This window comes from Lepus europaeus, chromosome 20 (assembly GCF_033115175.1).
Source record: "Lepus europaeus isolate LE1 chromosome 20, mLepTim1.pri, whole genome shotgun sequence".
Classification (NCBI taxonomy): domain Eukaryota; kingdom Metazoa; phylum Chordata; class Mammalia; order Lagomorpha; family Leporidae; genus Lepus; species Lepus europaeus.
Window position 1 is genome coordinate 54,236,097 of NC_084846.1, and position 60,948 is coordinate 54,297,044.

A 60,948-nucleotide genomic window follows, 5' to 3' on the forward strand; every position below is an offset into this window, starting at 1 on the left:
CTTAATAACAGAATTGGTGAGGCTGAAGAAATATATCTGAGCTAGAAGACAAATCTTTTGAAATTTTACAGTCAGACCAACAAAAAGAAGAAATTAGAAAAATTAAAACCAGTGTTAGAGGTATCTGGGAAGCAATCAAATAACCAAACATATGAGTAAAGGAGTTGCTGAAGCTGTGGGGAGAATGGATTAGAAGGTTTATTCAGTGAAGCAAATACAGAAAACATCCCTAATTTGAAGAAAGGAATGTCCAAATACAAGAGGCACATAGAACTCCTAATGGACATGACCAGAAAAGATCTTTACAATGACACAGTGTAGCGAAACTCTATGGTAAAACATAAAGAAAAGATTCTAACATGTGCACGAGAGAAATGCCAGCTTACTCTCAGAGGATCTCCAATTAGACTCAAAGCAGACTTCTCATCAGAAACCCCTGTGGGATAGGAGAGAATGGTGAGAAATATTCCGAGTTTTAAGAGAATAAAACTGTCAACCCAGAATACTGTACCCTGCAAAGCTCTCATTTATGAATGAAGGTGAAATAAAGACCTCCTATAACAAGCAGAAATTGAAATAATTTGTCACCACTCATCCAGACTTACAAAAGATGCATAAAGATGTGCTACACAAAGAAACACAAAACGATAGCTATCATTATGAAAAAATGTGAAGGCAGAAAATCTCCCAGTAAAAATACAAAAGAAATCCAAAGTAAACGATAGATATATTTATCAAAAAATGGCAGAGCCAAGTCATTATTTATCACCTTGAATGTAAATGGCTTCAACTCTCCAGTAAAAAGATAAAGGCTGGCTGAATGGATTTAAAAAACAAGACCCATCTATTTGCTGCTTACAATAAACACATCTCACCAACAAAGATACACACAGACTGAAAGTGAAAGGATGAACAGAGAAAACTTCCATGCTAAAAGAAACCAAAAATGGAGGAGGTATAGCTATTCTAATATTAGACAAAATAAATTTACCATGAAAACTGTTAAGAGAGACGAGGGGTACTATATAATAATTAAGGAATCAATTCAATAGGAAGATGTGACTATAATAAATTTATATGCACCCAAAGCCAGGGTGTCTATTTATAACAAATGTTAATGGATCTAAAAGGAGATACAGAATCCAATACAAAAGTAATGGGGGATGTCAACATTTAATTTTCAGCAATGGACAGATCAACCAGACAGATCGACAAATCAAAATGAATCAAGAACTAAACATACAACCCAACACCATCAAATTATCAAAGAACATGGGGGAAATCATACAGGACATTGGCACAGGCAGAGACTTATTGCAAAAGAACCCAGAAGCACAGGCAACCAAAGCCAAAACTGACAAATGTGATTATATCAAGCTGAAAAGCTCACACTGCCCCTGAGATGCTATCATCTCAAAGTGCTGTCATCCTTATTGACTCTAGTTTTGTAGTTGTACCATCTATGGTCACCCCTGGCCCTCAACAGACACCATCATTGAGCTTCTCAAAGACACTGGTGGCCCTATGTCAGTGCATTCCCTGTTGCCTTAAAAAAAGAGAATACTCTTCTGAGTTGCCAGGAAACATCAACACATAGTGGGTTCTCTGATATCATACGATATCTGATATAATGAAGTTATTCTAGGGACCAGCGCTGTGGCATAGTAGGTTAAGCCGCTGCCTGCCACGCCAGTATCCCATAAGGGCATTTGTTGGAGATCCAGCTACTCCACCACTGCTCCAGCTCCCTGCTAATGTACCTGAAAAAGCAGTAAGAAAATAGCCCAAGTGCTTGAACCCCTGCACCCACGTGGGAGACCTGGAAGAAGCTCCTGGCTCCAGGATTCAGCCTAGGACAATCCTGGCCATTGCTGCCATTTGAGGAGTGAACCAGCAGACCAGCAGATGGAAGATCTCTCCCTCCTCCCTCCCTCCCTGCCTCTCTCTCGCACGCACGCGCGCTCTCTCTCTCTCTCTCTCTCTCTCTCTCCCTCTCTCTGTGTGTGTGTGTGTGTGAATTTCAAAGAAATGAAATAAATTTTTAAAATGACCCACCATGAATGACTTGGAAATGATAGACACACCTTGGTTTAATGTAGAAGAAAGGATTCAAAGACTTGAGGAGATCAGGATATTCGAGTAGATTCAACTTGTTCAGAGAGAGACTGTCCATCTACTGTTCACTCCTCAAATAGCCACAATAGCCAAGGCTAGGCTAGGCCAAAGCCAGGAACCAGGACTCAGTCTGGGTCTCCTACATAGGTGGCAGGGACCCAAGTGCTTGCACATTAGCTGGAAGATGGACTCAAAAGCAGAGCCAGGGCTCCAACATGGGATAAAGGTGTTGCAAGGAACATCTTTTCACCCCCTAAACTTGTATATTTTTTTTCGATTTTAAATTTGTGCTTTCAATTTATTTTTTTATAAACTTTTATTTAATGAATATAAATTTCCAAAGTACTTGTATTTTAAAGATGTGTCTAGAAAAAATAAAAAGAAGCAAACAATGTGGCCGGAGCACCACACCAGGTTCTAGTCCCGGTCGGGGCGCCGGATTCTGTCCTGGTTGCCCCTCTTCCAGGCCAGCTCTCTGCTTTGGCCCGGGAGTGCAGTGGAGGATGGCCCAAGTCCTTGGCCCTGCACCCACATGGGAGACCAGGAGAAGCACCTGGCTCCTGCCTTCGGATCAGCGAGATGCACTGGCCGCGGCGGCCATTGGAGGGTGAACCAATGGCAAAGGTAGACCTTTCTCTCTGTCTCTCTCTCTCTCACTATCCACTCTGCCTGTCAAAAAAAAAAAAAAAAAAGAAGAAGAAGAAGAAGAAGAAGAAGAAGAAGCAAACAATGGAAAAATGAGATTGAGTTTGGATAGTGCAGTTTTTCTCCCTTTCTTTGTATATTCTGTATTTGTTAACCTTGAAAATGAACTTTCAGGGGCTGGCACTGTGGTGCAGTGGGTAAAGCTGCCGTCTGCGGTGCTATCATCCTATGTGGGTGTTGATGTGAGTCTTGGCTGGACCACTTCTGATCCAGCTCCCTGTTAATGCATCTGGAAAAGCAGTGGAGGATGGTCCAAGTCCTTGGGCCGCTGCACCAACATGGGAGACCCAGATGAAGCTCCTGGCTTCTGGCTTCATCCTGGCCCAGCCCCATCCATTGCAACCATTTGGGAAGCAAACCAGCAGATGGAAGTTTTCTGTCTCTCTTCTCTCTCTGTAACTCTGACTTTCAAATAAATGAGTAAATCTTCTAAAAAATGAACTTTGATTATATTGATAACGGGAAAAATAATGACCTTTAGCTTTATTGACATATAATTTATGTTTAAAAATTATACACATTTATGTATATATCTGAATTAGTCTAGATACATGCATATACCCAATACACCCTCACCAAAACCAAGTTACCAAAAATATCCATTATATCCTAAAAGCAAAAAATGAAGTTTTAGTTTTCAAAATACAATGGTGACCCTTCAAGCAGGAGAATGTAGGGGCACTGAATTAGTTTCCTAGGGTAGGTATAGCAAAGTACAGCAGACTAGGTGGTTTAATTCTGGAGGCTGGAGGTCCAAGCCCAAGCTATGGCCAGGGCTGGTTTCTTCCGAAGCCTCTGTCCTTGGCTTCAGACAGCTGTCCTTCTCCTGTGGGTGTACATGGTCAACTCTCCATACATCTGTGTTCCGATTCCCTCTCCTTATAAAGATACTCACACTAGGGACCACATTTCAACTTAATTACCTCCCTAAAAACCTTATCTCCAAATACAGTCACATTCTACAGTACTGAGGGCTGCAACTGTAACATTCAAATGTAGGGAGGGCATACTTCAACACATAACAGCCACTTATATCACATAGAGACTGCAATGGTCTTTCTAGTATTTCTATACACTTTGCACTGTAGCTGGTTTTGTTCCCCTAATTTCTAAACTCTCTGACTTAAAAATCTGTCTGGTCAACCATTTCTATGTAGTAGTTCAAATGAATTGATGGTTTTCTGTGATATCGCCTTATAAAGTATTTTGCATCCTTTCCAAAGATATTTGTTCTCAAGCAAAAGTGAAACTCCCTGCATCATCACTTCCTCATTCTGCTGCTGCCCTGGAGCCCTCACACAGCCACCCCAGGAGCCAGAGCCTCGGGGACCAGAAAACCTCACAACTCAGTGGCTCAGCTTTTTAATAAGGACCCTTACAGTCGCTCATCGCCCAGCCACTGGAAGAGGATTAAGAAAGCAAAGATTAAAATGATCTGCTTCAAGTTTCTGATGTCGAAAGAATTTTTCAGGAAAGTTCTGGTAAGTTCTGAACTATTAAACTTGTCTTCTCTGTGCCTATGAGGGAACAGCTACTTTTTAAAATTCCAGATGTACTTTTTATACAAGTAGGTGTTTGTACATAAATAGCACTTGTGAAAATATTAATTAGAACCACTAGTGTATTGAACAAATAATCAGTGTATTGAACTGACACTAACTTTACAAATGCTCTTCTGAAAAGAAATGGACCGTGCACTACAATTAGGACTATGAGAACCAGTTAGGATAGTGAGAGGGTTCCTGGTCCTTTCCTGGGTGGGCAAGGGGAAAGAGGATAAAGAAACAATACAAAGAGGGTCAGGAATTTAAGCCAGAGGTCGTAAGGGAACCTGGGGTCCTATGTAATTGTGCAGATTTCTCTCTTCCATAACTTCAGGTGTTACTAAAAGTTTTTAACTTCCTCAGAGATAATACCTACCTACTTAGGTCCCTCATTCACACCCATCTCATACAGCAATCTGGCTAAACAGTGGGGGGAAAAAAAACCTTCAACTTGTACTTCAGGAAAACGAAACTAACTTGCTTGTGTGTGGTTTCGGTTCGTCAGACCATGGAGGGGGGTGTACCGCCTTCCTGGGCCAGAGCCAGGACTCGAGAAAGAGGGCTCCCCCTCCCTCAGCTCTAAGAGCCTTGAGAGCACAGCAACCCCTTAGGACATAGAGACCTGGGGTGCTGCTGAGGACCCCCCCTGCCATGGGTGGACACCCATTCTTGCCCCTAAGAGTTCTGATTTGGTCATTCCTGCTTAACATGAAGACAATGAGAAGTCCCCTTGAGAATGACATCCTGCAGCTCCTTTGTCAACAATTAACTAACAATAAGATGATTTGGGTTCACAACTGTTTCAGAACAGGAAACTAAGAGCCCCCTAAGAGGTCAACAGTTATGTCAAAGCATTCTCAGAACTGGTCCACACCAAACTTTGCTTGGTTCCAACAATATTATGATACTTCTGAAAGTTCATGGAGAAATGGAAACTAAAAAAATATATTTATTTTAGTGCAAAAATAACTTGAAATCCTTGCATAGGTTTTTCATAATTTACATTTTTAAGTCCTTTTATATACATGTGGACACTCTTAAAATTACTGAAGTGCAAGCCATCTTAAAAGCTCTACAGAATTCCATACATTCCAATCATTCCGTGCTCACAATGGCGATCATAATGGAGGGACAGGTCTGAGAAGTATTTGACATTATAATAGGTCCTAAGATATTATTGAAGAGTGCAGTATATCACATTGAGGTAGGGTATTGTTTAGTTTGCCATTTAACAAAATAAAACGGGGACCAAGAATCAGTGATCCTGCCTAAAAAGAATATTTCGATCTCCATCATCTCTATCAGCAGAATGTGAACAAAACTAATTGAAAGAAAGCTTTCCCATTAGGTGGCACCAAATTCCTTGTGTGGCACCCTCTAAACTAGACACAGGCTCACAATGGCCATATAGACTCTCAAGAGTTGTAAAAAGAAGGGATGGCTTAGATGGGGGAAGCATTGTGTTGCAGTGAGGTAAGACACCACTTAGGACATCTACATTCTGTATCTGATCAAACTTCCTGCTAATGTACCTGTAAGGCAGCTTATGATGGCCCACAGACTTGGGTCCCTGCCACCCATGTGGGATACCTGGATGGAGTCCCTGGCTCCTGCTTTTCTCCTGGCCAAGCCCTCACTATTGCAGGCATTTGGGGAGTGACCTAGTGGATGGCAGATACCTCACTTGCTTACACGCTCTCTCTTTCTCTCTCTCTGCCTTTCAAAGAAATAAAGGAAGAGGTAGACTACAGAGGTAAATTCCCAGTGTGCTGCTTCATATCAAGATGGTTGAGTCCTGTGTTCACTAAGACAGGAAATCTGGAGTACAGCCTCTCTAAGACATCCAGAGAGAGGGTGGACAGTAAAACAGCTGAAAGAGGACAACAGCTAAAGGAGAGAATGCCCCTGAGCTGGACAGAGTGAACCAGCTTCCCAAGCAGGGGCAGGGGTGGCATCAGCAGAGGGACCAGACCTCGGACGTGGAGCGCCTACGGTGGCCTGGGGCCACCTCCATGGGATACCCTGTATGAGAAACAGCCTCAGTCAGGGCTGTAAGTGGCACAGCAGCAAGTTCGGAAACAATGACTAGAAAACAGCGGATATTCATTCCTGTCCCTTTACTTTTGATAAAATAGCCTTTTCATTCTTGTGGCCAGATGACAGGAAAGAGACTTCCTTAGATTTCTATCTGGGATTCCAGCCAAGGGGAATAATTGCCCCATTGGGAGAAGGAAAGTCCTTCGACTCACACACATGCCAGCTCACGGGCTTTCAAAATTTTACTATTTTTAATCACGCCAAGAAAATATGTCTCTCATTTGGCAATCTTTTGTTGAGAAGCTATTATGTACTATATAAGATTGCGAACAAAATGTACAATACTTTTCCTCATGAAGTGTAGAGTAGTGGGTGGGAAAAATGAACAAGATAAACAAGTAGAAACATGGGGAATATTTGTAAGTGCTCAGTAGATGAAGAAAAAACTGGCACTGGAGTTGTGATGCAGCAGGTAGAGCAGCCACTTGCAGTGCCAGCATCCCACACAGGCACTAGTTCAAGTCCCAGCTACTCCACATCCCATCCAGCTCCCTGCTCATGCATCTGGGAAATCAGCAGAAGATAACCCAAGTGCTTGGGCCCCTGTACCCATGTGGGAGACCCAGATAAAGCTCCTAGCACGTAGATTCAGCCTGGCCCAGCCCTGGCTGCTGCAGCCATCCTGGGGAGTGAATTAGCAGATGGAAGATTCTGTCTCTTTCTCTGTCTCTCCTTCTCTCTCTCTCTGTAATTCTACCTTTCAAATAAATAAATAAATCTTTTTAAAAAGAAAGAAAAGAAAAGAAAAAACAAAGCCAGACTCAGGGTAGAAAATGTGTGTGTATGTGTGTAGGGGGGAATAGATTTCAACAAATTGGCTGGGCATGGCGTCACCTGGAAGGTGACAGTTAATGAAAAGCCTCATGAAGGTAAAGGAGTGAGCTCTGCAGGTGTCCAAGGAGAGGAAGTCTCCAAAGAAGAGCAGTGGCCAGAAGCCCTGCAGGTGCCACCTGCCTCAAGGAACAAGAAGGAGGTCAGAGGGCTGCACCAGGTTCAGAGACAGAACTGCAAGTAAGGTGCAATGGCAGAGGGCAGCAGGTACCAGGTCACGTGGGGCATTGTGGTTCAAAACGAGAAACTTAGCATTTACCCTGAGTCAGCTGGGGATTCGGGGTGGGGGAGGGAGCACTAAACAGCACATTGGGATGATGTAATTTATGGTGCAATAGGGCCACTTTGGCTGCAGTTGTGCAAAGTCCCTGAAGGGGTGAGGAGCCCCAAGAGGAAAACTTGAGAAGGAGCTATTCCTGTTCCCTCAGCACACTGCTGGGAGAAAGAAGATGCAGGTGCAGGCGGGAGTCACAATGGGTGGTCAGATGCTACATGTATTCAGAAGACACAACCCATTGGATTTGCTGCAGATGGGCTACAGAATATGGGAAGTGAGAAAAAGGATGATTATGCTGTTGTTGGGTGTTTACTTATTTCATTAAATGTATTTAAGTGTAGGACGAGATGCCCTGCAAGAGAGAGGCATTCTCTTCATTACTCTTTTAAGTGTTCTAAATGTTTGGTTCTAAATGTTTTCTTAGTAGAGAGTTAGTGGGGAAGATCTGTTCCACAAACAGTTCTTAAGGTAGTGGTTCAATCAATTGCATTTGATTTCCTTGATGTAATAGATTCTCAATAGATTTATTCTCAGACAGACCGAACTAGGACTAAGTCTGTTCCACCTACACTTTTACTTCCTCTTAGGTCGCTTACAGGATATGACTATTGCAAAATCTCAAGAAAATGCAACTGAACTAAGTTCCAGCTCAAAGAGCCTCGTGAAGATTTATTTCAAGTTCCTAATATCAAAGTAGACGTTCTCAGACAAGCCCTGGTAAGTTTTTAACCATTAAAACCTTGTCTTTTTTTCCATCTATCTTTAAAACTTCATTCTGGAAGCAAATGTGGATCTTTAAAAATGAATATACATTAATGCATCGATAAGCAATTGCTTGAAAATGAGTGTTAAAGGAATGAGAGGTAGACTGCTCTCATTTCTGTATTGACACGTCAGGACATGTGACTTGGGCTGACTGCAGAGTGCTTCCGAGAAAAGTTCCCAGCAGGCCTGGGGAGAATGCAGACCTCTGTGGAGGGGGGAGTCTCGGGATGAGGCTGGGAGGCGAAGGTGAACTACAGAGCAGAGGATCAGGAATCCAAGCATACTGAACGAAGAGAACACTGCAGCCAGCTACAGCTCTGCAAACACTCTGTTGTGTGGCTTAAGATGATGTGAAAAGTTCCTATCTAATTAAAGGGAAAACCCTCAAAGCTTAATCATCATTTGTGTACAAGACCCTTCTTAGCAACTTCCTTGCACAGAGGTGCTATGAGGAAATATAGTACTGTAGTGTGTACTTCAGGAAAACAAAACTAACTTACTTTGTGGTTTCGGTTTCCCTGAGCATAAGAGCAGGGTGGGGCCCTGCTAGGCTCCAGCCTGGTGCCAGGCGACCTCTCCTGGAGGCAGGGAGACCTGTACTGTAACTGAGGCCAAGACTCCTAGCAATGAATGGGGTGGGCACCAGTGCTGGCCCTGGGGGTGCCACTTTGATCCTTTCTGCTCAGCCTCCAGAGGGAAATGCTGAAAGCCCTTTAAGAATCATCCTAAAATCAAGTACCAGTCAGAGCACTCTGGAACAGAATACAGGGGCTAAGGTCTAGAAGTCTTCTCCCTGGCTGCAACCAGAGTAGCTACACCTTTCCCCATGCTAAATACATAGGGTCCAGGTATGTTCCTTTTGAAGGAGCTGAACCTAAGCAAACAACCACCATCAAGACAACACTGGAACACTGGTTCTGGTCCAATTCCCCTAACTTACGAATGGGAAAGATGCTGGCTGAGAGGAGATGGAAGCTAATCATGACCTCACTTTCCTGATCACAACTCCTCCTACTTTGTACACTTTATGCAGTTTCTGTTCAACCTAAAGATCCCTCATGCTCAAGAAAATACATCAATGGCCCAATGTGTCAGATTCAAGACACAGAAATGGCCAGGGAGTTGTGTCAAAGTCCAAATTGTTGTGACTTTGAATAAGATGCATAGCCCAAGCCAAATACAGATCATAGATCAGATAAGATGCTCTTATAATTGACAGGATGAAGAAGTCGAGTGAAAGTAACATCAACCTTGTGTAGTAGCTGCCAATCATATGTCTTTTCTCAGCTACCACCAGGGGTAGGCAAATAGAGAAATTCTTTGATGATATACAGGTATCTTCATGTTTGAACAATGAGGGAACCTTTCAAATAAGGTAGAGGTAAAAAGACAGTAGGCTTGGGCAACACGAAGCCAGTCACCCTGTTTGAGAAGGGTGGTTCCATCTCCATGTTAATTCTTGGCAAAATTCAAACAACGAAGGAAAAAGGGAAGGGGAAGTCATCACTCTGTGAGTTGACACAAAGTCAAGCCCTCCACTAGCCTGCACTAAACACACATGCACCCATATGTGTCTGGGCATATACGGGCCAATAAACAGTCAATCTTTAAAACCTGCTACTGGTAGAGTTGGGGATCTATCTGAATTGCTGTAATCACTAGCTAAAGCAGCAGAGAAAAATCTACAGCCTTCTCTTATAATCGTTGGAGTGCCCTCAAAAAGAGGGTGGGCAGTTCCAATCACTGGGAGAGGACTCTGGCTAGGAGACCACCTCTGACCTGTGCAAAGCTGGGCTGCAGAGTGAGGTAGGGGCATCTCTAGGGGAGGCTCCTTTGGTCTAGCACGACATAGCAAAGGGCAGTGCTGAAGCCTTGGGGCCCTGGCCAACTGAGAACCTCAAGTGGCAAGAGAATTCCTCCAGGCATAACCTGGATGGGAAACATGTTCCTTCATCAAAACTCACAGGGGTATTAGGAACCCAGAATCCACAGCAGGACTGCAGGTCCCTGTAATCCGCATGGCAGGCAAAGGATGTACATGTACAAACTTTTCTCTCAAGAAAGTAAACTTTTTCACCCATGACACTCTGACCTGGAAGCTAGAGTTGACTTGGGTCTAATAGCTGACAAAAATAAACATATTTCCATAGTCTTTTATTCCATTGCTAACTCGTGGGTTTTCAAAAATTCAATTATTGTTTCGCTACATCAAAAAAAATCTTAATTTCCTCAGGTGAGAAATAATCACTGCGTGCTAATTTTATGTCGGACTCTGGTAAACTTGCCAATGAACGAGAGGTAAACGTGTCAGTTCTCAGAGAGCTTGTGTCCTAGTTGCTGAGACAGACTAAGAAAGTAATGAAAGTACAAGGTGTGTAAATCCCAAGATGAGAAACAAGCAGGCGAGATGGGAGGAGTGGCAAAGAACAGGCTGCAACTTTGGAAAGGGAAGCCAAGAAAGGCCCTATGGATCTGAGTAGTAAAGAGCTGAAGGAAGAGGGGATGTGGGCTGTGTCAGTGCCTGGAGGAAGCACCTGCCGAGCAGAAGGAGCGGCGTGAAGACCTGCTGCTGCAGCAGGCCTGGCACACGTAAGGAAGAGCAAGGCAAGTGGTGGCGTGGGCGGGATGAGCAGATGCTCTGGAGACAGAAAGAAGGCGGGCAGATCACACAGCACCTTATCCATCTACAGGCTTTGACCTTCACTCATGGGAGACGAGCAGCCACTGGAGGGTTCTGAGCAGACTGACATGAGCACACGTATATCTGAACACGCCCATGTTAGCTGCTGTGTTGAAAACAGAGTGAATGGGATGGGGTGGGGTTAGGCAAAGCCAGAAGCAGAGAGACCAGGTAAAAATAATCAAGGTAAGAGATGATGGTTTATACGAAGTAGTACAAAGGGATGGTGAGAAATGGTAGAATTCTGGAAATACTGTGAAGGTGAGGTTGAGAGTATTTGCTAAACATGCTGTGTGTGAGGTATATAGAAAGGGAAGCCAGCAAAGGTGAAAGATGCTGCCAAGTCCCCCCCCCAATGATTGGCAAGTTCCATTAACTGATAAGACTGTGGGTGCAGCAGGTTTGGGGTGGGAGGCACAGATATCAGGAGATGGATTTTGATCATTAATTTATAAGAGCTGTTTGATATTTGGGTGGATAAAGAGAAGGCAAATATATGGCATCACAGGAGAAGTGGTAGCTCTTAATATTGATTTAGGAAGCACTGGGCACAGTGGTTTTATTTAAATACAAGATGAGTGAGATCTATAGGGGGAAACTCGGGGTCGAGAGGAGGTGTCCAGAGGCTGAGCCCAAGAGGCACTCAGCATTTAGAGGTGAGAGGCAAGCAGGAGCCAGCAGAGGACACAAAAGGATGGGCCTGGAAGGGAGAAGGAACCTGAGGGGAGTGTGGCATCCCAAGAGCCTGGGAAGAGAGTGCTCAGGGAAAAGAGAGCGATCATCTGTTTCAAATGCCACTTCCAGGTCAGTGTCAAGTGTAGCTCAGGGAAGAGGGGAAGCCAAAGCTTGCTTGGAGGGAGTTCTAAAGGGAATGGAAGAAGAGAACAAGAAACAACAAGTAAAGACATTTCTACTGTGAAGGAAAGCAGAAATGTGGGACAGAAGTAGATTCAAAAGAGTCTGGTTTAACAGAAGATAGTCGCACAGTTTCAGCTGAAGAGGGAAATCCAGTGGACGTGGAAAGATGGGAGAAGAAGGGAGACAGGTTGACCTTGTTAGGAGTGTGAACAATCCGTTCAGGGAAGAGAAACTCAAGGGCCAGGCTTTGGCTTACACTGATGCCCACATCCCAGGGCAGAATGCCTAGGTTCAAGTCCTGCCTTCGATCCTGATTCCAACTTCCTGTTATTGTACACTCTGGGAGGCAGTAAGTGATGGATCATGTACTTGGGTCCTTGCCACCCATGTAGGAGACCCAGATTGAGTTATTGGCTTCTAGCTTTGGCCTGGTCCAGCCCCAGCCTTTGTAGGCATTGGGGAGTGAACCAACAAATGGGAGATCTCTCTCTCTCTCTTTCTCTCTCTGTTTTTGCCTTGTTGCCTCTCAATTAAAAAAAAAATCAGAATCATTTTCATATTTTAAAAGCAAAATAAATACCACCCTGATGTCTGCCTTCATCTTAGCATACTACTCTCCAGCAGGTGGGCCTTTGTGCCCATAAGGATATCAGTCATATTAGATTAGGGTCTACCTTAAAGACTTCCTATTAACTAATTTCGTCTGCAATAACCTTTCTCCAAATAAGGTCACATTCTGAGGTACTGGAGTTTAGGACTTCAGAACAAGAATTTAGAGGATCACAATTCAACCTATAATGGTAATGAATGATAGGATCGAGTGTGTGACCATGGGCGTCAAGATGGGTTGAAGTCAAGGTCATTAAACAAGAGGTAGTCAATGAGGTGACAGCCAGGGCAGTGGAAGGACCAGTTGCTTGTCTATTAGGAAGAAAACAGTATCAAAGGGCCTGAGTGTCCTCTGCCCTTCACCTGCCTATAAAAGGAGGCCAAGATGTATAAAAATCAAGTATCTAACAAGTGCTCCAAAGATGAAATATTTTACCACTAGGGTTTTTAAAAAGTCCACATAGCAAAATCATATTTTTAACATCTCACATTAAAGGGGTGTAGTACTCAGCATTTTCTACAAAATGACTCACAAAAATATTTCATTAAGAATAGATGGAGGGGGTGTTGTGGCATAGCAGATTAATCCTCTGCCTGTGATATTGGCATCCCATTTGGGCATTAACTCCACTCCCAGTCCAGCTCCCTGCTAATGCACCTGGGAAAGCAGTGGAATACGGCCCCAGTACGTGGGTGCCTGCACTGTGGGAAACTTCAAAGAAACTCTAGGTTCCTGGCTTTGGCCTGGCCCAGCCCTGGCTGTTGTAGCTATTTGGGGAATAAGCCAGCAGATGGAAGATATCTCTTTCTCTATCATCTTCCCCCCACCTCTCCCTTACTCTGTCTTCCCAATAAAAAACATAAATCTTTTTACAAAAGAATAGATCCAATAACTATTTCTACATTTGGTTCCCTATAGTGTTTATACACAGGTAAGGCAGGGCACCTCCGTTCAGCCTTACCTAAGATGACACTTAGTGCCCATGCAGAAGAGAAAGAATCCTCCTGGATGGGCCTCCCAGCATCAGGAGTCACCTGCTGGGGTGCAGTGGCCCCTGCCCAGGAACACCCATGGCAGGCTGGAGCACTGCCAACCATGTTCCTAGACTCATTAGGCCCTTGGAAGGGCCCCTGGGTAAGCTGTTCCTTGCTCCCTTAACTCTGTGCCCTGGGCTTCCTCCTTTCACCTGACTCCCTCCCACAACAGCTACACCCCCTTAACCTCACCTGCCCAAGGTTCCCACTCCCTTGGTGATGCTCTCCTCGTCCTCACATAACCCAGTCTTATGCCCATCCTTGGATCACACACAAAGCACTAATCATAACCTGCCATTATCACTTGCATGTGTGTGGCTTATTTTCTTTCGTCTTCTCCCATGGACTGTAAATGTCAGGAAATAACCCGACATATCTTTTGTTACCACTGTCTTTCTGGCACAGAATAGGAACTCAGAATTTGTTGAATGAGTAAACAACACAGGTCAAGGCAAAATAAGACTTTCCTCTGGTTGCAATATATGCATGAATTCTTGTGGCATCTCTAAAACCAGTTCCAGCTATTTTACAAATGAACAGAATGGATCATCTGAAATATGTTTAGAGTGTTCTTTGTGCCCAGTTGGTCAGAGTTTTATTTACTGGCCCAGGACTAATTCTGTGTTTTTTTTAAAAAGCTTTTATTTAATGAATATAAATTTCCAAAGTACAGCTTATGGATTACAATGGCTTCCCCCCAAAAAAAACTTCCCTCCCACCTGCAACCCTCCCCTTTCCCGCTCTCTCTCCCCTTCCATTCACATCAAGATTCATTTTCAATTCTCTTTATATACAGAAAATCAGTTTAGTATATATAAAGTAAAGATTTCAACAGTTTGCCCTCACATAGCAACACAAAGTGAAAAACACTGTTGGAGTACTAGTTATAGCATTAAATCACAGTGTACAGCACATTAAGGACAGAGATCCTACATGATTTTTTTAAAATTGATTAATTTTTTATGTAATTTCCAATTTCATACCAAGTTGTGGTTTTTTTTTTTTCATTTTCAATTATCTTATATACAGGAGATCGATTCAGTATATACTAAGTAAAGATTTCATCAGTTTGCACCCACACAGAAACACAAAGTGTAAAAATACTGTTTCAGTACTAGTTATAGCATTACTTCACATTGTACAAACCATTAAGGACAGATCCCACATGGGACGTAAGTACACAGTGACTCCTGATGTTGACCTAACAATTTAACACTCTTGTTCATGGCATCAGTAACCTCCCTAGGCTCTAGTCATGAGTTGCCAGGGCTATGGAAGCCTTTAGGGTTCGCCGACTTCGATCTTATTCCGACAGGGTCATAGTCAAAGTCGAAGTTCTCTCCTCCCTTCGGAGAAAGGTACCTCCTTCTTTGATGGCCCCGTTCTTTCCACTGGGATCTCACTCACAGAGATCTTTCATTTAGGTCTTCTTCTTCTTCTTTTTTTTTTTTCCCAGAGTGTCTTGGCTTTCCATGCCTAAAATAGTTTCATAGACTCCTCAGCAAGATCCAAATGCTTTAAGGGTTGATTCTGAGGCCAGAGTGCTATTTAGGACATCTGCCATTCTATGAGTCTGCTGTGCTTCACACTTTCCATGTCGGATCATTCTCTCCCTTTTTGACTCCATCAGTCAGTATTAGCAGACACTAGTCTCGTTTGTGTGATCCCCTTGACTCTTAGACCTATCAGTGTGATCAATTGTGAACTGAAATTGATCATGTGGACTAGTGAGATGGCATTGGTACATACCACCTTGATGGGATTGTATTGCAATCCCCTGGCAGGTTTCTAACTCCATCATTTGGGGCAAGTCCGATTGAGCATGTCCCCAGTTGTACATCTCCTCCCTCTCTTTTTCTCATTTTTATATTTAACCGGGATCACTTTTCAGTTAAAAATTGTGTGTTAATTACAGAGTTCAACCACTAGTACTAGAACAAAAAAATACTAAAATGGATAAAGTACAACAACAGCACAAGAGCTGATCAAGTCACTGTTTCTCATAGTGTCCATTTCACTTCCACAGGTTTCCCCTTTGGTGCTCAATTAGTTGTCACTGATCAGGGAAAACAAATGCTATTTGTCTCTTTGGGACTGGCTTAACTCACTCAGCATGATGTTTTCCAGATTTCTCCATCTTGTTGCAAATGACCGGGTTTCGTTGTTTCTTACTGCTGTATAGTATTCTATAGAGTACATGTCCCATAATTTCTTTATCCAGTCTACTGTTGATGGGCATTTGGGTTGGTTCCAGGTCTTAGCTATTGTGAATTGAGCTGCAATAAACATTAATGTGCAGATGGCTTTTTTGTTTGCCAATTTAATTTCCTTTGGGTAAATTCCAAGGAGTGGGATGGCTGGGTTGTATGGTAGGGTTATATTCAGGTTTCTGAGGAATCTCCAGACTGACTTCCATAGTGGCTTAACCAGTTTGCATTCCCACCAACAGTGGGTTAGTGTCCCTTTTTCCACACATCCTCTCCAGCATCTGTTGTTGGTAGATTTCTGAATGTGAGCCATTCTCACCGGGGTGAGGTGAAACCTCATTGTGGTTTTGATTTGCATTTCCCTGATTGCTAGTGATCTTGAACATTTTTTCATGTGTCTGTTGGCCATTTGGATTTCCTCTTTGGAAAGATGTCTGTTGAGGTCTTTGGCCCATCTCTTAAGTGGGTTGTTTGTTTTGATGTTGTGGAGTTTCTTGATTTCTTTGTAGATTCTGGTTATCAACCCTTTATCTGTAGTATAGTTTGCAAATGTTTTTTCCCATTCTGTCAGTTTCCTATTCACTTTCCTGACTGTTTCTTTTGAAGTACAGAAACTTCTCAATTTGATGCAATCCCAATAGTTAATTTTGGCTTTGACTGCCTGTGCTCCTGGGGTATTTTCCAAGAAGTCTTTGCCAGTACCTATATCTTGCAGGATTTCTCCAATGCTCTCTAATAATTTGATGGTGTCCAGTCATAGATTTAGATCTTTAATCCATGTTGAGTGGATTTTTGTGTAAGGTGAAAGGTAGGGGTCTCGCTTCATGCTTCTGCACGTGGAAATCCAGTTTTCCCAGCACCATTTATTGAACAGACTGTCCTTACTCCAGGGATTGGTTTTGGATCCTTGATCAAATATGAGTTGGCTGTAGATGTTTGGATTGATTTCTGGTGTTTCTATTCTGTTCCATTGGTCTATCCATCTGTTTCTGTACCAGTACCATGCTGTTTTGATAACAACTGCCCTGTAGTATGTCCTGAAATCTGGTATTGTGATGCCTCCGGCTTTGTTTTTGTTGTACAAGATTGTTTTAGCTATTTGAGGTCTTCTGTGACTCCATATGAATTTCAGCAGCATTTTTTCCAGATATGAGAAGAATGTGTTTGGTATTTTGATTGGTATTGCATTGAATCTGTAAATTGCTTTTGGGAGAATGGACATTTTGATGATACTGATTCTTCCAATCCATGAGCATGGAAGATTTTTCCATTTTTTGGTATCCTCTTCTATTTCTTTCTTTAAGGTTTTGTAATTTTCATCATAGAGATCTTTAACATCCTTAATTAAGTTTATTCCAAGGTATTTGATTGTTTTTGTAGCTATTGTGAATGGGATTGATTTTAGAAGTTCTTCCTCAGCCATGCCATTGCCTGTCTATACAAAGGCTGTTGATTTTTGTGCATTGATTTTATATCCTGCTACTTTGCCAAACTCTTCGATGAGTTCCAGTAGTCTCTTAGTAGAGTTCTTTGGGTCCCCTAAATAAAGAATCATATCATCTGCAAAGAGGAATAGTTTGAGTTCTTCCTTCCCAATTTGTATCCCTTTAATTTCTTTTTCTTGCCTAATGGCTCTGGCTAAGACTTCCAGAAATATATTGAATAGCAGTGGTGAGAATGGGCATCCCTGTCTGGTACCAGATCTCAGCGGAAATGCTTCCAACTTTTCCCCATTCAATAGGATGTTGGCCGTGGGTTTTTCGTATATTGCTTTGATTGTATTGAGGAATGTTCCTTCTATACCCAGTTTGCTTAGGGTTTTCATCATGAAAGGGTGTTGTATTTTATCAAATGTTTTCTCTGCATCTATTGAGAGAATCATATGGTTTTTCTTCTGCAGTCTGTTAATGTGGTGTATCATGTTGATTGTTTTGCGATCATTGAACCATCCCTACATACCAGGGATAAATCCCACTTGGTCTTGGTGGATGATCTTTCTGATGTGATGTTGCATTCTATTGGTCAGAATTTTATTGAGGATTTTTGCATCTATGTTCATCAGGGATATTGGTCTGTAATTCTCTTTCAATGCTGCATCTTTTTCTGGCTTAGGAATTAAGGTGATGCTGGCTTCATAGAAAGAATTTGGAAGGATTCCTTCTTTTTCAATTGCTCTGAATAGTTTGAGGATAATTGGAGTTAATTCTTCTTTAAATGTCTGGTAGAATTCAGCAATAAATCCATCTGGTCCTGGGCTTTTCTTTGTTGGGAGGGCCTTTATTACTGTTTCAATTTCTGTTATGGGTCTGTTTAGGTTTTCTATGACTTCCTGGTTCAATTTAGGTAGGTTGTATATGTCCAGGAATCTATCCATTTCTGATAGATTTCTCTGTTTGTTGGCATATAAGTCCTTGTAGTAATTTCTGATGATTCTTTTTATTTCTGCGGCGTCTGTTGTTACGTTTCCTTTTTCATCTCTGATTTTATTGATTTGGGTCTTTTCTCTTCTTTTTTTAGTTAGTTGGGCCAATGGGGTGTCAATTTTGTTTATTTTTTCAAAAAAACAGCTCCTCGTTTGGCTGATTTTTTGTAATGTTTTTTTGGATTCAATCCTGTTGAATGCTTCTCTGATTTTAATTATTTCTCTTCTCCTACTAGCTTTGGGTCTGGTTTGCTGCAGATTTTCTAGATCCTTGAGATGACTTGAAAGCTCATCTATTTGGTGCCTTTCCAATTTCTTGATGTAGGCACCTATTGATATAAACTTTCCTCTTAACACTGCTTTTGCTGTATCCCATAGGTTTTGGTATGATGTGCTGTTATCCTCATTTACTTCCAGGAAATTTTTGATTTCTCTTTTAATTTTTTCTATGACCCAGTGTTCATTCAGGAGCATGTTATTCAGTCTCCATGTGTTTGCATTTGCTCTAGGGATTCCTGAGTTGCTAATTTCCAATTTCATTCCTTTATGGTCTGAGAAGCTGCATGGTATGATTCTAATTCTTTTGAATTTGCTGAGACTTGCTTTATGGCCTAGTATGTGGTCAATCCTAGAGAAGGTTCCATGTACTGCTGAGAAGAATAGGATGAAAAGTTCTGTAGATATCTGTTAGATCCATTTGAGTTATAGTGTCGTTTAAATCTACTGTCTCCTTGTTGATCTTCTGTCCTGTTGATCTGTCTATCTCTGAGAGTGGAGTGTTGAAGTCCCCCAGTACTATTGTATTGGGGTCTAATTCTCCCTTTAATTCCCTTAACAAGTCTTTTAAATAAACTGGTGCCCTGTAATTAGGTGCATATACATTGATAATCGTTACATCTTCTGGTTGAATGGATCCCTTAATCATTATATAGTGCCCCTCTTTGTCTCTCCTAATAGTTTTTGTGGTAAAATTTATGATATTAAGATGGCTACGCCCGCTCTTTTTTCATCTCTGTTGGCATGGCATATCTTTTTCCAGCCTTTCACTTTCAGTCTGTATGCATCTTTGTTAGAAAGATGTGTTTCTTGTAAGCAGCAAATAGATGGGTTTTGTTCCTTAACCCAATCAGCCAATCGGTGTCTTAACTGGATTGTTCAGGCCTTTAACGTTTAATGTGACTCTCGATAAGTAGTAACTTTGCCCTAACATTTTTTATTTATTTATTTATTTTTTTTGACAGGCAGAGTGGACAGTGAGTGAGACAGAGAGAGACAGAGAGAAAGGTCTTCCTTTTGCCGTTGGTTCACCCTCCAATGGCCCCCGCGGTAGGCGCGCTGCAGCCGGCGCACCGCGCTGTTCCGATGGCAGGAGCCAGGTGCTTCTCCTGGTCTCCCATGGGGTGCAGGGCCCAAGGACTTGGGCCATCCTCCACTGCACTCCCTGGCCACAGCAGAGAGCTGGCCTGGAAGAGGGGCAACCGGGACAGGATCAGTGCCCCAACCGGGACTAGAACCTGGTGTGCCGGCGCCGCAAGGCGGAGGATTAGCCTGTTGAGCCACGGCGCTGGCCTTGCCCTAACATTTTTGAGTTTCCTGTGATCTTTTGCTGTGAGGTTTCCTTCCTTTACCTTCTTTCATATTGGTGATCGTGTTTCTGTGTTTCTGCGTGTAACACATCTTTAAGCATCTTTTGCAGGGCTGGACGAGTGGTAACGAATTCTTTCGATTTCTGTTTGCTGTGAAAGGTCTTTATTTCACCTTCATTCACAAATGAAAGCTTTGCAGGATATAATATTCTGGGCTGGCAGTTTTTCTCTTTTTTTTTTTGACAGGCAGAGTGGATAGTGAGAGAGAGAGACAGAGAGAAAGGTCTTCCTTTTTGCTGCTGGTTCACCCTCCAATGGCTGCTACGGCCGGCGCATTTCGCTGATCTGAAGCCAGAAGCCAGGTGCTTCTCCTGGTCTCCCTTGCGGGTGCAGGGCCCAAGGACTTGGGCCATCCTCCACTGCCTTCCCAGGCCATAGCAGAGAGCTGGCCTGGAACCAGTGGTGTGCCAGCGCCGCAAGGCAGAGGATTAGCCTGTTAAGCCATGGCGCCGGCCAGTTTTTCTCTCTTAGTACCTGGGCTATATCTCGCCATTCCCTTCTAGCTTGTAGGGTTTCTGATGAGAAGTCAGCTGTGAGTCTAATTGGGGATCCTCTGAGAGTGGTCTGACCTTTCTCTCTTGCACATTTTAGGATCTTTTCTTTATGTTTCACTGTGGTGAGTTTGATTACAATGTGTTGTGGTGAGCATCTCTTTTGGTCATGTTTATTAGGGGTTCTATGAGCTCCCTGTACTAAGATGTCTCTGTCCTTCTCCAAACCTGGGAAATTTTCTGCTAGTATCTCACTAAAAAGGCCTTCTAATCCTTTCTCCCTCTCCATGCCTTCAGGAACTCCTAGAACCCGAATGTTGGGGTTTTTAATAGTATCCTGTAGATTCCTGACAATATTTTTAAGATTTCTAATTTCCTCTTCTTTTCTTTGGTTTGCCTGTTTCCTTTCCTGTTCTCTGTCTTCTAAGTCCGATATTCTCTCTTCTGCTTCGCCCATTCTGTTTTTAAGGCTCTCTAATGTGTTTGTCATTTGATCTATTAAATTCTTCATTTCATTATGGTTTCTCGTCACTATCACAGTTTCTTGTTCTAGTTGTTTCATTTCATTTTGATTCCTCCTTAATATTTCATTTTCGTGAGAGAGATTTTCTATCTTGTCCATTAAGGATTTCTGTAGTTCAAGAATTTGTTTTTGAGAACTTCTTAATGATCTTACCAATTTTTTGAGATCCGCTTCTTGCATTTCTTCTATCTCATCATCTTCATAATCTTGAATTGGGGTGTCTTTTTCATTTGGGGGCATCATAGTGTCTTTCTTGATCTTGTTACTTGGGTTTCTACATTTGTTTGGCATCTTGGAGGTGTTCTTTGTTTCCTTCGCTGTGGTGCTTTTTCTCGTAATACTATGACTCTAGATTCAGTGGACTGTCTGCTTTTGATGGATCCTTAGAGGCTTTGATGGGTATGGCCAGAGAGCTCTGTTTGGTTCTTCAGGGTTAAGCCAGATTGTTCTCTGGCTTGCTTGCTTGTTCTCTTTTTTTTTTTAGACTCAGTTGGGAAGAAATTTCACACAGCTCACCGGATTGCCTAGGTTACCGAGTTTGTTTTACATATGTAAAATGGTGCCTGCTCTTTGTCTTGCTCGGCTTTGTAAGGTGAGTGGAGAGAGAGGCTAGTGACCCTGCTGGTTCCCCCTATTTATTCGCTTTTTTTTCTCTCCTCCAGTCAGCCTGGTGCACTTCCCACAGTGGGACCTCAGGCCTTGTTCTGTCTTTCCCCGCCAACGTCTCGGGTTACCGAGAGGTCCCTTCCTCACCTCCGCTTCCAGTGTTGTTGCTCAAATTCTGCGGCTGGGCTTCTGTGGCTGGGCTCCCTCGGTTCCCCGCTCTCTCAGCTCTGCTCCCGCAGCGTGGCGGGGCGCGGTGGAGGGCGACCTTGCTCTTCCTGTAGGTCTTCTGTGTTACATCCACTAGATCTGGAAGAGTTTCCTCTGCAGTTTTTTTTCTGAGTCTCTTCCTGAGGCTACAGTAACTCCACTTTTATTAAACTATCTTTTCCTGGACTGTTGGTGCATGTCCTCACTCTTCCACCATCTTGGCTCCCTCCTAATTGTGTCTTACAGGCTGAAACCAGCAGTGACTTAGGAGATGCAAGGCACCTGTGTATTGGTCAGCTTTCTGTTGCTTTAACTACAATACATATGAGGCGCTTTGTAGGAAGTGAGCAGGTTTATTTTGACTCAGTTTGGAGAGTTACGCTCCAGGCTCACTGCTCTGGCATCTGATGGAGGCTGGCAGTGGTGATCACCTGGTGAGGCAGGAAGCCAAGGCACACAGGAAGCACACATGGCTTATACAATCAGTCTCACAAGAACCACCCCTTGAGGGCAAGGCCCCATGACCTAAAGTCCTCCCACCAGGCCAACCTCCCAGGTGCCATATTAGATCAAGTTTCCATTCTTAACCCATCAACAATTCACAACAATCCAGCAACGTATGTCTTTGGGGGTTTAAATAATATCTGCATGAGTCTGGAGAAGTCCTTTTCAAAGCATGACATTAACAGCACCAGGAAAAGTCTCACCAAGATGAGTGGAAGCTGCCACACCCTGTGGCTGCCAGCCTGCAGAGAGGCTGAGGCCCCAGCTGAGCTTGACTTCATGGAAAACTTCCAGGCCAGCTTTCGCAAGAAACCCAAATGCAGATGAATCAATTTTCAGTTGAGCTAGAGGTTATTAGTACACATTAATTTGTTTTTTATTTACTATTATTTATTTGAAAGCCAGAGCTATACAGAAAGAGAGACAGAGACAGAGAGAGAGAGCGCTTCCATTTGCTTATTCACTTTCCAAATGCCTGCAACAACTGGATCTGGGCCAGGCCAAAGCAAGGAGCCCAGGTAGCAAGGACTCAAGTACTTGAGCCACCATCTGCTGCTTCCCAGCATCACATTAGCAGGAAGCTGGATCAGAAGCAGAGCTAGGACTCAAACCTATGGAATGCAGGTGTCCCAAGCAGTGTCTTAGCTGCTATGCAAAACGTTCACCCCAATATTAACATTTTAACACCTAGGTAGCTTGAATCTTTCAAAGATCTTTTAAAATATATTTTCTCTTTTCATAATTCACTTTAATACTTTTATTTGATTGATTCTTAATACTTCTCATCTATTTATACTTAAAATTTGCTCACTGTCTCATTTTCTTACTTACTTAAACCACTTTAGTGATTCTTCCTTTTCACTCTGATTCAGTAGGCCCGGGGTGGGGCCTGGGAATGCCATTTCTAGCCAGTTTCACAGTGACTGATGCTGTTGGTCTGGAGATCACACTCTGAGAACCCTTGCTTTCAACTAGGCCTACACGCTACATCCACCCAGGCACAGCTTTAAAAGCACTAATGCTGAAAAACACCACTGTACTCTCTCAGCCAATGAAACTAGTCTCCAGTGTAAAGCCCCAGTTGATTTAATGTTTAAGCCAAGGCTGGGAAATCCTTATCTATGGACTCCGAATTTTTAGTTTTTGCAGTCCAGCCTAGTACATAGTGTCATATCAATAATTGGGGCAAGAATTATTTTAACAAAGTAAATAAAAAAAAAAAAGCTCATACCGTTTTCCCTATATAGTTTCATTCAGGCCATTCCAGTCTAGAAGCCACAAGAATTAGCTAACAAAAAATCATAGCCAAGGCCCCAAAAGAACCAGCCTTATGGCCCAACAGCTTGAGTTTCAACAGACAATAGGTGGTGTCTTCACCAATTGCTTTGTTTTTTTGTGTTTTGCTTTGTTTTATTTTGTTTGTTTGTTTGTTTGTTTTTTATATTTGAAGGCAGAGTTAGGCAGTGAGAGAGAGAGAGAGAGACAGAGAGAAAGGTCTTCCTTCCATTGGTTCATCCCCCAATTGGCCACTATGGCTGGTGCTGCACTGTTCTGAAGCCAGGAGCCAGGTGCTTCCTCCAGGTCTCCTCCCAGCGCCGGGTGCAGGGCCCAAGCACTTGGGCCATCCTCCACTGCCTTCCCAGGCCACAGCAGAGAGCTGGCCTGGAGGAGGAGCAACCAGGACTAGAACCCAGCGCCCATATGGGATGCCGGTGCCGCAGGTGGAGAATTAATCAAGTGAGCCACGGTGCCGACCCCCACCAATTACTTTGTGACCATGTAACAAACATGGCAGCTTCCAAGCTGGGATCAAGGTTTCCTGTTCCCCAACAAACCTCCACTTAGCCAATTTTAAATTGTATTTACAATATTCTGCCATGTTCCAGAACAATTTCTGTGTTACCTACGATTCTGTTTTTAACTTACAACGACCCAAATTTTACCAAGTGAAGGCTAAAAGGGGACATTATTACAAGGACCAAAGGGCATGACTTGGGGAAGATGCTGTGGCATAGCCCCGTGACTGTCTTTCAAACAATTAAATCTTAAAAAATTAAAAGGTGTGTCACCTAGTTAGCAGCTACTGCTTATTTCATGATGACACTTACCATTACCTAAGAAATAAGGGCACTGATTGGGACCTGTATAAAAAGTTAAATATCAAGCAGGCTTTAAGAGCCAAACTTGTGCAGTGTTTTATGTACACAGGTATTTCAAAGGTTCGTGGAAATGGAGTTAAAGGGTAAGCTTATTTTATTGTAAAAATAAATAAATAAATAAGCTGGCACCGTGGCTCAATAAGCTAATGCTCCACCTTGCAGTGCCGGCACACCGGGTTCTAGTCCCAGTCGGGGCACCGGATTCTTTCCCAGTTGCTCCTCTTCCAGGCCAGCTCTCTGCTGTGGCCCGGGAGTGCAGTGGAGGATGGCCCAAGTGCTTGGGCCCTGCACCCCATGGGAGACCAGGATAAGCACCTGGCTCCTGCCTTCGGATCAGCGCGGTGCGCCGGGTGCAGCACGCCAGCCGCAGCGGCCACTGAGGGGGTGAACCAACGGCAAAGGAAGACCTTTTTCTCTGTCTCTCTCTCTCACTGTCCACTCTGCCTGTCAAAAAAAAAAAAAAAATATTGTGAGGGGCCATGGTTCTGGCACAGTGAACTGAACTGCTACCTGTGATGATATCCCAGTCCCAGCTGATCCACTTCCAACCCAGCTTCTGCTAATGTACCTGGGAAGGCTGCAGAGGATGACCCAAGTACATTAGTCCCTTCCACCCAAGTGGGAGATCAAGATGGCAGTCTGGGCTCCTGGCTTTCGTCTGGACCCACCCTGACCCACGGGGAGTGAAGCAGTAGATGGGAGATATTGCTCTCTGCATTCCAAAATAAATAAGTCTTTAAAAAAAAGAAAAAGTTTGAGCCGGCGCCATGGCTTAATAGGCTAATCCTCCGCCTTGCAGCGCCGGCACACCGGGTTCTAGTCCCGGTCGGGGCACCAATCCTGTCCCGGTTGCCCCTCTTCCACGCCAGCTCTCTGCTGTGGCCAGGGAGTGCAGTGGAGGATGGCCCAAGTTCTTGGGCCCTGCACCCGCATGGGAGACCAGGAGAATCACCTGACTCCTGCCATCGGAACAGCGCAGTGCGCCGGCCGCAGCACGTCTACTGCGGCGGCCATTGGAGGGTGAACCAACGGCAAAAAGGAAGACCTTTCTCTCTGTCTCCCTCTACTGTCCACTCTGCCTGTCCAAAAAAAAAAAAAAAAAAAGTTTGAAGTCCATACATAGATAAGGGATCTTCAAGAAGATCATTGAGAATATGTATTATGAAAAAACTATAAATTGGATTTCAAAAAATTTTCAACCAAAATAAAATATTTTTAAAGCATACTTATTTTTAAATTTGTATTTATTTTCATTTTTATTTGAAAAGCAGATTGACAGTGAGAGAGATAGACAGAGATGGAGATACAGAGATCTTTCTTCCATTTGGTTTGCTCCCCATACATCCACAATAGCCAGGGTTGGGTCAGGCTGAAGCCAGAAGCCTAGAACTCAGTCTGGGTCTCCCATAGCAGGTGGTAAGGACCAAAGTACTTCAGCCATCGCCTGCTGCCTCCCAGGGTTGCATTGGCAAGAGCCTAATATCCAAAGTGGAGCCAAGACTTCAACCCAGTTACTCAGCTGGTTTAACAGCTGGCAGCTTATCTGCTGCACTAAATCCCTCCCCCCAAACTTATGTTTAATTCCAATTTTGCCAAAAGTTTATTAAAGTACTCTTTTATAATGTTTGCAAGAAATTATATACACAATTGACTACATAATTTCAATGATAAAGTATAATACTAAAATATTTGTTTTGTTATTTTTCCAAGGAAGAAATGCAAAGCTCTGATATGAATGAACAAGTAACCCTTCCAGAACTGGTCAAAGACTGGACCAAAGAGCATGTGAAAAAGTGGGTAACTGAAGATCTTAAGATTGATGAGAAATATGGCCAAATTTTGCTCAATGAAGAAGTGACAGGGCTGGTCCTGAAGGAATTAACTGAGGATGATCTGAAAGAAATGGGGTTACCACGGGGTCCAGCGCTTTTGATAAAACGTATGTTTAACAAACTACTTAGTAGTTCCCCTGAACGTGACAATCAGGATTCTGGAAAATTAGATAATATAAAACCATCCAAGAAAGAACAGAAAAAAAAGCCAAAACAGAAAAGAAAAGAAGAGGGAACATCCATGTCTCTCAGTATCGATCATGATCTCAGAGAGACTACAGAAACTGAAGTCCAAGAATCAATTCTTTTGACGGAAAAAACGTTGGATGAAACAGTGAATGCTACAGACGAGAAAGATACAATACAAACTGAACAGTTGACTTGTATGCCATACCCTTTTGATCAGTTTCATGACAGCCAGCGGTATATAGAACATTACATTCTACAACCTGAAACGGGACCACTCAATCTCATCGACCCAATACATGAGTTCAAAGCTCTCACAAATACATCAACAGTCACAGAAATGAAAATGAAATTTAGCAATGAAGTCTTCCGATTTGCATCAGCTTGCATGAATTCACGCACCAACGGCACTATTCATTTTGGAGTCAATGACAAACCCCATGGAGAAATTGTTGGTGTAAAAATCAGCAGAAAGGATGTCCTAATTGACCACTTCAATGAGATGATCAAAAAGTATTTTGAAGACAGTGACATCAAGGAAGCCAAGAAGTGTATTCGGGAGCCAAGGTTTGTGGAAGTCCTGCTGCAGAACGGCATGCCATCCGACAGATTTGTCATTGAAGTCGACGTTATTCCAAAACACTCTGTGTGTAAAGAAAAGTATTTCTACATTAAGATGCAGAGCTGTAAAGATGAAGTGTGGAAGCAAAACAAAGAATATTCACTGTTTGTAAGAGAAGGGGCTAGCTCCAAGGATATCCTCGCCAACGCCAACCAACGAGATCCAGATTTCAGAGCATTTACACAAAATTTAAAGTCACTGGTAGCATCTAGAAAAGAGGCTGAAGAAGAATATGGATGGAAAGCAACTAAGAAGGAGAGCGAAGGACTAAAGCTGGTGAAGCTTCTCATAGGAAACCGAGACTCGCTGGATAACTCGTACTACAGCTGGTACATTCTTGTAACAAACAAATGCCATCCAAACCAAACAAAGCACTTAGATTTTCTAAAGGAAATCAAGTGGTTTGCTGTTTTGGAGTTTGATCCTGAATCTGGGATCAATGGAGTGGTCAAAGCTTACAAAGAAAGCCGAGTAGCCAACCTTCACTTTCCAAGTCAGTATGAAGACAAGACAAGTAGCCTGAGAGAGAAGATTTCTACCCTGAATCTTTATGAACAGCCCAGCTGGGTCTTCTGCAATGGGAGATCCGACTTGACAAGTGAGACTTACAAACCTCTCGAACCACATCTGTGGCAGAGAGAAAGAGCTTCTGAGGTCAGGAAACTGATTTTGTTTCTTACTGATGAAAATATAATGACAAGAGGGAAATTTTTAGTTGTGTTTCTACTACTGTCTTCAGTGGAAAGTCCAGGAGATCCTCTCATTGAAACATTCTGTGCTTTCTACCAAGCTCTCAAAGGAATGGAAGATATGTTGTGCATCTGTGTAAACTCACAGACTTATCAACGGTGGAAAGACCTACTGCAAACAAGACTGACGGTGGCACATGAATTATCAAACCACAGCATTTCCACTTTAAATCTAGAACTCATAAACAGTACTATCCTTAAACTCAAGTCAGTGACTCGGTCGTCAAGAAGGTTTTTGCCTTCCCGTGGATCTTCGTCAGTTATCCTGGAGAAGAAGGAGGAAGATACATTGACCGCTCTGGAAATCCTCTGTGAAAATGAGTGTAGGGACACAGACATAGAGAAAGATGAATCTAAATTCCTAGAGTTTAAGAAATCCAAAGAAGAACACTTCTATCGAGGTGGCAAAGTGTCCTGGTGGAATTTTTATTTTTCTTCGGAAAATTATTCTTCAGCTTTTGTGAAAAGGGACAGTTATGAAGACCTTAAGAATTTAATACAGTGCTTGGCAGAGTCTCCAAGACCGGTATTTGCAAAAATCATCAATCTTTATCATCATCCAGGCTGCGGGGGCACCACATTGGCTATGCATGTTCTCTGGGACCTAAAGAAAAACTTCAGATGTGCTGTGCTCAAAAACAAAGCAACTGATTTTGCAGAAATTGGGGAACAAGTGACCAATCTGATCACCTATAAGGCAACCTGCCATCAGGATTACATCCCTGTGCTCCTCCTGGTAGACGATTTTGAAGAACAGGAAAATGTCTACATTCTACAGAATGCTATCAATTCCATTTTAGCAGAGAAGGACTTGCAATATGAAAAAACATTGGTTATTATCTTAAACTGCATGAGGTCCCAGAATCCAGATGAAAGCGCAAAATTAATAGACAGTATTGCACTAAAATACCAACTTTCTCCCAAGGAACAGAAAGCTTTTGGGGCCAAACTAGAGGAAATTGAAAAGCAGCACAAAGACTGTGAAAACTTTTATTCCTTTATGATTCTGAAACGCAATTTTGATGAGACATATATTAAAAATGTGGTCAGGAACATCCTGAAAGGACAGAATGTCTACAGCAAGGAAGCACAGCTCATTTCCTTCCTGGCCCTACTCAACACTTACGTTACGGATTCCACAATTTCAGTGTCACAGTGCGAAAGATTTTTAGGAATCATTTACACGAGTACACCCTGGAAACCGGAGAGCCTGGAAGATAAGATGGGCACGTATTCTACCCTTCTAATAAACACAGAAGTCTCAGAATATGGGAGATACACGGGTGTGCGTATCATTCACCCACTGATTGCCATTCACTGTCTCAAAGAACTAGAGGAAAAGCATCACTTAAATAAACATCACATTGCATTGAAGCTATTAAATGAGAATTTATTCTATGATTTCGGTATAGGAAGAGACAAATTTCAACACGATGTGCAAACCCTTTTGCTTACAAGACGGCGCAAAGAGTATGGAGATGAAACAGACACTTTGTTTTCCCCATTAATCGAAGATTTACAGAACAAGGAAATTGAAGAGGTCTTGGTGGCAGGATGCAGTCGATTTCCACAAAATGCATTCATTTGCCAAGCCTTGGCAAGACACTTCTACATTAAAGAGAAGAACTTTGAGACTGCTCTCCAATGGGCAAATCTGGCCAAAACCAGAGCACCTAAAAACTCCTACATCTCAGACACCCTCGGTCAGGTCTACAAAAGTAAAATCAAGTGGTGGCTGGATGAAAACAAAAACAGTAAGGTCATTACTGTTAAAGATCTAACGCATTTACTAGAAGTTGCTGAAAAGGCCTCAAGAGCTTTCAAAGAATCCCAACAGCAAACTGACAGTAAAAACTATGAAACCGAGACGTGGTCAGCACAGAAGTCCCAGAGGAGATATGACACGTATAACACAGCCGGTTTCTTTGGTGAAATAGAAGTTGGTCTCTACACGATCCAGATCCTTCAGCTTACTCCTTTTTTCCTCAAAGACAATGTGCTGTCTGTAAAACGCATGGTGCAGTTTCTATCAGGAAAGGGAGACATCCCATTTGATGCAAGAAATGAGTATTACTTGGCTCTTAGCAGGTTCACATCCTATCTGCAAAACTTACAGTCCAATCTGAAAGAGTGCTTCGACTTTTTTATTGATTATATGGTGCTTCTGAAAACAAGGAACACCCAGAAAGAAATGGCGGAAGTACTGTTAAGCAAAAAAGTCAGTCGTTGTTACAAGAAATACAGAGAACTTTTCTGCATTTTGGATTCAAGTCCATTACAGAGCAAAGAGAGTCAGTTACTCCTGGAGGAGAATTGCAGGAAAAAGCTAGAAGCTTGGAGAGCTGATAGGTTTTCTGGACTCCTGGAATATCTTAGCCTAAACCACAAAGAAGCCGCAAGCACCATGGAAAATATAGTCGATGAATACGCCTTCCTGTTGAAGCAAAACCCAAACAAACAGCTGACAAAGGAGAAACAGAATTTCATTCTGGCCAACATTATTCTCAGCTGTCTGAAACCCACCTCCAAGTCCATTCAACCTCTGAACATGCTTAAAAAACAGCTCCGAGAAGTGCTGCGACTCGTAGGACTACAACATCAATGTTCCGACCCTTATTTCTTGGCTTGCCTCCTATTCTGGCCAGAAAACCAAGAACTGGATCAAGACTCCAAACTAATGGAGAAGTATGTTTCATCCTTAAACAGAGCCTTCAGGCGACAGTACAAGCGCATGTGCAGATCGAAACAGGCAAGCACGTTTTTCTACCTGGGCAACAGGAAGGGGCTCAACGGTCTTGTTCTCAAAGCCGAAATAGAGCAGTACTTTAGTAAGGCGCAAAATACAAACTCCCTCTGGCAGAGTGGAGATGTGTGGAAAAAAAAAGAAGTCAAAGACCTCCTGCATCGTCTCGTTGGTCAGGCCGAGGGCAAGCTAATCTCCATTGAATACGGGACGGAGGAAAAAATTAAAATCCCAGTGCCATCTGTGTATTCAGGTCCACTCCGCAGTGGGAGGAACGTAGAAAGAGTGTCCTTCTACCTGGGGTTTTCCATTGAAGGCCCTCTGGCATATGATATAGAGGTAGTTTAAGAAGAATCATTGGTGCGCTGCACAGGCCCAGCTCTCTGGGACTGCATTCCCTTTCTCTATGGCCATGTCGTTTTTATGACATTATGGGTTTATCGCTATAATTTTGCTTTTGTCTCCCAAATGAATTACAAACCTTTTTTGTAGGGCAGGAAATATATCTACACACAGAGCTTGGTATATAGTAGGGTCAATCGTATAACATTTTGGGGCCGCCACTGTGGGTAAAGCTGCCACCTGCAGTGCCGGCATCCCATATGGGCGCCGGTTCAAGTTTCAGCTGCTCCACTTCCAATCCAGCTCTCTGCTATGGCCTGAGAAAGCAGTGGAGGATGGCTCAAGTCCTTGGGCCTCTGCACCCACATGGGAAGACCTAGAGAAAGCTCCTGGCTCCTGGCTTCAGATCTGCACAGCTCCAGCTGTTGCGGCCATTTGGGGAGTGAACAAGCGGATGGAAGACCTCTCTCTCCCTCTCTCTGCCTTTGCCTCTCTGTAACTATGCCTTTCAAATAAATAAATAAATCTTTAAAAAATCATATAACATTTCAAATATGTATTTTCAAGATGATATACTTAAGAAGTTCTAATTATTACCCACTTGTAACCTCATAACTACTTAGGGGTCAATAAAAGTCTGTTCTAATTTCATCAGCTTCTATGGATTTTTCTGTATTATGTTGTCACTGTGACAGCAGGGACTTAAATGAAGTGAATGTGAAGGAGAAAGCACCTCCTTGTCTCATCGAGCTCAAGCCATAAGATCCATACCAGAGTTCCACTTACCTCACTTGTGTGGAAGGTAAATATTTTGTTCCCCATCCTCCATTTAATCCCTCCCCCCTCCCCACACACATACACAGGCAGTTCCTTATGCCCCTTGCCCTCTCCCAACTCATTGCTTCAGAAGGGTAAGAAAGCCAAAAAACAAAGGAGCCCCAAGCTTGAACCCCCTCCCTTCTCTTGCACTCATTTACACACCGAACTGTTCTTGCCTCCTGTGACTGCAGCCTTATTCCACCTGTTCTTGAGATCCTGTCTCCATGGCTTCTTTTCCCATCCATTACCTTGTTTGTCCCCTCTACTTCTCAACGTGTGATGGACACAGGCTTCTCTTCCCATTGAGATTCTCTTATTTGCATCCAGCATTCTCCATATGGATTCCCTGATTTGCCTTTCATGGCCCAAGTCAAGTCACCCCCTCTCACACCCAGGAAGTCTGCCCTGGCCACAAGAATTCAGTTTCCTCAGAAATATGTGTTCTCCACCCTCCAGTGCCAGAAAGGACTCCCAGGAGCTCTTTCCCAGACTTGGACCAGCCAGGACCATCTCAAACCATGTTCTAAAAAGCAAAGCACATGCTAATACAGACTAAATGGGACATTGAAATACCAGAGTTTACTTATCCACATCTTTCTGTCTCCTTGTAATGTAATTTAGCAGAACGTTCATAGCTTTGATGCTGAGCAATGAATACAAGAGGGCTCATTATGTTATTCTGTTCATTTTGTTTATCTTTGAAGTTTTCCAAATAACAAGATTTTCATGAGGCCATAGAATCTATTTAATAAGCTGACAAGATAGAATCTATATTTTGCCAAGTGGGGGAAAACGCTTCTCTCATTGGGCAGGTATTTGCATATCCATAAAAGACTGGGAGATTAGACACCAAAAGTGTTCATCAATTATTCGGAAGGCAGGTATTTCGCATGCCTATGCCACTGTTTGGGATGCCCACATTCCACATGAGAGTGCCTGGTTCGTGTCCCAGCTCTGCTTCCAATATCCAGCTTCCTGCTAATGCACACCCAGGGAGGCAGCAACTGATGGCTCAAGCACATGGGTCCCCACCACCCACAGTGGATATGCAGATTTGAGTTCAGAGCCCCCAGTTTCAGCCTGGCCCAGCCCTGGTTGTTGCGGGCATATGGAAAGTAAGCTGGTGGAAGGTGTCTCTCTCCCTCTCTGCCTTTCAAATAAATATGAATAAATAAATGAAAATTTGAAGTTTTTTTTAAGTGGGGAGATGGAATTCAGAGGTCTTCTGTTTTTCTTTTTTCTTTGCCTTTTTTGTTTACTAGATGTTTCTAATTTTTTCAATTGAACATATGAAGGCTTTCTAATTAGCAAATATACCACAAATGCATAAAGAACAATAAAACAGAGTAATGGGCCTAATTATTCAAAATCAAAAAGAGAAATGTGCCCAGAACCTTCCTGCCTCCCAGGCAAAGACTGCTTGGACATATATTCATACTTCCTACATCTGAGAGAAAGGGGAGCATGATAAAACATGGCTCGAAGTCCAAGAGAAAACCTACATCCTCACCAGCAATTGCTGTTGTCTGTGTCCAGGAATTTGGTCATTCTAACAGGTGTATAGTGGATCTCATCGCTGCTTAATTTGCTACTCCCTGATGATGTAAGAGTCTGATCTCCCTTTTGGCTTGCAGAGCACAGAAAAACAGCACATCTAGCACACTGAAGTTGCATGGGGCAGATCAACAAGCTACAAAATTCTCCTTCATGGGAGTGCAACACAGAATTTAGAAAATGAAAAATTCTGGTCTAGGGAGAGACACAGGAGAGGAGAGATGGACCGGCCATACTGAAGGGCTGGGGATACAGCGTCCTGGGGAGTCTGAGTAACCAGCGAAGCCTGTGCAGTAGAAATGCCAAGTGGGGAGCAGACCAAAGTTTGTTTCTATGACCTGGTTGTATTAGTCAGAGGTTCCCCAAGAGATACAGCAAATAGGATCTACGTGTTTGGAGGGCCGGAGGGGGGGGGGCAGTATTTACATACCTATACATATGAGGGGACTTCAAAAGTTTGTGGAAACAGAATTAAATATAAAACTATAAATCTTATTTCTCAACATAAGTGCCATCAAGTTAAAAACATAAGGGTACTGGTCACTGAGTCCATCCCTAAGGAACTGAGGACCCTGGGAATTTAACCAGGTCAATGGGGTCTTCTACACATAACTGACTGAAGAAACAAGACAACAGAAACAAAACAAAACAGGAAACAAAAGTCAGAGGAAGCCAAATCAGGACCATAAGGTAGATGCCTGGGGCCAGCCTTATGGCAAAGCTGCCACCTGCAATGCCAGAATCCCATATTGGCACACTTGGAGTCCTGGCTGCTCCACTTCTGATCCAGCTCCCTGCTAATGCACCTGGGAAAGCAGTGGAAGGTGGCCCAAGTCCCTGGGCCTCTGTACTTATTTGGGAGACCCAGATGAAGCTTCTGGCTCCTGGCCTACGTCTGGTCCAGCCCTGGTTTTTGTGGCAATTTGGGGAGTGAACCAGCAGATGGAAAATCAATCTCTTTCTCTCTTTTTCTGCCTCTCTTTCTCTCTTCTTCTTTCTCTCTGTATTTCTGCCTTTTAAACAAATAAATAAATGTTTAAAATAAGAGAAAACAAAATAAAATAAAAAGAAAGCTCTGCTGTTGTTAGCAGGCAATCTGGGTGCAGCAGTTTTGGCACCACTGAGCCCAGTGTTCGCTTATTTTAATTCTTCAGTCAGAACTGCATATGCTGAAGCAATTGAGATGCTTTAGTGTTGACTGCTGTTTATGTTATTAATCATTAGTTCTCTCTGATTAGGACACAAGATTTTTTTTTTCTTGTAAACTGACTGAGATGGCCTGCCAGGTAGGCTTCATCTTCAACATTGTCTTGTCCTTTCTTAAAATGAGTTACAGCTGGCGCCACGGCTCACTAGGCTAATCCTCCGCCTGCGGCGCCGGCACACCAGGTTCTAGTCCCGGTTGGGGCACCGGATTCAGTCCCGGTTGCTCCTTTTCCAGTCCAGCTCTCTGCTGTGGCCAGGGAGTGCAATGGAGGATGGCCCAAGTGCTTGGGCCCTGCACCCGCATGGGAGACCAGGAGAAGCACCTGGCTCCTGCCTTCGGATCAGTGTGGTGCACCAGCCGCAGCGGCCATTGGGGGGTGAACCAATTGTAAAGGAAGACCTTTCTCTCTGTTTCTCTCTCTCTCTCACTGTCCACTCTGCCTGTCAAATAAATAAATAAATAAATAAACAAGTTACTCATTTTAAAAGGCTGATTTCTTTGGCACATTGTCCCCATCAGCTTTTCACAGAGTATTAGTGGTTTCACCATCCATTCACCCAAACTTCACCGTAAGTTTAATGTTCACTCCTGCTTCAATGTCAGCAGAATTCCTGTTGCCCTGATGTATCATCATTTCTAGTGTCTCAGATTAGGTCCTGTTCAGACATGTTAAATTAACTTAGTAAAAATTTTATTTTGGGGACCAGCGCTATGGAGTAGAAGATGAAGCCACCGTCTGCTGCGCCAGCATCCCACATGGGCATTGGTTCGAGACCTGGCTGTTCCGCTTCCATTCTAGATCTCTGCAAGTGAGCCTGGGAAAACAGCAGGCTTTAAAAAAAAAGATTTTATTGATTTGAGAGGCAGAGTTACAGACAGAGAGAGGGAGAGAGAGAGAGAGAGATCTTCCATCCGCTGGTTCACTCCCCAGATGGCTACAACGGCCAGAGCTTGGCTGATCCAAAACCAGGATCCAGGAGCTTCTTCTGGGTCTCCCATGAGGGTGCAGGGGCCCAAGCACTTGGGCCACCTCCACTGCTTTCCAAGGCAATCAGCAGAGAGTTGAATCGGAAGTGGAGCAGCCAGGACATGAACTGGTGCCCATATGGGATGCCAGCACCACAGGCAGAGGCTTAGCATACTATGCCACAGCACCAGCCACTAAGTAAATTATTTTAAAAATTCACCACGCTGGTCCATGTGGACCATGGGACCCAGGCTTTGGATCCCATGTGGACAATGGAGCCCATTCATTAGGATGACTCCTAGGAGTGGTGATGAGACTAACAGTCATATCTAGGCTCTCTTGAAACCACTGCTTTTGGTTCTAACACTCAGGATGTAAGAGCCCTGGCCTGAAGTCTGGGTTCAAGTCTATCATGTACAAGTTGTACAACCATAACCACATTACTTCTCTGTGCTTCCATTTCCTTGCCTATAAGGTGGAGAGAAAAACAGTATCTACTTCAGAGAATTGTGAAGAGTAAATAAGTTAATATAAAGCACTTTACACTTGCACACAACTCAATAAATAGTTAAAAATCATCTGTTACTAGTGTGAATTGATTGTGAGATGTGGAAACAAAAAGCCAATTAAGTATGCACAATCGGGGGCTGGCGTTGTGGCATAGCAGGTAAAGCCGCCACCTTTGATGATCACATCCCACGTGGGAACTGGTTCGTGTCCCTGATGCTCCACTTCCTCTCCAGCTCACAGCAAATGGCCTGAGAAAGCAGTAGAAGATGGCTCAAGTGTTTGAGTTCCTGCTACTCACCTGGGAGATCTGGATGAAGCTCTTGGCTTCAACCTGGCCCAGTTCCTGGCCGTTGCAGCCTTCTGGGGAGTGAACCAGAGGTTGAGAGTGTGTGCGCGCGCGCTCTCTCTCTCTCTCTCTCTCTCTCTCTCTCAGAAACTCTTTGAAATAAATAGATAAACCCTACCCAAAAGTATACACAATAAATATTAGTACTTGCTGTTAATTTTTACAATATCACCTATTCTTGTCACTGTCACTCAGAATGTTTTCCACCTAGCCTGACTCTGATCTTAGAGAAGATAAATTCATATAGCATGACCATCAGGGCCTCCATTCTGGTTTGTTCTGTAGAACCTTTGTTCTGTAGCATTTTATATGGAGCCTCAAAGAAGTCTCTGGAAGGAGCTGCCATCTGCAACACCAGCAGCCTATATGGGTGCCAGTTCCAGTTCTGGCTGCTTTGCATCCAACCCAGCTCCCTGCTAATGTGCCAGGGAAAGAAGCAGAAGGTGACCTGGATGGAGTTCCAGACTCCTGGCTTCAGCCTGGCCAGCACCAGCTGTTGCAGACATTTGGGGAGTGAACCAGCAGATGGAGATTCTCTCTCTCTCTCTCTCTGTCTCTCTGTCTCTCTCTCTCTCTCTCTCTCTCTGTAACTCTTTAAAAAAAAAAAGTCCCAGAAAATAAAATCATTCCTACCCTTTAGAAAAACAAAGATGGATATTTATTCCAAGGCCAGTGAAATACCAACAGAGACAATTTCCTACTCGGAACTGCACAAGGCTTGGGACTACAAGAAAACCCAGAATAAGGTGGGATTAAGATTTCTGAATACGGGAGAAATAACTGGATCAAGCTAGTCAGCATAACCATCACAAGAATGTCACCTTTTTTTCCGGTGTGAACATTTGCAATGTACTCAGTGCTTTCTAAATGAACAGTGCGCTATCATGAACTGGATTCACCACACTCTGCAAAGCATTTTGCTGCCTTTGACCATCATCATCTCACCGCCCGCATCCTCCAGTGTCTGTAACCACCACTCCGTTCCCCGCGCCTGTGAATTCCATTGTTTTAGATCCCATAAGAACATGCAGTATTTATCTTCCTGTGCCTGGTCTGTTCCACTTAGCATAACTTAATTCATAAAACTTACCATCACTTTATACCCAATACACTATAAGTGTATAAATTGTGAAACTACAAGTTAAAACAAAAAAAATCACAAAATCTTACACTTGAAGCCCCAATACCCTTTAGCCCAAGACCACCAGAAATGTACCTAGGATTGAAGGAATTCCTGTTTAGGGGTATCTCAATAAGAGGGCACCTGGGAGGCTTCGGGAGGCGCGGTCACAAGGCCCCATGGCTGATAGCGGCTCTAGAGGACCAGAGGGCTCCCAGCGCACAAGCTTGCGCCTCTCACCCTGCGTGCCACTGCGGGACTCCGGGGGTCCCCATGAGCAAGAGGCCTGCACCAGGTGTGGCCCCCAGACCCGGGACCTCTCAGCCTTCAGAACTCAGAGAAATAGATGTCTTTTGTTTATGGATTGCCCAGCCTGAGGTATTCAGCTATGGCAACAGAAAGTGGACTAAGAAAATATAGAAATATATTTTTTAAAAATAAAGTAGAGAGACCACTTGTTGATTCTTTACTTCGTGGAGAAGGTGATTATAAAGTAAATTGAAAGCATGTTGTCACAAATATTAAAACTGTGTGTACGAAACACATGAAATCTGCTCTGTTTATATAAATTTTAAAAAGAAGAAAGAAAACACGAACGCGCAGGTATTTCCCCGGAATCAATGGAGGCCAGGAAGCAGGGCTCTGGGCGGCCTGCGCGCGGTTATAACAGAGCAGACCACAAGGGGGCACAGTCGCGACTCGAGCTCCCGGCTGATGCGCCCGGGGGCCGGGGCCCTGCGCCGCACCAGGGACCCCGGGAAGCTCCGGGCTCTGATCCGGATCCGGATCCGGATCCGGCCATTAGCCCAGCTCGGGTCCCTGCGGCCACCTGGGGAGTGGCCCAGCGGGCGGAGGCTCTCGCTGTGTCTCTCTCTGTAGCTCTGCCTTTGAAATAAATAAATAAATCTTAAAAAAAAAAAAAAAAAAAAAAAAAAAAGCGGATCTGAGGGAAAAGTCTCTTCAAAACACAGAGATCCAGGAAAGCGAAACTGAAGCTTCAGGCACCTCCCCTCCGTAGGCACCACACCCCGGTGATGCAGGCGAGGGTTGGTATTGAGGAAGCAGAAGGTAAAGGAACGTCCATAAAACGGGGCTAAAAACATGTTTGTCTCACACTGTTTTGAATGAACGCACAGACATCAGATGCTTTCTTCCTCAAAACAGATGACTCTCTCCTCACCTTGTAGCAGAGACCTGTAAAGCAACCTGGTAAGTCCAACACCTACTATTAATTATTATTACTGCTACTCCCTATGCTGGCATTTGATTGTATCGGAAGAAATCTACTTTTTGGCAGAAAAAACTGAAATATACATACCCAACAAAAAATATTCTAAGCCTAGAAATTCTTAACTGTTGCTGTGACAGGAGTCTTCTTTGTATTAGAGAATGAGTCATCAATACTCCATTAAAAAAAAAACACCTTTTTTTAAAAGATTTATTTACTTTTTTTGAAAGGCAGAGTTAGGAAAAAAAAAAAAAGCACTTTTATTGAATGAAATCCCCCAAGCCATAGCAGCATCTTTAGAAAGAAAAGAGAGAATACTAAAGTGTATATTCATCAGGAGATAGTTCACCACTCGCTCTAAGGAATCGGCGGTTTATAAAACTGCAGATGTCAGTTCAGATGATGGAGAGGGAGGAGGGAGGAGAGGGAGGTGGAGGGGGAGAGAGAAGAGAAGGAAGATGATACAGGCAGCCATGCTACTCGGAAGTCCTTGGAATTACAACTTTCTGCTCCTCCTACAAGCCCCCCCGCTGGTGTCTGCTTTCTGCCCCAGGAAGCAATGAGGAAGTCCAAAAGGCCGAGAGGATGGCATTTCTGGGTGGCATTCCTGGTCCTCAGCTCCCCTTAGGAAAGCTACCAGCCCCACAGTTCAGAAATGTCTATGGGTTGCGGCAGGAAACACACTGTGTTTTCTTTTGTAATCTTGGTTGCTAAGAGCCCTGCAAGCAGATCAAGTACATCAAATTGAAAGTAGCTATTTTAGGCACTAAGTGTGCTCAGTGGCTGTACCTCGCTTTTCTTCCTACCTTTATTTCACCTCCCCCTCATTTCTTGACCTAAGGGTTCTAATCTGAGTATGCCCCACTTCCTCCTTTACCTAAAAACCGTGTTTGGCAGCGGAGAGCGTCAAGACATCATTCACAGGTGGCCCCCGGGACACAGTGGACACTCTCCAAGTGTGGCATTTTTAACAACTGTTTTAAAACTAATTTCTTGAAAGGCACAGTTCTCAGGACTCTAGCAAAGGGATGCGTCCCTGGCACCCCTGTGGGAGATCTGGATTGAGTTCCCAGCTCCTGGCCCAACCCTGGCTGGCTGTTGTGGGCATTTGAGGAGTGAACCAGCAGATAGAAAATCAGTTAATCTCTCTCTCTCTCTCCCCCCTCTTCTCCCCTCCCCTCAATTCCCCTCTATAAAATTAAAAATAGACAGAGGCTTTAGGGGAAGCAGTATCAAAGTGAAACTGTTCAGTCATGACCAAAACATCCATAATCTGTAGAGGAAAAGAGGAAAAGCTTACTCCTTTTTTATTCTCTTATTTTCCCAACCAAATGTTCAGACCCAGCTCCCCATCCCTTTAAGCCTCCTATGAGGACCTGACTGTATGTTGTGTGTGCAGCTCATGTGTAAATGAAGCCATCCATCCAATTCGCCGCTCAGGATCCTAGTCTGGTGTGTGACATATCATCTCGCAGGGTGGCTGACGTCCAGCCCACAGGCCGCACAGGCCCACAAAATCACCTGGTCTGGCCCTGCCAAGGCAACCACAGCTGGGGCTTCTCAAAGTTGAACTCTGTGACTGGTGAATTTTTAAGTTGATAATTCTGTGTGGCCTGTACATGACGTTCTAATTAACCAAATAGCCCCTAGGAAAAAAAAAAAAAAAGGTTCCCCACCCCTGATTCTAGAGAGTAGGGGCTGAGGGTGGGCTTGGAAGGGAAGTCCCAGCTGATGGAGCAAGAGAGGGAGAGCTCAGGAAAGCATCCTGGTAGACAGGAGTATGACGCCTGGGTGCCTGCGCCCACCCAGCAGCAGCAATGACGAGGGTGTGTTAGAGTGGGGCTGGTGGCACGGAAGTGAGCTCCATGGGGTGCAGTAGAAGGGTCTCTGTCAAGGGATACATGAAAAGCGACTTAGGTCACAGGGTTGCGAGAGCAGGGTGGAATCAGTTTCAAGCAACTATGAAACCCATTATGAATCAACGGGAGATGAGGTGTTCAAAATCTAATCCTGTAATCTGAGGCTGCCATAAGAAATGTCTGGTAAAACATCAGGACCAGACACCCAGAATAGAATCAGTCATCATTCTTGGTTCAAAATACATCATCATGTCTTTCTATGCAAGTATCTCTTCTATTTTATTCATTTTTAAATTTATTTTATAATGCGTTTGGAGGCATAATTCACTATTTAATTGAAGTCACAGCGGTTAGCATTCAGCACAGAGGTCGGGCTGCCACTCAGGATGCCCACATCCCGTATCACAGAGCCAGATTTAACTCCTGGCTCCACTTTCCAGTTTCCTGCTGAGGTGCACCCTGGCTCAAGCAGCCAAGTTTCTGCCCTGATCAGTAGCAGACCTGGATGTGTTCCTTGCTGTTGGCTTTGATCTGGCTCAGCCCTGGCTGTTGCAGGCATTTGGGGAGTCAACTGGTAGATGGGACATCTCTCTTTCTCTGTCTCCCCCTTTCAAATGAAATGAATAAATATAAATAAAATTTAATTAAATGAAGTACAATTTATACAAAAGAAATCAATCTCAAGAGTATAACTCTATGAAATATTGATATGTATTATCAAACCAGAACAAAATATAAAATATTTTCATCACACCAGAAGTTTTACTTGTGCTCTTGCTCCAAAAGTATCTTCTCACCAAGAGGTAACTCCTATTCTAACGTCTATAATAAATTAATTTTACCTGCTCTTAAGCTTCATATAAATGGAATCCTACACTATGTTTTCTGCTATAATGGTCTCTTGCACTCAACATCACATACGTGAGATTCATCTTTGTCTTTTCCTGTATCAGTAATTTCATCTTTCTTGTTAGAATTGCTGAGTCATAGGGCAGATATATATTTAACTTTATAAAAATTGCCAAATAGTTTCTCAGAGGAGCTGAAATAATTTACATTCCCACCAGCAATATCTAAGCACTCTATTGGTCCCAAATCCATTTGCTGCTGTTAGTCTTAAATTTTAGCCATTCTGGTGGGTGTGTAGTACTGTCTCATTGTAGTTTGACTTTGCACATCCTTGATGGTTAAAGAGCACTATGGAGTCCTAATGGTTGCATCCATTCACATGACTGTCAAAAGCTCCCCTAGTTTAAGAGAAGGTAGGCCAACTCTGGTCCTCAACCCAAGCCCAGAAGCAGCAACTGCCAAAAAGCCTACCTAGGCAGGAGTCTTCCTTTTTGGAATTCGAGTTCATCTAGTCATTACAGTCTAGTCTACCTGCAACTCTGTGATGAGTGCAAAAGTTTAAGTCCCATGACTTATCTGATATCTGCCCTCGTGTTGCAGTGGGAGCATCAGTTCCCTTCTTTAACCTACCACCTCACAGTAGGAAGTGAGGTCTTTCTACTTCTTCTCAAGTCAGTTTTGATAAATCCTATTTTTCAAGGAATTTCTTCAGTTATTTTCATCTTTGAGATTTATTTACCTAAAATTGGTGGCAATGGCCTCTAATCCCTTTCTTATTTACAGCATTTGATGTCAATTACTTGTGCCATGGCTCTTTTGCAAGGGTACATAAAAAAGCTCATGGGAGACATATGTTACAAAAAATTATGCGGCCAACGCCGCGGCTCAATAGGCTAATCCTCTGCCTTGTGGCACTGGCACACTGGGTTCTAGTCCCGGTTGCCCCTCTTCCAGGCCAGCTCTCTGCTGTGGCCCGGGAGTGCAGTGGAGGATGGCCCAAGTGCTTGGGCCCTGCACCCGCATGGGAGACCAGGAGAAACACCTGGCTCCTGGCTTTGGATCAGCACGGTGCACCGGCCGCAGCGCACCGGCCACAGCGGCCATTGGAGGGTGAACCAATGGCAAAAAGGAAGACCTTTCTCTCTGTCTCTCTCTCTCACTGTCCACTCTGCCTGTCAAAAAAAAAATTATGCATGAATTTTCTTTGTTTTGCACCAAAATGAACAAAGTTCAGTTGAATTTTCTGCAAAGTTTTTTAAGAATCCTTTGATTTCTTTGTAAATCTTTCCATGAATGAGTCAATTTTATTATTCTTTATCAAGAACAACTTTAGGGCTTTGTTAAATCTCTTTTTTAATTTCATAAAACTCAGTTCCTTATTTTCTCATTTCTTCTTTTTCTTTGTAATTTTTTGGAGAAGCAGAAAGAGAGAGCCTCCTTCCACTTGTTCACTCTCTAAGTGCCCACAACAGCCAGGGCTGGGCCAGACCTGAAGCCAAGAGCCAGGAATTCAATGCAAGTCTCCATGTGGGTGGCAGGGATCCATCATCAATCACTTGAGCCATCACCCTGCCTCCTAGCGTCTGCATTAGCAGGAAGCTGGAGTCAGAACCTGGAGACAGGTATTGAAGCCAGGCACTGCCAAGTGGAATGCTGGCATCTTCACTAGCATCTGCCCAGGTCAAACACCCATCTTTCCTATCCACTTACTTACGATTTCTTCTGTTGTTCTTTAATCTTACTAAGTTACCTACTGTATGTTTTTCTCATCCTTCTATTTTTATAAAAGCACTTAAGTCTATATAAAATTTCTACAAGTATTATTGGCACTGTTTTTTTATAAATTTTGATAGGCAGCATTTTCATTACTATTCAATTCTATATTTCTTCTTCTTTAATGTATGCCATTGTAATTTTTTTATTTTTCAGTTAAACTTTTGAGATTGTTATGGTTCACATAGTTGTTAAGAAATTATGAGGTACTCTGTGTCACTTATCCCACTTCTGGTAAAGTCCTACAGTCTAGAGCACAAAATCACAACCAAAACATTGACTTTAATACATTCAGAACATAAAACAATCCCATCACCTTAAGGAGTTCTCATGTTGCTTTTTTATAGCTAAACCCACCTCATTATCCCCAGGTAACTATCAGTCTCTTTCTAGAAGAGATTTTTTTCTAGAATTTTTACCATTTCAAGAATGCTGCCCAAATGGAGTTGTACAGATTGAATCAATTGGGAACTGACCTTCCCCAATCAGTGTAATTCTCTGGAGAATTAGGTAGGTTGTTATGTCAATAATTTATTCCTTTTTTATAACAGTCTTATTTACATAGTCTTTTACAGAAAACAGTTTTTAATTGGAGTTTCTTTTTTTAAAGTTTTTTTTTTTTATTTATTTGAAAGAATTACAGAGAGAGATAGAGACAGAGAGAGGTCTTCCATCCGATGGTTTACTCCCTAGATAGCCGCAATGGCCGGAGCTGTGCCGATCCGAAGCCAGGAGCTTCTTCCAGGTCTCCCACGTGGGTGCGTGGGCCCAAGGACTTGAGCCATCTTCTACTGCTTTCCCAGGCCACAGCAGATAGCTGGATTGGAAGTGGAGCAACCGGGACTAGAACCGGAGACCACGTGGGATGTCGGCGCTTCAGGCCAGGGCTTCCACCCGCTGCGCCACAGCGCCGGCCTAGACAGAGTTTCAATTTGCCACTTTATCCTCTTATGGATCATGCTTTAAGAACTATATTTTCTCCTGGATATTTCTCTTCTCTAAGATTTCCAGTTTTACATTTTATATTTAATTTCACAACTTGTTCTAAGTTAATTTTTGAATAAGGTATGAGAAGGTCAGGTTGAGTTTCCATTTTTTGTTTTATTTTTGTCCATGGATGCCCAATGACTTGGGCATCGTTTGCTGAAACAATTATTCTATCTCCATAAAAGTGTTTTTGCATATTTGTCAGAACTCAATTAGATATATTTGTGTGAGTCTACCTCTGAAGTCCTACTTTGTTCCATGAACAATGTGTCTATCTCCCCACCAATATCGTGTAGCCTTGATTATTGTAGTTATGAGTCTAGAAAAATCAATTGCCCCCATTTTATCCTTATAAAACTTCTTAAATTATCTGAATTATTGCACTTCCTTTGCCTTTCCATGTAAATTTTACAGTAACCAGTTCTTTCAACAGGAGTCATGCTGAAATCCCCATACAATTATTCTAAACTAGTGTAATGATTTGGCAACTTAACATCCTTACTATGTAAAATTTCCAGTCTGTGAACACGTTATGTCTCACAGTTTATTTAGATATTCTTTGATTTCTTTGATCAGTGTTTTGTGCTTTTCAGCACAAAAGTCTATATGCTTTGTTAGATTTATACCTAAGTATTTCAGGAGTATTTTTCTAAGTGACTCTAAATACAATTGATTTTAATTTGAGTGTTCTTGTATCCACTGCTATTATATAGCAAGACAGTTTTTTATGTGGTTATCTTACATTTTGAAATTTGTTGGTCCTATGAATATTTTTGCACATTCTTTGCATTATTTAGACAATCATCTGAAAGTAGTGACAGCTTTATTGCTTCCTTTCCACACACTATGTTTTTGTTTTATCTTCTTGTTCTATGGCACTGGCTAGAACTTTCAATGGTAAGAGTGGATATCCTCGCCTAGTTTCCAATTTTTTTTTTTTAACAGGCAGAGTGGACAGTGAGAGAGAGAGACAGAGAGAAAGGTCTTCCTTTTTGCCATTGGTTCACCCTCCAATGGCCGCCGCAGTAGGCACGCTGCGGCTGGCGCACCGCGCTGATCCGATGGCAGGAGCCAGGTGCTTCTTCTGGTCTCCCATGGGGTGCAGGGCCCAAGCACTTGGGCCATCCTCCACAGCATTCCCTGGCCACAGCAGAGAGCTGGCCTGGAAGAGGGGCAACCGGGACAGGATCGGTGCTCCGACCGGGACTAGAACCCGGTGTGCCGGCGCCGCAAGGCGGAGGATTAGCCTAGTGAGCCGTGGCGCCGGCCCCAGTTTCCAATTTTAAGGGAAAAGTTACAGTCTTTCACCCAGAATTATGTCAGCTGAAGGTTTTTTTTATAGGTACTCTTTATCAAGCTCATCTTTAGCCCTAGTTTTCTGAGAATTTCTATTATGAATGTATGTTGAATTTTGTCAGATGGTTTTTCTGCATCTGTTGATATGATTGGGTTCTTTTTTTCCTCTGAGGCCTGTAAATATGGCACACTTCACTTACTTTTTTTTTTTTTTTTTTTGACAGGCAGAATGGACAGTGAGAGAGAGAGAGACAGAGAGAAAGGTCTTCCTTTGCCGTTGGGTCACCCTCCAATGGCCGGCGGCCGGTGTGCTGCGGCCGGCGCACCGGGCTGATCCGATGGCAGGAGCCAGGTGCTTCTCCTGGTCTCCCATGGGGTGCAGGGCCCAAGGACTTGGGCCATCCTCCACTGCACTCCCTGGCCACAGCAGAGAGCTGGCCTGGAAGAGGGGCAACCGGGACAGAATCCGGCGCCCCGACTGGGACTAGAACCCGGTATGCCGGCGCTGCAAGGCAGAGGATTAGCCTGTTGAGCCACGGTGCTGGCCACACTTACTGACTTTCAGTATTGAACCATTTTACATTCCTGGACCAAACATCATTTGATCTGGTGATAATTCTCATCTATATTGCTGAGTTGCACTTGCTAGTGGTATGTAAGGACTTTCTGCATTGCCTTTGTCTTGTTTTGCAAATAAGGCAATACTAGCTTCAGAAACGAATTTGGAAGCATTCTGCTTTTTCTATTTCCAGGAAGAGGTTGTGTAAAAGCAACATTAGTCCTTTAAATGGTTGGTGGAATTCTCCTACAAACTGGGGGTTTTCTTTTGCAGAATATTTCTACGGTTACAAATCAAATTTTCTTAGAAGTTAGGAGGCTATACAAAATATCTATTTCATGTAGGATGACTTGTGGAAGTTCATCCATTTTGAGTTACCAGATTTATGTGTATAAAGTTGTTCCTTGTACTCCCTCCTTGTCCTTTTGAGCATTATAGGGTTTGAAATTATATTCACTGTTTCATTTCTCTTATTAATAAATTGTGTTTTCTCTTTTTTATTCTGTTTTGTAGAGAATTTTATTCATAAATCCAAAAAGGCAAATCTTTGTTTCACTTATTTTTTCCATTGTTTTTCTATTTTCAATTTAATTATGTCTACTCTTTTTAAAAAAAAAAAAAAGATTGATTTTATTTATTTGAAAGGTGGAGTTACAGAGAGAGAGGGGAAGAGATAAAGAGAGAGGTCTTCCATTCACTGGTTCACTCTCCAAATGGCTGCAACAGCCGGGGTGGGCCATCCTGAAGCCAGGAGCCAGGAGCTTCTTCCAGGTCCCCCATATGTGTGCTGGATCCGCCTCTGCTGCTTTCCCAGGCGCATTAGCAGGGAGCTGGATTGGAAGTGGAGCAGCCGGGACTCGAACCAATGCCCATATGGGATGCCGGCGATGAAGGTGGCAGCCTAACCTACTACACCACAGTGCTGCCCCCCTGCTCTTATCTTTATTATTTCCTCCTTTTCCAATTGCTTTGGATTTATTTTTCCAGGTTTTTGAAATAAAACTTTCTTATTTTTGGAATCTTTCTCTTTTCTAATGTATGCATTTTTTCCCTAAGTTGTTCTTTCTACACTGCTTTCCCTGTGTCCCACAAATTCTGATATGTTGTATTTTCATTATGGCTTATTGCAATATATTTTCTTATTTCACTGAAGACTTTTTCTTTGGTGCATGAATTATTCAAAAGTGTGTGACTTTGTGTTTAATGATTTTTCCACTTGAATTTCTGTTATTTAATTCTATTAAATTCCATTATAGTTGGCAAACATAGTCTATATGTTTCAAATTCCTTTAAGTGTATTGAAGCTTTCTTTATCATTTTGGAACCTGGACACTGAAAAGAATGGTACTCTGCTATTGTTGGATGGAGTGTTCTGTAATTGTGATTTAGAACCTGCTGGTTGATAGCATTGTTATTTTTCTATAGCCGCACTATTATTGTGTCTAATTGCTGTATCAGTTGTTGAGATACATGTACTGAAGTCTCTAACTGCAATCCTGGATTTATTTCAAAGTAAAAGCTCTGTCCGTGTTATTTCACACAGGCTGCGACTTTTTTGCTTGGTGAATACTTTCAGCATTGCTCTGTCATCTTGTGGGATTCATTCTGCTATAATTATAATATTATAATGTTATGATTATAATATTATAATTTTATAATATTCCTGTCTCTGGTAATTCTCTTTGCTCTGAAGGCTGCTTTATCTGGCATTAATGTAGTTACTTTGTATTTATTTATTAATTTAAATAGCTTTATCTATTCTTTTTACTTGCAACCTACCTGTATCGTATTTCAAGTGTCTTACAGACAAGGTATAGTTAGGTCATGTTTTTAATACATTCTGCCACATCTGTCTGTTAATTTCTGAACTTAGGCTTTTTTATATTCAATGCATTTTTTAAAGATTTATTTATTTATTTTGAAGCTCGGGGCGGGGGGGGAGATCGATCTTCCACATGCTGGTTCACTTCTCAAATGGCCTCAATGGCTGGGATGGGCCAGGTCAAAGCCAGGATCCTGGAACTTCTTCCAGGTCTCCCACATAAGTGGCAGGGGTCCAAGCACATGGGCCATCATTCGCTGCTTTTCCTAGGTCATTAACAGAGAGCTGGGTTGGAAGTGGAGCAGCCGGGACACAAACTGGTTTCCATATGGGATGCCAGCGTCACAGGTAGCAGCTTTACCCAAACACCATAATGCCAGCCCCATGTGGTTACTGATATGAAGGCTTATATCTGTCATTTTATCATTTGTTTTCTGTTTCTTCTCTATTTTTTATTTCTCTATTAGATTTTCTTGCCTTATTATAGGTTACCTGAAAAATTTTCTACATTTCCATTTCTATCTGTCATATATCTGAGTGTACCACCTTGTTTACCTCTGTGAGTGATTGCTACAGATGCTACATCATATATACATAATTTATGACAGTCTACTGGTGTTAATAGTGCCTGCTTACATGAAAAGTAGAAACATTACTTGTTTTTGCACCTCCTTACCCTGTCTTTTACAATTATCTCAAGTGTTTAAAACCATATCAGACATTGAGTCAACCATCAAACATACTTCATAAAACTCAAAAGGAGGAAATCTATTGTATTTACCAATATTTTTGCTTTACATCTTTTTTCTTCCTTATGTCCCAAGCTTCTCTTTTATCATTTCTTTTCTATTTAGAGAACTTCCTTTAGCCATTCTTTTTTCTTTTACGGTTTCATTTATTTATTTGAGAGGTAGAGTTACAGACAGAGAGAGGGAGAGAAAAATGTTTTCCATCTGCTGGTTCACTCACCAAATGGCCACAATGGCCTGAGCTGAGCCAATCCGAAGCCAGGATCCAGGAGCTTCTTCTAGGTTTCCCATGCAGGCACAGGGGCCCAAGGACTTGGGCCATCTTCTACTGCTTTCCCAGGCCACAGCAGAGAGCTATATGGGAAGAGGAGCAGCCAGGACACAAACTGGTGCCCGTATAGGATGCTGGCTGACACCACAGGCAGAGGCTTAGCCTACTGTACCACAGTGCCAGCCCTTTTAGCCATTCTCTGAGGGTAAATCTGCTAACAACAAATTTTCTGTTTTCCTTCATCTGAGAATATGTTTCCTTCCCCTTCATTCATTTACTGGTTATAAGAATCTAGGTTGACAACATCTGAATAATATTTGCCGTCTGAATAATATTTGTCACCTAATAATAATAATGCCATTTCCTTCTAATCTCCATGGCTTGCAATTCAAATTGTTTTTCCTATGTAGGGGGAATATTTTTTCTGGTTTTAAGCTTTTAAAGATTTGAGTATGATATATCTTGGTATAGATATTTTTGGGTTGATCCTGTTTGTAGTTCCTTCAAATTCCTGAATCTGTAGTTTTGTTTATTATTCTTTTTTTTTTTTTTTGCAAAATTGGAGAAGTTTACAGGTATCATTTCTTTAAGTACTACTGCAGCCATTTACTCTTTCTACTCTTCTGGATGGTTGACGCCAATGATATAAATATTCAATCTTTGATTATCATCTACAGATGCTGAGGCTCCACTGACTTTCCAGTCGTCCATGTTCTCTTTCTTGTCCATGCAGGTTACTTTCTACTAGTCTATCTTCCAGCTCATTGATTCATTCCTTTCTTCTCTGTTCTTCTCTAGAGACAATCCACTAAGCGCTTTCTCTTGATTACTGAATTTTGCCTTTTTGCCTTTCATTACATATAATTTTTCTAGAGTTTTTAGTTGTGCTTAGGGAGAATTAGGACAAAGTAAAACATATGCTGTATTCTGAGAGGAAGAACCAACATGAACTTTCACAGTATCATTTTACTGTTTGTGTTTCTCTATTCCTAATCTAGCTAGTAAGCTGTTGTCGTTACTCCTTCCCTCTATTTAAATAAACTGCTGGGGCCGGCCCTGTGGCATAGCGGGTAAAGCCACCACCTACAGTGTCAACATCCCATATGGGCGCTGGTTCAAGTCCCGGCTGCTTTACTTCTGATCCAGCTCTCTGCTATGGCCTGGAAAAGCAGTAGAGGATGGTCCAAGCCCTTGGGCCCCTGCACCCATGTGGAAGATCCAGAAGAAGCTCCTGGCTCCTGGCTTCAGGTTGGCGCAGCTCTGGCTGTTGCGGCCAATTGGGGAGTGAACCAGTGGATGGAAGATCTCTCTGTCTCTTTGCCTCTCTCTGTGTAACCCTGACTTTCAAAGAAATAAATAAATCTTTAAATAAATGAATAAATAAATAAACTTCCTGCTTGTAAACAAGAGGAGGCAGGAGGCTTTTTTATTAATTTCTAAAAACACATAACATAAAATATCCAATCTTAACCATTTTTGAGTGTACAGTCCAATAATGTTAAGCATATTCATACTGCTGTTCAATAGGCCTTTCAAAACTGAAAGTCTGTTCCCAACACAGAACAACTCACCATCTCCTCACATGGTACAGTTTGGATATGATTTGCTCTGATCTTTGAACCCCAAAGTCACAAGCTAATGATCCTAAGAGAGTGAAAACTTATTCCAATTGTAGTGCTTCGGAGGTGAGCTAGTGAGAGGCCCTTACGTCTTTGGGGGGATGCCCTTGAAAAGCAGTTGGTTGTAAACGTGGGTGGGTCAGCCCAGTCCCCCCACCCCGCCCCGTTTCCTAGCTGACCATTGGATCTTTCCTCTGCATGTACATTGCCATCCACCACCCTCACCAGACACAAAACCAGTGGGACTGCTCAAACCTGGACTTAATATCCATAACTGTGAGTTAAAAATACTTTGCTCTTTATGAAGTTAGTTTCCTCGAGTATTTCATTATAGTGACAAAAAGCTGACTAATACAACAGATACAGCGGCTTGGGACACTCACATCTCCTATCAGAGTGCCGGGTTCAAGTCCTGGCTCCTCTACTTCTAATCCAACTTCTAATGCTTACCCTGGGAGGCAGTAGATGGCCTAAGCACTTGAGTCCCTGCCAAGCATGTGGAAAACCAAGATTGAATTCTAGGCTGCTGACTTTGGCATGGCCCAGCCCTGGCTTTGCCAGCTTTTTGGAAGTAAACCAGTAGATAGAAGATATCTCTCTCCCTTCTCTGTCTCTAATAAGATGAAAAATAAAGAATAATATTTTTTAAATTCATTACAATTTTAGGTGGTAAATGCATAGAAGTGGGATTATCAGATCCTACTATAGTCCTAGTTTTAATTTATTGAGGAACTTCCTTATGGTTTCCCATTAAAGTTGCACCATTTTATATTCCCACCAATAGCACACATGGATTCTGATTTCTCAACATTCTGACCAATACTTGTTAAGTTTTTTTCATGTTAGTCATCATGATGCACATGAGATGATATATCACTGTGGTTTTGATTTGCATTTTTCTTGTGGGCTATTTACATATCATCTATGGAGAATTGTCTATTCAAGTTTTGCCTCATTTTTAGAATCCATCCATTCATTTATTTGAGAGACAAAGCTCCCATTCAAACTTGTTCATTCTCCAAATGCCCACAATGACCAGGCTTGGTCAGGTTGAGGTACACAGCTAGGAATTCTATCTGAGTCTCCCATTTGGGTGACAGGGACTAATTACTTGAGCCATCACTACTGCCTCTCGGGGTTTGCCTGAGCAGGAAGCAGGAATCAGGAGCCTGACCCAGAAATAGAAGTCGGATATATGACATGTGTGTCTTAGACACTAGGTTAAACATTTAATTCCTAATTATGTTATTTGGGGGTATGTTGCTATGGAATTGTGGAAGTTCATTATATATTCTGGATATTAATCTGGTATCCAATACATAACTTGAAAATATTTCCCCCATCCCACAGATTGCCTTGACTCTGCTGATTGTGTCCTTTCGTGTATAGGAGTTTAAAATTTGACATAGTCCCTGAAAAGGGGAGTCTCTTTAAAGTCTGGCACATCTGAAGTAAATCTGTCTCCTCCTCTAATTTTTTTCTCTGTCTGGATTATTTTTAATTTGATTTTCTTAATTTCTACAGAGCAAATTATAAAGAGAAAATTCATTTAACTCACTTTTTAAGAAGGCATTAAATCTTCTGGATTTTCCATCGTTGTGGGATTATAGAGGAGGTAGGTTTTCTCTTAATTTTGTTTAAATGTAACTGCCTATTTTATGCTAATACAAGTATAAGTCATGCTTCCTTGTGTACTTTCTGTGCGAATGGGAATTACCTAATTCCCCCCCCCAAAAAAAAATGACTTAAATCTTGGACTGTAGCTCTGGCATCTCTATGTCTAGAAGGAAAGGGAAATCCCAACCCCAAATATGTGTCTACCTCTGGATAGCAATATTTCTTGGTATTTGTTCTTGAAACTGGGGATAAGTAATCCACCTGCCATCATTCCCCAGGCTGTCTCCTGTGGCACTTTGATTTCTCTCACAATGAATGAAAATATCATTCATTGGAATGGCTTACATATTTGAATAGTATTTAAGGCAGATTATTATTATTTGGATTTTTTTTCTTCTAAATATTGTTATATTTCTGTAGCCTAGATTACCAGAGAATAGTCTGACAATTTTCAGCACAAAGCATTATGCCAGTTATTATTCAGGAATCAGTCGCTGTTAATTATTATGTGAAAAAAATACTTCAGTACAATAGTAGCCTCCAAATTCACTATTCAGATATCATGGAAGAGAACAGTTCAAAGACCAAATAAAGACACTTGAAGCACCTGCATTGTGAAATCTATCAAAATACACACAGAAAAAAAAAAGATAGATAATGCACTTTGGTTAAGTACAAGAATCTCATTTCCTGAGTTATAAAACTCACATGTCCTCTCTCCCCCTATCTGCTATGCCAGCATTCCCCTTTGATTGTGCAATTTCAAGAACTGGGTTTTAGAGGTCTGTCCAAAGTGGTTCAGCAGATACAAGAGGCCCTGTAAATGCTATACACTTGCTGTCATCAGAGAGATACAAAGGAGTAAGTATGCCGACTACAAGTATAGGTCATTAGTGAGCCTGATATGTTGTTCTGGATTTTGTTTATGCTTCTCCAGTAGAAGGTGTCCCCCACAGGTTACCCAGTTAAGACCTCAAAAACACTGTGCTTCCTGTCTATCTCATGACTATTTAATATATTGGCCCTTCTATTAGTTCCTAACAATCCTTAACACTCCTATGTTTTGTTTGCTTTATGTCTATCATAATAACATGTTTCAAAAGCTATTTCATTCTTAGCTGTTTTCATATATCCTTATTTTTCCTCTTATTTTCTATAGAAGAATTGTTATATTTTAAATAATATAGCAAACAGACATTATAGCAAATAATCATCAACTAAATAAAGCAGTTCTATATATATTGACTACAAGCATCCCCACAATACTGTTAATGAATGAATCCAGAGAAGAGAATTGTACCTGGTATGCTACCACTCATACAACCAAAAAATATGACCAAGAAAGTGTCTATGTATTCGTATTTGGTGGCATTTCTCTGTAAGGATGCAAAAGAAAGTGGTGATGGTAAGAAATGTATGAGTCAGCGCTTAGTCACCACAATGAAATGCCTATGAAAAGCTATTTATGATGGAAGGAGGTTTGTTTGGGCTGATGGTTTTGCAGCTTCACAGTCTGTATCAGTCAGCTTTTTTTTTTTTTTTTTTTACCATCAGTAAAATACCTGAGAGAAGCTACCCATGAAGAGAAGTCTACTTGGGCTCACAGTTTTGGAGCCTCACAGCCCTAGACCAGGTGGTCCCTCGGACCTGGCATCTGCTGCAGGCCGTCGGATCACACGAGCACAAAGTCAGGGCGCATGTTCCTCTGCGTGTTCTCTCCTTCTAAAGCTACCATGGAGGCTCCACCTAGCAACTCGCTCCTATTGACCACTTCCTTCTGTTCTATGGCTTCTGTTCCCACCCTCCCAGTACCCGAACAGAACATTTGGGGAGTTGAATACCTGCATGAGTAGGGGAATCAAGTCACGTTCAGACTAGCACAGCTCAAGATGGGGCCATCCTGCTGGTTCAGCGGAAGACGATGGAGTCATCGCTGCAGAGTCCTGAGGTGGCACGGAACATCGGAGAGCAAGAGGGAGGCAGGACCATGTACCAAGCCAGGAAGAAGAGAGATTAGCTAGGCCTGGCTCAGGCTTTTATAACAAACCCTTTGTGGAGAACTACCTTCCAGCGGCTCATCCCCTGTAACCTAAGGACCTCCTACCAAGCCCACCCCTTAGACACCATCGCTGGATGCAGCTTCCACTCTCAGCACCATCAGTTGATGACTTTGGGTTTTACTGTCTGCAGGAGTCTGGGAGCCACATCCTACTCAAGCCATAGCAGGAGATAATTAGCTGACATGTCATTTAGAACTTTCTAAATCTTAGAAGACATGTGTTAGAAATGCTATTGAAAACTGATTGTATGAAATTTTTCCTTATAAAAATACTAAATCCTTTTTCTTTCCCCATGTATAGATATCAGCATGGCAGAACAACCGAAGCTTCCAGAAAACACAGATGACTGGACAAAAGAGGATGTAAACAGGTGGTTAGAAAGCCATAAGATCCACCAAAAACACAGGGACATCTTGGTTGCACAAGATGTGAGTGGAGCAGTCTTGAAGTTTTTAAAGAAATTAGATCTTATTGAAATGGGCATAACACATGGACCAGCTGTCCAAATAGAAGGACTGTTCAGAGAATTGCAGAAAACATCTTCTAAAGACCCTATTCGGACATCGGAGCAGAAAAAAGACAGTAAACATGTTAGTAAAAAACAAGAATTGGTCCAAAAGGAAAACAGAGACACTTCAAAGCAAAAACGAAAGAATAAAGAGAACTCAGATCCGGCGGATAATTCTGCTGTGAGTCCAGGTGAGAGAGAGTCTAAGTCACCAAAAACTGAGCTCACGGAAGATGAAAGAGGAGACACGAAAGAAAAGCTGCCAGCCAAAGAACCATCATGTCGGTCACATCCTTTTAATAAATTTGATGAGCAATGGCATTACAAACTCCATTTTATTCTACAGCCTGAGACAGGACCACACAATCTCATTGATCCAATACATGAATACAAAGCCTTTACAAATGCAGAAAAAACCACAGAAGAGGATGGGAAAATGAAATTTAGCAATGAGGTTTTCGAATTTGCTTCTGCTTGCATGAATTCACGTACCAATGGCACCATTCATTTTGGAGTGAAAGACAAACCCCATGGGCAAATTGTTGGTGTGAAACTCGCCAGTATCACCAAGAATGCTCTCATTGACCACTTCGATAAGATGATACCCAAGTATTTTGAAGAGCATCAAGTTCAACAAGCAAAGAGTTGCATTCGAGTGCCAAGATTTGTGGAAGTTTTACTCCCAGATAGTACTGTGTCTGACAGGTTTGTTATTGAGGTAGATGTCATTCCACATTACTCTGTATGTGGACATGACTATTTCCAGATTAAAAAGCAAATTTACAACAATGACAACAAAAAGTGGGAACAAAGTTCAAAATTCTCAGTCTTGGTGCGAGATGGGGCCAGAACTGTGAACATCGTGAAAAATAAAACAGATTTCAAAATGTTCAAATTAAATTTAAAAACGTTGGCAGAGTCTAGGAAAGAAGCAGAAGACAATTGCACAGCCAAAACAAACAACAGGCATGAAGGGTTCAGGCTGGTTGAACTGTTGACAGGAAACCAGGATTTGTTAGATAATTCATACTATGACTGGTACATTCTTGTGACAAACAAGTGTCATCCAGATCAAATACAATATTTGGATTTTCTAAAGGAAATTAAGTGGTTTGCTGTGTTGGAGTTTGATCCTGAATCTGAAAGCAATGGAGTAGTCAAAAGTTTCAAAGAAAGCAGACTGGCAAACCTTCACTTTCCAAGTCAATATTCAGAAGGGAAAACCACAACAAATGAGATGATTTCCACTCTGAATCTCTACCAGCAACCAAGCTGGATTTTCTGTAATGGCCGGGTAGACCTTGGCACTGAAAAGTATAAACCCTTGGATCCAATTTCCTGGCAGAGAGAGAGAGCATCTGAAGTCAGGAAACTGATTTCGTTTCTGACACATGAAGATATAATGCCCAAAGGAAAGTTTTTGGTAGTATTTTTACTACTCTCCCCTGTGGACGACCCAAGAGACCCCCTCATAGAGACGTTTTGTGCTTTCTACCAAGACCTCAAAGGAATGGAAAATATACTGTGTATTTGTGTGCATCCACAAATATGTCAGGGATGGAAAGATCTGCTTGAAGCAAGATTAACAAGAGAGCAAGACGAATTGTCAAACCGGTGTATCTCTGCTTTAAATCTTCAAGAGATAAACGGCACAATTCTTAAACTAAAATCTGTCACTCAGTCTTCAAAGAGATTTTTGCCATCTATTGGTTCATCTACTGTCCTGCTGAAAAAGCAAGAAGATACCATGACTGCTCTGGAAATTCTCTGTGAAAACGAATGTGAAGATACACTCTTAAAGGATGACAAAAAGAAATTCCTTGAATTCAAGGCATCAAAAGAGAAAGCTTTCTATCGAGGTGGCAAAGTCTCATGGTGGAACTTCTATTTTTCTTCCGAAAATCATTCTTCAGCTTTTGTCAAAAGGGATAAATATGAAAGACTTGAAGCAATGATTCAAAACTGGGCAGACTCTTCTAAGCCAATATGCGCCAAAATTATCCACCTGTACCATCATCCCGGTTGTGGGGGGACCACCTTGGCTATGCATATTCTCTGGGAACTAAGGAAGAAGTTCAGATGTGCTGTGCTGAAAAATAAGACCGTGGATTTTTCTGAAATTGGAGAACAGGTGACCAATTTAATAACCTATGGGACAACCAACCATCAGGAATACTTACCTGTACTACTCCTTGTTGATGATTTTGAAGAGCAAGACAATGTCTTCCTTCTGCAGTCTTCTATTCAAACAGCTGTAGCTGAAAAGCACATTCGATATGAAAAACCTCTAGTGATCATCCTAAATTGTATGAGATCACAAAACCCCGAAAAAAGTGCAAAGATCCCAGATAGTGTTGCCCTGTTACACCAACTGTCTCCCAAAGAACAGAGAGCTTTCGAGCTTAAATTGGAAAAGATCAAAAAAGAGTACGATAACTTTGAAGACTTTTATTCCTTCATGATCATGAAAACAAACTTTGATAAAGAGTACATAGAAAATGTTGTCAGAAATATCTTGAAAGGGCAGGATCCTTCCACCAAGGAAGCAAAGCTCTTCTCTTTTCTGGCTCTTCTTAATTCATACGTGCCTGATACTACCATTTCACTGTCACAGTGTGAGAATTTCCTAGGAATTGCAAATAAGAAAGCTTTCTGGGGAACAGAAAAACTTGAAGAAAAGATGGGCACCTATTCTACAATTCTGATAAGAACAGAGGTGTTAGAATGTGGGATGTACTGTGGAGTGCGTATCATTCATCCGTTGATTGCAAGTCTCTCATTGGAAGAATTGAAGAACAGTTATGGCTTGGGTAGAAGTCAGATGATGCTGGATATGCTAACAGAAAATTTGTTCTATGAGACTGGTATAGGGAAAAGCAAATTTTTGCAAGATGTGCAGACACTGTTGCTCACAAGACACCGTAATGAGCGTGAAGATGAAACAGGAAATTGGTTCTCCCCATTCATTGAAGCATTACATAAAGACGAAGGAAATGACGCAGTTAAGAAGGTTTTAGAAAAAGGTATCAGTCGGTTCAACAAAAACGCATTCATTCGCCAAGCCTTGGCAAGACATTTCTACATTAAAGAGAAGGACTTCAGCAATGCTCTACATTGGGCGAAAGAAGCAAAAAAATTAGAACCCTACAATTCTTATATCTCAGATACACTGGGTCAAGTGTACAAAAGTAAATTAAGATGGTGGATAGAGGATAATGGGCGAGGCAATACCATTTCAGCTAATGATCTCACTGACCTTTTGCAATTAGCGGTACATGCAGCAGAAGCATTCAAAGAATCTCAACGGCAAAGTGAAGACAGAGAATATGAAGGGAAGGAGCGCCTGTACCAGAAGTCAAAGAGGAAGTATGATACTTACAACATAGCCGGTTACCAAGGAGAGATAGAAGTGGGACTCTACACAATCCAGATTCTCCAGATCATCCCTTTCTTTGACAATAAAAATGAACTATCGAAAAAAGATATGGTCAATTTTGTCTCAGGAACTAGTGATATTCCAGGGGACTCAAACAATGAATTTAAGTCAGTCCTCAAGAATTTCATTCCTTATCTAACCAATTTACGATTTTCTCTAAAAAAGTCCTTTGATTTTTTTGATGATTACTTTGTCCTTCTAAAGCCAAGGAACAACATCAAGCAAAATGAAGAGAGCAAAACTCGGAGAAAAGTGGCTACATGTTTTAAGAGGTATCTAGATATATTTGGTCCCTCAGTGGAAATATCGAACAAAGGTCTTGGATCAAAGATCAGTTTGTCACTTCAAGTACAGGAATGCAGGAGAAGCCTAGAAGCTTTAAAAGCAGACAAGTTTTCAGGGCTCCTGGAATATCTTGTCAAAAGTCAAGAACACGCAATAAGCACCATGGAAAATATAGTGCATAAGTACACGTTTCTCTTTGAACAAAGCACTGAGAAAATCCAGCCAAAGGAAAAGCAAAATTTCATTTTAGCCAACATCATTCTCTCCTGCATTAAACCGACCTCCAAGTCAGTGAAGACAATTAAAAAACTGAAAGATCAGCTTCAAGAAATTTTGCAACAAGTAGGCCCGAATTGCCGCTTTTCAGAACCTTATTTCCTAGCTTCGCTCTTATTCTGGCCAGAAAACCAACAACTGGATCAGGATTCTAAACAAATGGAAAAGTATGCTCAGTCGCTGGAGAACTCTTTCAGGGGGCAGTATAAACACATGTTTCGTACAAAGCAACCCATTGCATATTTCTTTCTTGGAAAAGGTAACAATATGAACAGACTTGTCCACAAAGGAAAAATTGATCAATGCTTTGAAAAGACACCTGATATTAATTCCTTGTGGCAAAGTGGAGATGTATGGAAGGAGAGAAAAGTCCAGGAACTTCTGCTTCGTTTACAGGGTCGAGCTGAAAATAACTGTTTATATATAGAATATGGAGTCAGCGACAAAATCACATTACCCATCACTCCTGCTTTCTGGGGTCAACTTAGAAGTGGTAGAAGCATAGACAAAGTGTCTTTTTATCTGGGATTTTCCATTGGAGGCCCACTTGCTTATGATATTGAGATCATTTAAGAGCCTAATCTCCTCTCCCCCGGGAATGTGGTCTCAGTACCACCAATTTTGTTTTTTAAATCCAAGACCTATTGTATAAATTTGTAGATACAGCCCCAACAGCTTTTCAGGCCTGTCCACTTCTGCATCGTATGAGTCCTAAAAAGACTCTGGTGAAGGAAAGGGTGAGAGATGTGGAAAGGAGCAGTCCTCTTCCCTGGTTTGTTTAACACCACCAAGGGAAAAATAATGAAGTCCTAAGGATGGAATAAGGAGAGGTAAATGTAGTAAGCTGGCCATACAGGACCTGACCACTTCCCCCAATCACTCCGCCAACACATGGACTAGAAGCTTGGCTACTTTCCTATCAAGAGTGAAGTTTTTCAGAACAGGGAAAAATAGTCATAGTTCTAAGACATTAAAATGTCTGGAAAACATTTCATGAAAAAAGTAAAATCCTTTCACTTTGAGGAGCAACATCTGTTCTTACCAAGTATGGCATAAAGGGATCATCTCCATGACATCTTTCAAAACAAGACCAACCAAATAGCTGAAGGTAATACACTCATAAGTCCCTCCTCCAAACAAACAAATCAAACACAGATACCCAGACTCCAAAGACTACTGAGCAAAAAGGACTACTGTGAAAAGACCAATGAGCCCTCTACCCACAGAATCCCCATGTACTGGGAAGAACTGTGTACTGAAGAAATCAACCAGTGAGGTATAATTAAAATGTAATTTCCCCTCATAAAATTACGGATATGGACAATTGTCACTAACTGCCAAAATCATTAGAAAGTAAGCCGAAAGAAGCAACGTTGGAAGAGATGAAACAGCTTGTCCTGAATTCTGAACGATATTGGCATCAGAGTGAAAGAATCTGATGCTAGAGGTCTAGAAGTACTAGAGGAACACACACAGTATCTGTGAAACATGAGCCAGATAATTAATCCTGAATTTCATCAAGCCTCTGGATCTTACTTCCCACTTCGAAGAAACACAAGAAAAGAATCATGTTAAACACCAACATAAAAATGTAGTCAACAATATCCAGAAAAAGGAAACTCAAAAGACAGATGAAGAAACCAAAGAAATTGCAAAAGGACCCAAAAGGGAGACTCACCAGCTAAATGCAACATGTTGACTTTGGACCCTGATTTAAACAAACTAATTCTAAAAGACATGAGTAGACAATAAGAAATTTGCAAGATTTCAATGCATATTGGAAAATATGAAGGTGTGATTGTTGATTTGTTCCATGAGACAATACTACCACTCTGGTTATGTTTTCAAGAATGTTTTTTAGATATGTACTGAAGTTTTTGTGAATAAAGTTTTTGTGAATCTAGGATTTATTTTGAAGTAATTCTGTGGGAGAGGACAGGGTTGGAGAAAGGGAAGTAGATGGGCAGCGTAATTGCAACAAGATTGGACCCAAGTTAAAGACTGCCATTGGTGCATAGATGGGGACCTTAGACTCATTTCTCTTTGGATCATGCTTTCTAAATGTGCTGTTGTTTTTGCAAAACAAACCCAGATATGCAATTTTTTTGTCTTTCAAATCTCATTAGAACTTTTTTATTGCAAGAAATTTTTCTCTTGCTCCTGCATGAAAGTTCAGTACCATAACTTACCTGCTCACTCTATTGTGATCGGGCTTTGATTGAAAAATTGCATCTTTGGTATACAAGGTGATGTTTTGATATGCTCTCCATTGTGAAATCATGCTAATTAATACATTCATTACTTCACAAAATTATGTTGTGTGTGTGTGTGTGTGTGTGGTGGGAACATTTAAAATGAGTTGTCATAGCAATTTTCAACAATACAAAACAGTATACTTAACTCCAGTCCCCACACTGTACAACAGCTTTCCAGAACTTCATCTTAACTGGAACTTTGTACAGTTTGACAAGCATCT

The 60,948-nt window shown here is 42.2% G+C and overlaps 2 protein-coding genes across 7 annotated transcripts; both read left to right on the forward strand.

Annotated features, from left to right (window-relative positions):
- Positions 1–4,078: 4,078 nt before the first annotated feature.
- SAMD9L (sterile alpha motif domain containing 9 like) lies at positions 4,079–31,406 on the forward strand. Of its 3 annotated transcripts, none has more exons than XM_062178320.1 (3): positions 4,079–4,301; positions 8,157–8,286; positions 25,992–31,406. In XM_062178320.1, the coding sequence occupies exon 3, from the start codon at positions 25,998–26,000 to the stop codon at positions 30,759–30,761; it is 4,764 nt and encodes a 1,587-aa protein (XP_062034304.1). In that variant the 5' UTR covers positions 4,079–4,301; positions 8,157–8,286; positions 25,992–25,997; the 3' UTR covers positions 30,762–31,406. The 3 variants fall into 3 exon arrangements, with proteins under 3 accessions (XP_062034304.1, XP_062034306.1, XP_062034305.1); XM_062178322.1 differs by having other exon boundaries at positions 25,996–31,406; XM_062178321.1 differs by lacking the exon at positions 4,079–4,301 and adding an exon at positions 7,688–7,874.
- Positions 31,407–38,180: 6,774 nt separating this feature from the next.
- On the forward strand, positions 38,181–60,375 carry SAMD9 (sterile alpha motif domain containing 9). 4 transcript variants are annotated; one of them, XM_062178106.1, is made up of 4 exons: positions 38,181–38,487; positions 51,815–51,905; positions 52,647–52,768; positions 54,268–60,375. In XM_062178106.1, the coding sequence occupies exon 4, from the start codon at positions 54,276–54,278 to the stop codon at positions 59,043–59,045; it is 4,770 nt and encodes a 1,589-aa protein (XP_062034090.1). In that variant the 5' UTR covers positions 38,181–38,487; positions 51,815–51,905; positions 52,647–52,768; positions 54,268–54,275; the 3' UTR covers positions 59,046–60,375. The 4 variants fall into 4 exon arrangements, with proteins under 4 accessions (XP_062034090.1, XP_062034091.1, XP_062034089.1 ...); XM_062178105.1 differs by lacking the exon at positions 52,647–52,768 and adding an exon at positions 50,519–50,566 and having other exon boundaries at positions 38,186–38,487; XM_062178104.1 differs by lacking the exon at positions 52,647–52,768 and having other exon boundaries at positions 38,186–38,487.
- Positions 60,376–60,948: the final 573 nt, after the last annotated feature.

Coding starts and splice junctions, on each gene's coding strand:
- SAMD9L (XM_062178320.1), top strand. CDS start 25,998: ATGCAAAGCTCTGATATGAATGAACAAGTAACCCTTCCAGAACTGGTC.
- SAMD9 (XM_062178106.1), top strand. CDS start 54,276: ATGGCAGAACAACCGAAGCTTCCAGAAAACACAGATGACTGGACAAAA.